The sequence below is a fragment of the Macaca nemestrina genome, chromosome 9 (genome assembly GCF_043159975.1).
Source record: "Macaca nemestrina isolate mMacNem1 chromosome 9, mMacNem.hap1, whole genome shotgun sequence".
Taxonomy (NCBI): domain Eukaryota; kingdom Metazoa; phylum Chordata; class Mammalia; order Primates; family Cercopithecidae; genus Macaca; species Macaca nemestrina.
Window position 1 is genome coordinate 12,766,925 of NC_092133.1, and position 72,089 is coordinate 12,839,013.

General features: G+C 37.6%; 1 protein-coding gene across 1 annotated transcript; it reads right to left on the minus strand.

Moving 5' to 3' along the window:
* Positions 1-1,993: 1,993 nt before the first annotated feature.
* LOC105469649 (WD repeat domain 11) lies at positions 1,994-57,420 on the minus strand. The gene is made up of 29 exons (XM_071069024.1): positions 57,265-57,420; positions 56,134-56,245; positions 49,931-50,084; positions 48,748-48,921; positions 46,143-46,329; positions 43,876-44,041; positions 43,333-43,447; positions 42,310-42,505; positions 41,915-42,018; positions 38,669-38,845; positions 36,115-36,199; positions 31,641-31,747; positions 29,249-29,324; positions 26,282-26,390; positions 24,204-24,328; positions 23,316-23,463; positions 20,972-21,078; positions 20,460-20,574; positions 19,558-19,729; positions 11,543-11,651; positions 10,581-10,643; positions 9,352-9,417; positions 8,438-8,615; positions 7,435-7,530; positions 6,757-6,922; positions 6,155-6,252; positions 5,565-5,710; positions 4,723-4,803; positions 1,994-2,951 (listed from the first exon to the last, which is right to left on the minus strand). The coding sequence occupies exons 1-29, from the start codon at positions 57,348-57,350 to the stop codon at positions 2,795-2,797; spliced, it is 3,675 nt and encodes a 1,224-aa protein (XP_070925125.1). The 5' UTR covers positions 57,351-57,420; the 3' UTR covers positions 1,994-2,794.
* Positions 57,421-72,089: the final 14,669 nt, after the last annotated feature.

Sequence of the window (72,089 nt, forward strand, 5' to 3'; positions counted from 1 at the left end):
ACACCTCATTAGTGCGTTGACAACACATATTCTTAACGATCTTTCATGGAAAGATATTCAGGAAGGCTAAATATGAAAAACGATTCACACTTGTTCAGCTCTTGATTTCTAATGCTTGATGGAGGCGAGTGTGACAGTTTTCAGCAACGTGGCCATGAATATCACCAGAGAGCACCTGTTCTGTTTGGAAGGGGGTTTTCAGTTGTGTCTCGACACAGGCTTGGTCTCTGTGTCTCCGTGGGAGTCCTAACTGCTAACTAGCCAGCTAGACTGACACAAACCCAGGCTCTGGGCCTTGTCTGCTCACTGTGTTCACACCCAGCTGCCATGCCTGGCCCTGCTTTGCTCTCACAATCAGGCAATGCCTTAGTACCTATTTGTTGGCCTTAAATCCAAAGCATTTTCGTTTTTCAGAATGCACGACTCTGGTATAAAGCTTTTTCTTTCTCTCTGACTCCTAAGTTTGGTAATTCATATAATGAAGCCTTATCATCCAGTGTAATGGTATTTGAGGGTTCAGCCTTTGGAAGTAATTAGGCTGAGGTTGACCCCATGATGGGATTAGGGCTCATTTAAGGGGAAGATAGAGCACCGCTTGCTTCACGTGCATACACAGAGGAAAGGCCACATGAGTATGCAGCAAGAAGGCAGCGCTCTACAAGCCAGGAAGTTCCTCACCAGGAACAAATCTGCTGGCACCTTGGTCTTGGACCTCCAGCCTCTAGAACTCTGAGAGATAAATGTCTGTTGTTTAAGCCCACTCAGTCTATGTATTTGGTCATAGCAGCCAAAGCTAAGACAATGGTTGAATAAATAAATCTGGACAAATAATAAACAATGTAAAGAAAGCTGTATTTGCCTGTGGCCTTTAGAGTCTACTGCAGTGTGCCTAGGCAAAGAAAGGGCAGGAAACATGAGCCACGTACAGGACCAGTAATGGATCCTGGATTTCTTCTAGAACTGAGAGGTGAAGCCAGCTGGACTTCCTGGGTCAAGTGGGGACTTGGAGAACTTTTCTGTCTAGCTAGAGGATTGTAAACGCACCAATCAGCATTCTGTGTCTAGCTAAAGGATTGTAAATGCACCAATCGGCACTGTAAAAACGCACCAATCAGTACTCTGTGTCTAGCTAAAGGATTGTAAATGCAGCAATTAGCACTCTCTAAAAATGCACCAATCAGCGCTGTGTCTAGCTAAAGGATTGCAAATGCACCAATCAGCACTCTGTAAAAACGCACCAATCAGCGCTCTGTACCTAGCTAAAGGATTGTAAACACACCAATCAGCACTCTGTAAAATGGACCAATCAGCAGGATGTTGGCAGCGACAAATAAGGGAATAAAAGCTGGCCATCCCAGCCAGCAGTGGCAACCCACTCGGGTCCCCTTCCATGCTGTGGAAGCTTTGTTCTTTCACTCTTCACAATAAATCTTGCTGCTGCTCACTCTTTGGGTCTGTGCCACCTTTAAGAGCTGTAACACTGCGAAGGTCTGCAGCTTCATTCTTGAAGTCAGTGAGACCAAGAACCCACTGGAAGTAACCAACTCCGGACACAGAACCGCTTGCCAAAGCACCAAGCTGTGGACAAGTATTCCTGGGACAGGCCTTCCTTTCCATGGAGCTCAGTTCCTTGGCAGAGGGTGTCAGACTGGTTGGTCTAAGGGTAGAAAGAGGCTATGCTTCTCTTTAAAAATTGTACCTCTTGGTGGGTATGATGTGTTACCCAACAGGCTCAGGAGGGAAAAGACAGAAATGCTCACCCCCTCATCTCCAAGCGCACTAAGCCACGTTCCCACCCGGGAACTCAGAGGTAGACTTGCCTGGGGTGTGGGTGTCCTTCCTGCCCTGTGCCGTTCTCATAGGATTCCCACATACAGGTTTCTCTGGATACAGCAGGAGCAGCCAGGCTTTCGAGGCTAGGCGACCAGATGACGCCTGAGGAGCCAGCTCATCACCTGGCCTCATGCACAGCAATGCAGCGAACACAAAGGCCTGGAGGGAATTTTTTATTTATTTATCATGTTTGTAAGTTACAGACATTTACGTTTTCAGCAATAATTTATAACAGTTACATCTCATACTTCAACTATCAGAACAGAGAGAACATTAAAGTACAAATACTTCAAAAATGAGGTTACTGTGATGTATCATAAAAGGAGTTAAAATTCAAAATATCAAAGACCTCACCTACCGAACTAAACATAAATATTAAAACCTCCTGTAGCCTCTGAGCCTGAAGTTACAAAACTTAGTGACTGCTTAAACCAAGGAATTAACAGTTCTGTGTTTTCAAGGTAAGAAAACAAAAATGCTTTGGTAAGCTATCTTTAATACTAGTTTAAATGTTTCTGCCCTGTTTGTATCTTGAAAGACTGTATATAAGTACAGGCGCAGCATATATTTGAGAAAACATCTCACAAATTTCATTTGCTATAGGTTTCTCAATCATGTTTACATTTAATCAATGAGAAAAGTGATTCAGTCTCTTGAATTTTAAGTTAAAAAAATTAAAAAGTATTTCCAGGGACTCTTAAAGCTCTCTCCAAAAGTATAAAATATTACATACTTTCAAAATCTTAAGCATTCACATTCTTTCTGAGATCAACACAGGATACAAACTTACTCCCAACATAGACGCTCATGAGCTTTTGGGCACACATAGCCTTAGAACAGTGGTCAAACAGCTCACAGGACCCTGTACTCCTCTTCATCCTGGACTGTGGCGGTGACCACAGTCAGACCAGCCCCCTCCCATCTGCCTTCCAGGTCAGATTCCCTGGAATTTATTAAGCTGTCACTCTTCGATGTGTTCTTCCTTGGAGGACTCAAGCTCATTTAGTAAGTCTTTGCCAGCTGCTCCAGCTTTTGAAGCAAAGAGAACTGCTCCCTGCTTAAAACCGAGGTTCTTCAAACTCCTGGCATAATCTGCATATACAGCAGTGATAAGTTTCTGTAAACCATAGCTAAGGAAAAGAAGAGTAAAAAGGGCTGTGATGAGGCTCCGCACAGGCTCCTAGAAACAGGAAAGGTGAGTTGCGTCTGCTCTGCTGGCTGCTCGGAAGGGACCTGGTGTCCACAGCGGGCAGCACAGGATGAACACAGGAGCCTTTTTGTAGGCGGAGGGTGATTCCCAGCTATAGGAGGCCATATCTCAGTCTGTACCATCACTACCTTTCGCATCAGCTGAGGCCAAAGCTTCTCCTTCCAGAGGACTCAACCAACATCCTCCCAGATTCTCCCACAACCTACACTCAACTAAAGATTGGAAGATGAATATATGAGAAGAGAAACTTAACCTGCATATCCTCATTCCATTTGAAAGTCTGAGAGGCTGGCAGTTTGGGGGCAGATATTTATTTCTCAACATTCCCTATATCTGGATGTTGGGTTTTTAGAAAGGCCTGCCTATTGTTTTTAAAAACTTTTTTTTTTTTTAAACAGCCTATTGGGTACTCTGTGCTGATGCTTTGATCCTCAAAATGGATACACTGAACCAGTCACCTTCCCAATGACTAGGTACATGATCTTGAGTAGGCTCAGGCTTCAGTTTAATTTAAAAAAAAACTTTCAGTGTACGGCTGGGTGGCTCATGCCTGTAATCTCAGCACTTTGGGAGGCCAAGGTGAGAGGATCGCTTGAGTTGGAGTTTAAGGCCAGCCTGGGCAGCATAGACCTGCATCACTACCAAAAAAAACAAAACAAAACAAAACAACAACAAAAAACCCAGGCACAGTGGTGTGGACCTATGGTCCCAGCTACTGGGGAGGCTGAGGTGGGAGGATTGCTTGAGCCCAGGAAGTCAAGGCTGCAGTGAGCCATGATTGTGCCACTCACTCCAGTCTGGGCAGAAGAGTGAGACCTTGCCTCAAAAACAGGAAAAAAAAAAATTAGTTTAGTCTTAGTTTAATTTTCTGTAAGAAAAAAAAAAAATATATATATATATATATATATGTATATATGTGTGTGTGTGTATATATATACACACAGAGAGAGAAAGAGGGAGAAAGAGAGAGAGAACCAAGTAGCTGCCATGTAGAAATGAGAGCAAATTTAAGAATTCGAAGCAAAGTGTAGTGAGCAGCAGCAGGGCCACACAAGCACTGGCCCAAGTTCATTCTTTTCTGGTCCTGGGAGTTGCATTCTCAAGTTCACTCTTTTCAAAGAAACCGATGTTGCTCAAGTGACATTTAGAAGAAATAAAATGTTGCGGCTGATGGGTGGATCATGGTGGCTGGCCTGAGCAACACCCCTCTTTAAGTGCTGTATTTTGTACCATAGCATATTGTCATTAGAGGTGATCGTGGGAGTCTTTTTTAGTTATTCCAGTTTATTTTTTCTAGATAAATATATAAGATGTATTCCATGGAATGCCTGGTCTGGAAAAAGTACTATCTGAAAGTACCAAGTCCTTCTCCCTGTTCCCCAAATCATTCCTTCATCTTATTTTAAAGTTCAAACAAGACTTGGGGGCCCTGTCCTGCAGAGTCCTTCCTGCCTCCCTCCATTCTAGTCAAAGCTGACACCCACGGTGCAGCCACCTTCTTTTCTGATTCTTTGTCCTCTAATTTCTCCCTCTTTCCTGGCTTTGGTGAATCAGAAAATCAGAACATGGATCTTTCACAACATAATATAGCTCCTGTCCAGGCAGCACAACTAAGGGAAATTCCAAAACCCATGCATGTCACTTTCTTCCTCGTCACTATAAAAACCTTGCAAAGGATATCTGTGTCCTCAGTGACTTCAAATGCTCCATACTTGAGGCAAGCTTCCACAAATAAGGCCGCTCTATCAAAGTATCGCATGCTGCTCAACAGAACAAAACAAGAGTTATGCTTTGTGATTTATGTCACTGGTGGGCAGCACCACTGAAGGGTATATTTCTGTATAAAGACATTTACACATTTTCCCTGGAAACCTTCGTACTACATTAAGATACAAGCACTTTTCTAAGCCCTGGTTTATTAAAAAAAGGAGGGAAGAATACTCACATCTCCAAACCCAAGCTTTTTAAAATTAATACTTTAAAAAATTGTGAAATAGTTTAAATACACAAAAATCTACAGAGATGACAAGTGCCCATGTACCCAGTATCCAGAGTTGACAAGTAATCTTTTGTCATATTTCCTTAATCTACCTCCCTTAGTTTTGAATAAATGAAATGCTCCACAATTAGTGATGGTTGTTCCTCTTCCAGATTTTCAGACAGGATGTCTCCACCTCACCATGCCTTCTGTCACCTCTCCCCCTGCTCTCTGGGCCTCCTCTCAGTTGCTCTAGTCAAAGCTGAATGGACCCCAATTCTCTGAAGACTTTTAAATTCCTTTTTACTAGGTGCCTGTTAGGTTTGATCAGCATATTAGTAGGAAACTATCATAGCTCCCAGACCAAATGAAGACGTAATGAACATGGACAGTTCCACTCTCCTTTGGGTTTTTTGACAAACCTGAAATGTATACTTCTCCTTTCACTTCACATTGAGTACCACCACCTGCTAGAACCGCGAGAGAACATGAAGTGACTGCTCACGGGCAGTCCTGAGCAGCCCATGTGAACTCTCGGTTTACCTGTGAAGCGTCTCTGCCACGCTGAAAAAGCAGCCCAGAGAGAGGAGGACCAGGAGAGCCTTTGATTTCTGATTGACTTGTGGAGAACAAAGGTGGTCAACCCACCGCTTTAAAACGTCGGCACACTCCTCAGGATTCAAACGGACCTGAGAAAGATGCCTGTGTTAACAACAAAAACATCCTGCGCTCTATAAAGAAAAAATAATAATTCCGTTAAAGTGAGATCTGTTCCTATGAAACACAGGCTAGGCTCTGCTTGACTAGAACACTGCCCCGAAGCTGCTGCACACCCTGAATGATGCTAAGTCTGTGCCTACAGGACCCAATACCTCTGGACTGTAGTTCAGGCTCAGACTCTAGGAGGAAGAGGAGGCAGCTGCTTTTACTTAATTGCTACCTATGCAAGATCCATTTTTAAATAAGTAATGCTATTTACACTCATAAAGAATAGGAAAAGGATGAAGGTTGCAAGAAAATATTTGCAAAGCTTTGCAGCCCAAAAAATGTTTCAAAGTCATAAGTCCAAAGTTCAGGACTGAACTTTCTATCCCAAATGTTGAGGGCACCTACTGAAACTTGGAACCACCTACTTTCGCCAGCCATGCAGCCCGATTCCACTCGCCGTATGTCTGCAGGTAGCGACAGGCATCTGCAGCCTTGTCTATCAGACAGAGCAACTGAACGCCCTCTGAAAGACAAACGCACACCCCCTCAAGTGACACTGCAGCTCTTTCTTTGAGAAGTCATTAAAAAGTTAAATCCCCATTTGACCTTATTTAGTCTTGCCCATTTTATACCTACTGAAGACAGGCTTGATTTAAATTTTGAAACATAATATTCAGGGTTTTACTGTTATTACTAAGTAACCAGGGTAGGAAGCACAATACAGTCTGGAGAATAAGTAGGGAAAGCATAGTTCTCTCGCAGGTTTTATTGTTCTGGCTTGCCTAGGATTGTTGGATTTATGCCTATTATCTCAGCAATTATTAATAGAGCCCCCTTTCACTCTGAAAAGTGTAAACAGTTAATTCTGGTTTAGACAATTATAGTCATTTGATTTATAGGTAGCAATCATTCTTCTTTTTCTTCAGCACATGTAAAAAAGAAAGAAATGTCCCTACTAATCAAATACTTTGCTGGGAACAAGGTCTCATTTTTCAGAGAGATGACAAATATATCATGTGTGCCTTACCTGCCAGTTTGCCATTGGCAATCATATTCGTCGCCACCAACTTAATGGTGCTCTGAGAGGGGCCTGACGAGGTGACAGTAGTGACTAAACAGGCTTTCAGTGAATCACAGTAATAATGCTGGTTATCTGCACTTGTTTCCAACAGCAACTGCACAGCTCTGTCTGTCTAGTAAGAGAAACGGTTTTTCTAATTACGAGAACATTTTCCTCCAACATAACTTTTTAAAATTCATAATGTGGAAAACTAAAGGAAAACACTCATTGTCAAAAACTGCAATTGAATATTTTGTTTACAAATACAAAAATTAAACAGAGGTGCTACACTACTATTTTGAGACAAACATAAAGCCAGAGTCTGGTGTATCTAGGTGCTCGAGTAATTGCCTATTTTAGCTTTGCACCAGTGAATTCGGACACACACACAAAAAAACAAAACAAATAGCTGGGCTCCACTGGACATTATGGAAGTCTAAATTACAAGCTGGTTAACCACATGTTTTTACTTTCTTATGAAGTTTATTGGTATTATTTTGAAAGAAAGCCTGAACTGTCTATGGGGAAGGAGGTACATTCAAGGGGAAAATACTATGAGATATATACATACAGATATATTGCTCTGAAATACTAATTAACTAGCAATTTAATGAAGCATGTAAAGAGTTACAAAAACTCACATACTTGACCCAAGAGTAGGAGCTGGTCTGTACATTTCCTTGTATGATCGTAAGTTGACCGTTTCACTTCCTGTAGATTAACCCTTTCTAGCTGAAATTTCTAGAATTGGAAAAAAAAAAAAAAGAAAAATTAAGCCTGGATTATGAGAGTCTGGAATTTTTAAAATTTTACTGTACTTAATAAGATCACTTTAATAAACTACTTTGCCTTTTCAGGTTAATAATCAACTTTACAGCGTTCCAAATATTTAAGAAGAATTTGAAAAGAAAAAATGTTGATAGATATTATCGCTTGAATGCATGCCTGCCTGCCCACAGAAACTGGCGCTTAAGTAGAGCTGCATAAAAACCTATGTGCACTGAAGCATTCTGCAGGAGGTTAAAGAAATTCTGATGCGAACAGCAAATTCAATTCAAGTGTATAAAGTATTTGTTATTTATAGAAAATTAATGACAATTAAAATGAAGCTAACTTAAAAATGTAGACAAATTAAACAATTAAGACTGTTTAATAATAAAATTTTAATGCTTAGAAAAAAACTCAGTAATTGCCTATGAGCTTTTCAAATCCTGAATCAGGCTTTTTTTAATGCAAATGTACCAAGGGCTTCCTTCCTCTCCTTCCTTTCTTTCCTTTCCTTCCTTTCCTTCCTTCTCTCCCTCCCTTCCTCTCTCCCTCCTTCCCTCCCTCCCCTCCCCTCCTTTCTTTTTTTTTTCTTTTTTTTTTTTTGAGACAGAGTCTTGCTCTGTTGCCCAGGCTGGAATGCAGTGGCACGATCTCAGCTCACTGCAACCTCCACCTCCCGGGTTCAAGTGATTCTCCTGCTTCAGCCTCCTGAGTAGCTGGGACTACAGGCACGTGCCACCACACCCAGCTAATTTTCAAGGGCTTATTTCTATTACTGAACAGTAACTTAGTTTGAAAGTTTCCCAAGTTTAAGATATTGACAAAGATATAAGTAATCAAGATGACAGCTCTAAAGCTTTTGCTATGTGAAGTAGACTACCTGAAAGTAGGCATTTTCGCAGAGCACATCATAGCATATATCCAGTGGGTTGCTTAGTTTGTCTCGAGGAGCAGCTTCTTTAGGAGCTGTTGTGCTGGCTGACTTTTCCTGGGATAAGCTGTGCAGATAGTGGGCAGCGACAGTCCAGAAGTGCAGCTCCGATTCGTCACCATAGAGCCTGGCAAGGATGAAGCAATGTTTCAACTGCACTTGCAGCACACCTGGCCTGGATGGCTTGCTAGAGTAGACTGAAGGACTGGAAGGGAGTGTTGTCACATGTCCACTGGGATACTGGCATGGGGCCTGGCAGGGTGAAAGGGGGAGGCAGCAAGTTCTCCAGCCCTGCTACTGGGCCTCCAACAATACAGGGACCTGACTTCATAGGACCTCTTCAGACCCCAACATCTTTCCGTTCTGTGTTAAGAACAATTATTTACCTGGTTTGCCATTAGCATACCTTTCAATGTGGGACACTGATTCACATTAGGAAGAAGTTCCTCTGGGATAACTGGCTAGATAAGGTATGAAAGTAATGTGCTATTTATTCTGTAGGGAGAGGAGTCTTTTTTTTACAAGTGACAAACTCTACTGTAAGTCAGGATATACAGGTTGTTGCTTCTAAATATAATTTATTGTTATATTTAAATATATGCAGTTTGTATCTGATATTTTAAAACACATATTTTAAAAAGCTGTAGGAGGGAGTGCTTTCCAGAGAGAAGGCCTAGATCTCACATTTAAAATGCAATTTGATTTTTTCCCGATTTGTTATTACTACTATCAAAATTATTTTAAGTTAAATCTAAAGGATGAACTGATACATTTTTCTAAAATCTAAGTGTTTGTAACTAAAAACCCTTAAAAAAAACGAGTTGACTTGAAATCCTTATACAGAATACATCAAACAATATTACCTTGAAACAAGCAGGCACCTCTGCAACAGAGTGAATTCTGGATCAAGCAACAGTTTCTTTATCTCACTGCAGAAGGAATCCGGACAAAAGTAAGACAAAAGTTTTCAATCAAACAATAAAGCATGGGGGTTGACCAATATACTCTTGAAATGAAAAATTCCAGTCAAATAACATGTGTAGAATTTACACAAGACAAGGTACTTTACTATGACACTGAAATCATAAAAGTTGAAGGGGGCTGAGAGTGTTCTCAAGGCTTGGAGAAGTAGCAGCTTTTGGCCACCACAGGGAGCTGCAGCGCTCTCATTTCTGGTTTATAGGCTTACAACAGTTTTTGAAAGTATCAGCTGCCTAACTACTGGAACAAGAATGCCATTGTTGACAAAGTCATTTTGCTAATCATCAAGAACAGTAAATACTTTAAAGAAGATGACATTCGTAATTTATTCTAAAACTATTCCAAAAATAAAGTATCTAAGGAAGAATGGTTAGTGCTTTTATAAATTCATGTTTCTAAAATAGTCAAATACTGAATATTCACAAATCAGGCAGGAAGATATTCTTTAAATCTATAGTTTCTCATTTAAACATAAATGTTAATCTTTGCATAGAAAAAACTAATTATTTTGAATTTTCCATCAATAAAATCTCACGTTTAATTTGTTAAATACTATAATTATATGTAACAGATTCTAGACTGCAAAAATGTGTTATGCTTTCCCCAAGAACTCCCTGTAGGCCCATATTTTTTCCTTTCTTATTCCCAGTACATTCTGTTAAATGCCCTTGGCTCTAGGGAGCACATTCATTTCTTAGCCAGACTTGTGCACACCAGCACCTGACACAGAGAACTCATTTTAGAAGCGGGAAGCAGACCCAGAATCACCCTGCGATTTGTCTCCCACTGTGAGGCTTCATGGACGTTTGTAGCAGAGGCAGGCTGAGCTACAAGGACGCTCACCCTATGCATCTAGTCCTGCCCTGATGTGAGACCAGAGCAGCTGGTGCTCATGAACTTGGTGAAGACAGATGCTCTCTCACTGTAACTACTGAGTAAGTACTTTTTCTGCAAAACACAGACTCTAAAGGGAGGCAAACCTCTGTAAACAGAATGGTCTCTTCTTGGGCCACTAATACTTTCTAAAACATAACTTATTTTAATTTTGAAAAGTTGAATTATATTTTTCTTTCTCATATTCCTATTTTTTAATAAAACATGGAGTGCTTACTTAGACAATGAATTCAACTGCTCTTGGAGGAGATTCTTTATTTCTTCATTTTCTGGATAGTCACTGTAAAGAAAAGATTCTGAATGAGTTCATTATCTCTTCACTTAAAACCATGTATTTCTTCACCTCAAAAAAGTTGTGTTAATATAGAGATAATCTTCTTTGTAGTTCTTGGTTAAAAACCTGGTGACAGACCAAAATAACAAAAATCTCCTCAGGACCCCACCAATCAACTTTACATCTGCTTGTATCTTATTGAGTCAAAAACAACAAAACGAGTAAAGAAAGTCTCCTTGGCTTTCAAGAAACCAGGAAATTTATTAGCAGGCTTTAAAATCTATCAGGTTAGATTCCTTTCAATGAAGAACTCAGCAATAACTAAAGGAATCTGCGCATTCAATAAACTCTGCAGAATGAATATTCTGAGGAGACAGTGCTTGGAGAACAGACACTTCCTGGCATTACTTTTAAATGCCCTATCCGTGCTGCACATGGCAGGAGTTCAGTAATATTTGTGAATTTAATTAATAATCACTAATAGTTTCTGTGAATATTTTTTTGCAATGAGGCAAATATTAAGATTTATAAGACACAGTATACCCCTGCAGCTAATGATGCTGCTTTTAAAAAGAATGTGCCTGGCTCCAAATTCCCCTGGCTTCCATTGCCCTCTTCACACGCATCCTTTTCATCATCATGACACATCCATGTTCAGACCATAAGACAAGCACACAGACACCTGAGAGCAATACATGCCCTCACAGCTCCTCACTGACCCACACTTCCAAAAAGGCCCCTGAGAACCCAGAGGCAGCCTGGCAATTCTGTAGTGTCTCTACCTTCTCTTGGCTTTAAAGGCTCCATTCCCTTTAAATGCTGGAGTACAGGCCATGGCTGACTTTCATGGGTGTCCTTCAACCCCAAGTAAATTATGAAAGAAAAAGAAAAATGAAAAAACTTACACATGAGAAATGTCCAAAGAATACTGTCCATTCCAAGGCTGGTGTAATAAGAAGGCTTTCAAGGCAAGGGAGGCCCTTGGAACAAGCAGATAGGGGCACCACACAGGCTCTAGACAACGAAGAAAAGTTTTTAAAAATAAAATGAAGTTTTACATTACAACGAAGCTTCAGCTGTAAATCATTTACAGAGTAGTCAGCAGAGAGCAACAGGTAAATCTGGAACAACTGAGAGAGTATATTCAATGTAGTCACTGCTTAGAAACATAAGCCAAGAGCAGAGAGTCTCTGCATTCAAATCTGATTAACATATTCTTCTTCCCCCCACTTTATTTTATTTTATTTTATATTTTATTTTAAAGACAAAGTCTTGCTCTGTCACCCAGGCTGGAGTGCAATGGTGAGATCTTGGCTCACTGCAACCTCACTGAACCCTCCTGGGTTCAAGCGATTCTCCTGCCTCAGCCTCCCAAGTAGCTGGGATTACAGGCACCCGCCACCATGGCTGGCTAATTTTTGCATTTTTAGTAGAGATGGGGTTTCACCATGTTGTCCAGGTTGGTCTTGAACTCCTGACCTTGGGCAATCTGCACACCTTGACCTTCCAAAGTTCTGGGATTATAAGCATGAGCCACCACGACCGGCCTTCTTTTCCCTTTTTAAATTTAAGTATCCTGTGTGGTATACAACTCTGGTACTACTTGAATAAAGGATTCAATGCAATGACTCAACAAATAACAATAAAGTTCATTATTTTTAAATATTAAAAATAAATATATTTACCTGTATGTGCCTTTTGTACTTTTGTTTTTCTGAGACTATTCAATTAACATGGCCTATCAACCTTGAGTATGTCACTGAAGGGATCAGGCCACCTGTGATCACTAGCATTCCCAGGTCTCACTTATAATGGCAGCCCTTGAACACAGGGGCTATCCTCTTAGACTCTAGGCCCTAGCATCCCCCACATCCAGCAGCTGGCTTACTTAGAACACTAACAAACAAGATTTGCCGAGTTGTCAACATGTTTCAGTGCAAAGCAGCAGAAGACCTAAAGGCTGCAATGCCCAGCAGCTCTGCTCTGACCACCCTATACTCTACAGGACTCGACCTTAGCTCTAATTTTCTAGGGCTGCCTTGGCTGTTACAACTCGGCCTTATTACCACCTCCCCTCCAGAATCCTGCACAGGCTTTATCCATGGATCCCTTGAATAGATACAATTATGTCAAATGACACAAACTTATAAACAGCTAAATAGCGTTGGCTTATTTAAGTGACTGTATTTGTCCGTTTTCATGCTGCTGTAAAGAACTACCTGAGACCAGGTAATTTATAAAGAAAAGAGGTTTAATTGACTCACAGTTCCGTATGGCCGGGGAGGCAAACTTACAATCATGGCAGGTGAAGGGAAGCAAGACACATCTTACATGGCAGCAGGAGAGAGAGAGGGGGCAAGTGCCACACCTTCAAGCCATCAGATCTCCTGAGAACTCAGTCACTATTGTAAGAACAGTAAGGGCGAAAGCTGCCACCATGATCCAATCACCCCCCACCAGCTGCCTCCCCTGACCTGTGGGGATTACAATTTGACATGAGATTTGGGTGGAGACACAGAGCCAAATCCTATCAGTGATCCACATCAACCTTAGACTGTGCAATTATCCAGTATTATATCCAATATGATAGTCACTGAAAATATGGCTAGTATAATTAAAGAAATGAATGTTTGTCTTATTTAATTTAAACTTAAAAAGTGATTATTGATTCAGTCATTGAATAACTTTTAAGTATGTTTGAAACAACTTGAATACATTACTAGTTTTCAACTGAAAATTTCATAAAATCTAAATAGAGCTTGACTGTTTCTGCTGAAAATTTGTCCTCTAAATTTAGAGGGCAATTCAAGTTATTTTACAATAAATGTAAAATACTCACTGAATTTTGAAGAATGAATACTTTAAAAAAAGTAAAATGTCTCACTAGTAACTTTTAATACTGATTATATGTTGAAATAAAACTTTGGATATATTGGCTTAAATAACATTTTAATTAAAATAAATTTCATTTTTTTTTAAATGTGGATACTTAAATTTAAACTTACATATGTGGCTCACATTATGTTTCTATTGGAAAGCTCTGCTTTAGAAAACTTCATTCTATGTAGTTAAATAAAAATTAAATTATACATAAAATATTTTATGTGGACTTTTCCATTTAAAAGCCAGAAAGTGATTGGAAATATTTTTAATAATACTTTTTTTACACCCAAGAATTTTAACATTGATTCAGTAAAATCACTTAAAATGCAGTCCAAATTCAGAAGTCCCTTGTTATTCCCCAAATGTCCTGAGAGCTATATTATTTTTAAAAATCTGGGGCCCAGTCAAGGCTGGTACACTGCATTGTCATGTCTCTTTAGTCTACTCCAATCTAGAACGCTCCTCCTCCCTTTTGGCTTTGGCCTTACATGACCTTTTCATTTTTGGAGTCCTGGTCAGCAGCTGTGGAGAATGCCCTACGTTCTAACTTCTCTGTTTTCTGATTATCAGACTCAGGTTAAACATTTTTGGCAGAGTCTGAACAAAGGATGTTGTGTACTTTTCACTGCATTGCACCAGAAGGAACATGTTAGCTGTCTGGTTACAGGAAACACTAACTCTGATCCTCTAGATAAGGGGTATTCACCAGAACTTCCTTATCAGGGCACCTTCCCCCCTATATAATTAATTAGTAAGTAACATGTGGGGGAAATACTGTCAGATTGCATTTCCTATTCTCAAACATCCTTTTACTCAGTGATCTGACATCCACAAGTGATCCTTGTTTGAATTAATTATTGTATCAGGGGCTGCAAACTGCTGACTTTCTCATCTTATTATTTCTGCATTCGTCAGCTGGCATTCTTCTGTCCACCTGAGCTTTTGCTTCTTGCCCACTTCCCCTTTCCTTACTGTGACTATTACTATTGAGTGAGGGTTTCTTTGGTATTCTGCACTTACATCAATACCACCATTAGTTTGCATGATGCTCAGACTACCCCCAATTTGACAGGAGAAGCCTCTTATGTCAGGTCCTCCTCGGTTTTTCAATTCCTTACTTGAGTTCCGGCACCACGCAAGATGCCCCAGACCCATCTTGCACTTTTTGTGCCTCTGTCCTGAAATAAACTTTTTGTCCAAGGACCTCTGGCTCCTTTTAGCCTGGAAATGGAATTTACAAAGTAAAATCTGGGGGCTATGTGTGCTCACTGCCAGAGTGTCATTGCAAGAAAACTGTCTGTGAGCAGAGCCAGGGAATATACATGTTCAAGAAGTCATGATTTTTTATCAATCCAAATCCACCCTTGGAGTGTTTCTTCCCACCACCGCCACTTCACATCTGCATCTCCCTTTCTATCAGCACAGACCCTGGTTCCCAAAAACTGCAATTTCGTTACTAATTTGTTCCAGGCTATAACATGCACAAAACAGCTTCAGAATTACTAGTGCCACTGTCAACTACTCAAGTAAAGTTCAACATTTCTTAGCAATTCTGTCCTTAGAATATAAACCACTAAAGGTGTGCAGTGAGTGAGAAGTTCTGTGTTTTAGTTATTTGAACTGTTTTTTTGTGTGTGTAGTTACGTTACCAATATTTGTTATACAGTTTGGTTCAACTGTGTCTTGTATTCAATTTTAGGGTTTGCTTTTTCTTTCACCCTTGTTTTCACTGTATATTTTGAATATGTAAAATACATAAATGGTTCAAAACTTGAAGCTATATAACAAATATAGAGAAGTTTCACTGCTATCCCCATAGTCTCCATTTTTCCATCTACATCCTCTAACTATTCTCATTGGTTTCTGGATTATTCTGTGTACGTGTGTGTTAGTAAGCAAACATATGTGTGCATGCACCTATGTATAAAATTCACCTTTGCACACAAGCAGGCTATACATACTCTTTTACACTTGCATTTTTCACTTACACATATCCTGGATATCACTCCACATCAGGTCATAGAGCTATTCCTCACTATTTTACAGCTGCATAGATTATTCCATTCTGCAGATGTCCCCAAATTTATTCAACCAATCTCCTATGGCTAAGCAGTTAGGCTTTTTCCAAAATTTTGCTATGAATAAATTTGTGTGCATTTTGGTCACAATGTACGAATGTACATCTTAAAATGTATGAATGTACATCTTAAATTCTAAGCACTGGGATTGCTGGCTAAAAAGGTAAATGTGCATGTAGCTCTGTTAGATATTGCCCAATTCCTTCCTACAGGGGTCTCACTGTGAGCAATGGATGAGAGTGCTTGTTTCCTCACAGCCTTGCCAACACAGTATATTTTCAAGCTTTTGAATCTTGACAGGTAAGAAACAATTTTAATTTGTATTTTTCTCTTTTTAAAATTTTACTTTTTAAATTTCTTTTTCTTCTTTTATCCTTACCAGTAAGAGGTCAAATATTTTTCTTATTATAAATAAAGTTGAGTATCATTTCATATGTTGAAGGGTCATTTGTTTATCTGTTTTTCCCCTCTGTACACAGTCTGCGACTTGTAAATTACTTTCCCCCGGGTGATCATTTGTATTTGGCTTGCTTATTGAACACTTTATTTTATTCTTATTAAAGCTTTTCCTTGGTTTTGAATTTTTTTTTTTTAAATTTCTACTTAGTCATCTTTTCTTTTACATCTGGGCTATAAAGGAAGGATTGTATCTTGGAAAAATGAGGCTTATCTAACTACCTTCAGAAGCACTGAACACTTAGCACTGAAAAGGATGCAGGTGGCTAACTTACTTACCTTTCTTTCTATTCATTCCTCATAGATGACAATCTATATAATTCTCAAGTCAGCCCCACTCATGTTTTAGACGGTATATGTGTATGTTCTAGGTAGATTCACGTAGTAGTTGTTGGTATTACATCACAGTATGTTTGGAAATGGTAAATGTCAGGGAAAAAAATTAATTATACATAATAATCTTGGAATGGTTCAAGGAAAGTTCTCATGCCGTGTGGTAATTTCTTAATCAATGAACAAATGAAAAGATACAAGAGAATCCACGTAGAAAGCAGCATCGAGTGTTCACATCATGCAAGCAAGACAACATTGACCAAGTCTGAGTAAAAGGAGGGAAATATCTTATTTTTAAAAACAAATAGACGCTATTTCCCCAAAAGCAAAATATTGTTGACAGCATCCCAATGAGCATGAACAAACTAAAACTGACCCTAACTACTTCCCTCCCTCAAGTGAATTTAAATCTTTCTTCTGAAGGGTAAAGATCAGCCACGAAAAAGTAATAGGTGATCAACTCACAGCTGTAGAAACTCACCTGCAAGAGCTCATTCACCTCTTAAAATTACACAATTAGAACACAAAAGCAGTTAGCATCACTGCTGTTTGTCATAGATTCTGCTCCATCTGGGCTAAAGTTATGTGAGGTGTGAATCATAACATCCCGGTTTTTAGCTACCTACATGACAGGAATGTAGAAAATCAGTAACCAAAGAGCCAAGAAGTAAAGCAGTAGAAAAAAGTTACTCCTCCACCACTTGGAAGAGGCAGCAACATTAAGGTGAGCTGGAAGTCTGGGAAGAAAAGGACCCTATTTTGTGATTTTGTTCAGTGTGATTCAATGAGCGGGGAAAAAGAGAGCTAAGGAACACTACTGGTGTTCGGGCAGGACAATTCTTCATTGCACTAGATCGTTCCAGGTTGTTCAGCATCCCTGGACCTCCCCTCATCTGCAAGTCATTGTGAGACATTTCTGAACGCCCCAAGATTACCGAAAATGACTGCGGAAAGCTGTGGCACATGAAGAGGAAAGGTTTGTGCATAAATCTGATTTTGGAAAGCTTCCTTCTATATATGCTTACTTAGGAAAAATGTGCTTAGCAGTGGCCTTTAACACGGGGGAGGAAATTAGGTTGAACAGTCCCTGATATCAAGTCAACACTATTTGAAGGGTGTGGAAACTGCATGATACTAGAATGCTATTAAACAAATCTCATACTCTTACATTCCTTTTAGATGTGGCTAAAAAGACTATTAAGATTTATTTTGATGGCACTTTATGTCCCTGACAAATTAGGCAGCAGATAAGAAAGGTTCTCCAACTCAAAAACAGGAACTCTAATCTTCTAATTTGACTGCCCTCTTTATTGGAGGAAGAAGTGGCCTATCTAAGCTGCTCTAAAAAAATGTACAGATGTGAATCAATATTTTATGATATTCTCTACTTATCAAGGAGAATTGAAGAAAACATAGGAAATACCAATGTCTATGACCTATTTTATTTTTATCCCACGTCAGTAAGCCCCAAATATACTTCTAATTCCTCAGAATAGAAATATACTATATTAAGCTTATTTTCCCCAAGACCAAATTGGCCATGAATCTGGAGGTGAACACACAGATGTCTTTTTTCTCACTTCACATTTACACTACCACAGTTTTCATTCTTTAACATTTATTGAGGGTTGTTCTGAGTTTAAAGCTCAATTTGTGGAATGAATACCCAATTGCATTGACCTTTCCTGATTGCTACTTGGATTTTTTTCCTCTTTCTGGCTGAGGCTATAACATTCGAGATTGAGAAGAATTTTAAAAAATATATTAGAAAAATTTTAAAAGAAACATGTGATCTAAAATCTGGCCACAGGCTAGATGTTCAAGTACGGTATTGAACATGGGTTAATATGGTAGACTCCATTTCTGTAGTCAGTTTAAGAACAAGCTACACTTTGACTTTGGAGCTTTTTAGATTCAAATTTTTTATTAGAAGTGAAGGAAAAGCTCTCCAAACATGTAGACTGCAGTTCCACACTTCTTTACCTAGAATTAGTAACTAATTTTTTTCAAAAATCACCCTTGAAGTTCCTTCAATTTCCTCAATACCTTTAGGTTTCAAATGAATACCAATGCTTGCCCTTTCCTAGGAGGCCATCCTGATGCTTCCCCAGAGCTGGCAAATGACTCAAGGACAGACACGGGAAAGCAGGTCTTGAATTCTGGCTTCACCTGCTGGCAGTTACACAGTAAGAAGTGGTGGTGCCCAAATGTAGTGGGCAGGGGTGGGCAGTGACAAACACCAAAGCACACCTAATGTAAGCTAAAGACGGCCCCACTAACATCAGCAGCAACTTGGTAGGCCTCAAGCATGAGCACAAAGTGAAAAACCAGGTTTTCAAAACCTTACTGTGTCTGAAGTGCCAAATACTGACTCCACAAAGGTTCAGAAAAGTCTCATGAAATTTTATATGTATCAGCCTGGAGTGTGCACCAAAGTTGTGCTGGGAGAATACTCAGGCAAGAAGTTCCCTCCTCTGCTCCAATTAGGATCAACTATCTTCCAAGGATGAACACTGTATTTCATCAGCCAAAAGCTGCCTTTTAAACTGATAAATGGATGCACTCACAATCATCCCATTCTTTTTTTTTTTTTGGAGTCACATATGGGGTATATTCTACTAAAATGTTTTTTATTCTGGTAAAAAGCAATATCAAAACAACCATACAAAAGAGAGCAAGATACTGCAGTCTCCTAATCTGCTTGACTAGTCATTTTACTAGTCACAGATTGACATCAAAATTCATAATACTCAGAATACTTTGCAAAGTGACTTTTCAATGATATATGGTTGCAAAAGATGTAAGGCCATTATTTAAAAGCCAGCAGTCTTATCACTAGATTTATGTCCTCTGATGAGTTCACCTAAATTCTGGGTAAGCCATTTTTATAAATGTAAACATCTTTTATCTTGTTAACAAACCAAAGAAAATAGTCAAAAAAAGGGGCACTTATAAAACCTGAGTTAGGAATAACTGACATCTATAGTTACGAAGACTGCAGCATCTCAGCAGTAAAAACACTCAAGCTTCAACTTAATATATTTTCTTAAACTCAGATTCTAAGAAAATAAGACTGAAATGAAACAAAGCAGCAGCTCTCTCCCCAAAATATAGCAGCTTGTGGCAAAGTAAAGACAGGTTCCAAAGACCCCATCATTAGGATTCCATACCGGTTAACTCCTGTTCATCCATTCTAAAGCACGCAGACTTCATAGACATCTCTAGGACTCTGATGCACCCATCATCTGAAGCCAAGATCACTTTATCTGACGTACACCAGTCCACATCCAATATACGAAAGGTCACATTTCTGCCACTTCTTAAACTGCTCACCATCTGAACCTTCAAGAGTGAATTTGGGCATCACTTCCAGACAGAAAAGGAAGATGTTTATTATTCTAGATTAAACGGTCAAGGAAGACAGTCTGTGGCAAAGGCCCAGTGCAAGCTGAGAACTCGGCAGCCTCTGGCAATCTTCCTTCCACAAAGAGGCAGCGTTTTAAAGGTCTCAAAGACAGTGATAATATTAAAAAATAAATAAATCGGCCGGGCGCGGTGGCTCATGCCTATAATCCCAGCACTTTAGGAGGCTGAGGTGGGCAGATCACCTGAGGTCAGGAGTTTGAGACCAGCCTGCCCAATATGGCGAAACCCCGTCTCTACTAAAAATACAAAAAATTAGCCGGGTGTGGTGGTGGGTGCCTCTAATCCCAGCTACTCAGAAGGCTGAGGCAGGAGAATTGCTTAGAACCTGGGAGGCGGAGGTTGTGGTGAGTCGAGATGGCACCATTGCACTCCAGCCCGGGTGACAAGAGCGAAACTCCACTTCAAAATAGAAAACAAAAAATAAAAATAATAAAATAAAATAAATAAATAAATCTTGAGTTGTTACCTTTAGAACAGAAATATCGTAAAGTAAAAGTTTTTAAAAGAAAATAATTTGTTATGAGAAACTTGACAAACTCATTAAGTACTTTTCATTTCTAAATCGGAAAGAAGTATTTTTTTTAACAAAGCACAGTTCCTATGGCTAACAATCCATTTACATTTTTTCCTCATGGAGAGGGCCTACCTCTTTGGTATCCCACACTTCGGCTCCATCATTGTACATTGCTATTAATTTTTGATTTCCTTTGCCAGGAGCAAAACGAATCTTCCTCACCCAACTTCGGTGTGTAGGTATTCCTCTGAAGACAAAGAGACAAAAACACCAATACGATGTAGAGTGAGATCTGGTCATCAGAAGCTATATCTAATGTCTCTCACTATTTCCAGTTCTGACAGGTCTGATGATGGGAGAACCCTTTACTTGCTAGGACTGGGGGCCACATCTGACAGAAAGGGCCTGTCCTTTAAGGTCAGCTAAGACTTCTGCAGAAGCCACTTGCAGACAACTATCTCCTAAGAATGACTGGCTCGAGCTCCATCCTCCCAAGTTTAGGTGAAGGGACCCAAGGTTCCAAGCTACACTTCCACGAGTTTACTGATCCTGCTTGCCAAGTCACAAGCCTCTAATGGAACCATATCAAGATGTCATTTTTTTTTTTTTAAACAAAAGAACAAGATTTCATTCTTGGCTTATACCTGGATACTCTGCCTTTCAAGTCCCAGAAATTTAAATTTCCATCCATATCTCCAAGCACTAATGTATCACCTTTCCAAGCGATGCAGGTAATACTACCCATACTTCCCTAGAAAACAAGAGCAACAAACACACATAAATTTCACTATGCCGTATAAGACATCATGATAAATAAATATTTTAATAAAACTTAATTTAAAGGGCTGTGCTTTAGTATGCTTTTAGTCATCAAATCCTAAAACAGACTTCAGACACTAACAAAGAGCTACACTGCCTATCAATTTCAACTATGAAGAAATAAGAGATTGCAACTTGATAGACATTAAGTAGTTACTGGAACTAGATTTAAAGAGAGGGTATGTCTTTTGAGGAACAAATACCTCAAAACAAAAAAAAAAAAGGAAATTAAAGTAACAAAAGGAGAGACGTAAAGGGAAGGTTTTCCAGAGAGCCTACTCAAACTTCTCTCACACTGCCTTTAAATCCATTCCAAGGGAAACTTAAAGCTCTTTTATAACTAATTGTGTGGTGATTTTTCTATTGAAAAAAAGGATCCAGAGTTTCACTGATACCTTTTGGAACACTGTGGAATCATGAAGGTGAAGAAATGCTGTTTACTAAAGGCATATGCAGTTTAAATTCATAGAAAGCTTTGCACAGAAGTTACATAAAGAAGCACAATATAAGAATGAGATGCTGCTATAATCAATCTAACTTGGAGGAAGAAAGGAATAAGAAAGGAACTTGCAGTTCTAACAGATGCTTAGAGGCGGTATCATGGAGGGCTCAGCAGCCTGGGCTCTGGAGTCAGACTGCCTGGGCTTGAATCCCAGCTTGAAACTGGCATGTGATTTGAGGTATGTTTACTTAACCTTTCTGTCTTGGATTTATTGTCAATAAAGAAGTTCGTGAAATTTGAGTTGTTGCTAATATTAATAAATGTATAAAGGCAGTAGCCTTAAAGCAATGCCTGCCATGCAGTAGTCAATACATGTTAGCTATTAAATAATATTACTGCTATTTATTAAAAGAAATCTTGTTTTTGCATTTATTGTACAATATAAAAATTCAAATAGTATCCATGGTAAAAAGTAAGAAAATTCTAGTGGTTTGAATAATTGACCATTAGTAGACTAGCATACACACCGAATACTGCATAAACTCTGGTAATAGTCAAGAAACCAAACAAAAACTGGATTTAAAAATCAGTATTATAATAAATTAATTAAAAAACTTAGTTATATTAAAGAAATGAAATTCTGTATAATATGAAGCAACACTTTGAGATATCTACTTTCCTAACAATATAATAGAATGTTAATTAAGAAGTTGCCTTTGAAGAGACTTCTGAAACTAGGTCATAATAGATTCTGCAACTTCCTTCTGCCGTCTCAGCTCATGTGCTCTAGGAGAGGCCAGTTGTCATGCATGAGGATACTCAAGCAGCCTTACAGAAAGACGGACATGAGGAAGAACTAAGGTCCCTTGTCAACAGTCAGCATTAATGTGCAATAGCCTTGTGAGTCAGCCATCTTGAAAACGGATCCTTCTGCCCCGTCACACTTCAAAAGACGAGCCACAGCCAACATCTAGATTGTAACTTTATGAGACCCCAAAGCCACCTATAAAATTATGGGGGTTGGCATTCTACTAGAGCATTCTATTTTTAGATGGCAATTTAAAATAAATATACATATTTTTAAAAATCCCCTCATGCCTTCATTTAACCATTATAATAGCCTGTATTAGTTAACATAAACATTTTCATGATCCATCTATTAAAAACTATCTATGAGATGCATGCTGACACAAATGATTAATGGCAAAACTTTAGTTACAGATTCCACAAGGCCATAAGAAGGAAATATGTTAGTTAGTAAATGTTAATAATACTATTACACTTACAACCTGATTACTATTATCCAAAAATAATACTAGATTGTAAGTCAAATCCTTCAGGGTAATGCCTGAAATGGAAAGAAGACAGATACTGAAGTCAGACAGGCCTGAGTTTAAAACACTGCTCTGCCATATAAGTAAGCTGGGTAACCTTGGGAAAGTTACTTATTCTCTCTCAGTTTTGTTATAGGTAAAATGGAGATAACTCCTCATAGATTATTATGGGGATAAAAATGAGTAGCACACAGTAAACATTTAATCAAAATAGTTACAGCGTTATTCTCCTGCAGTATTCTCTAGCAGGTTTAATCGAAGATAATATCTCCTTAAGTAAAGTTTATTTACATTAGGTTTTTTTGAAGTTTTCCAACTTAACTATGCCTTCACTGGATATGGAACCAACAAAACAAAATCTTCTGATGAAGATTTAATTAAGGTTGTACTCACATCTGGTGGAATCCGAGCACTATCTTTTACTGAGTTTCCTTCAACAGTGAGATGATAAACTTGGCCATCATTATCCGTAAATACAAAATGTTCCCGGGCAGAGATGTTCTGACTAAGTTCAGATTTACTTTCTGCCTCCTGCAGCAAGCTTTGGGATGGTGAAAAATAAGATAAAGACTTTTCTTTTCCCTAGAGTGATACCCATAATTAATTAACTTGCCCAAAGTACAGATGCATTAAGAGGAGGTCCAAAACTATTTTTTGAAAAGTCTGAAACTAATATTTGCCCAAACTAATTTTGGGTAAACACGAATCACTCCTAAACAGTCACAACATCAGAGGAAGTTTACCCTGGACAGAGAAAAATGGTGATCTAAACTTAATACAAGAGAAATAAACTTCATAGAGGTTTTTGCTATAGAACTCTTCTCAATAGAAGGGAGGCTGTACAGTGACCCAACATTATCTCTGAAGCTTTTTATCTGTAAGATTGGCATGGATGGGGTGGCGCACAAATTTAGGATTCCCAACACATTTTCTTTGGTGTGCATAAATGATAATATGATCTATCTCTATGTCTATGCTATGTTCATTTGAATTTCAGGAACTGAAGTGTATGGAGTAGAAGGGCACTTGGAATGATCACATGTACTAACAGAGGCTGATGGGTGAATATTACTGCATTTGTTATTAGTTACAATAAACAGTATAGTATAATAAAAATGATAAACTTTTTAGTAATCTGGATATGTACTAAAAGATGAAACTAAGTATATTCAAAAGCAGAGTCCAACTTGCTACCACAGACACCTTTGGATGACACTTGTCAACTTCCCAGACATGACACTAATAGCACAAATGACAGTGTCAAGAAACCCTGTACTGTACCTGATCACAGATGATTCAACAATACTCAGCTCTGTGTCTGAGACCACAGTCTGGCGGGCCATGGCCTCTCGAGTAGCAAGTTGCTTCTTTCTCAGGCTCTTCAAGTTGTGAGATGGTGACCATTCCTGTAAAGCAAAAGCAGGCAGACAAACCGAGACGTGCTAGGTTTCCTTCTGTCAAAGAATCCTCCAGAACAGCTGGGCACACACACCACTGCCCAGTATCATTTATTATTACCGCACATGAATCCACAATTTGTTCTTTAGATTTTACCTACTTAGAGAAAAGCTGAATGAATGCATTTTAATTAGAGCTTTTATGGCAAACTTCCAAAAGGTCTGAGCTTTTGATATTTTTAAAAAATTTTACAAAATGAAAATAATGAATTCAACGATAGTATGGCCTATTCTCATCTCCTCCTTCATCTCTTGTGTGCACAGGATAAGACAATCACAATTCTCCAACCAGGGTCCTTTATAAACATCCATAGATCCCTCCAAAATCACTTGTTTTATTTATATATTCTTTTATATTCCGCCTATCGTAAAACCTTCAGTCCAACATCCTCACATATGTATAAGTTCTTAACGTGTAGTTATTTCACATGTATTTCTAATTTACATAAATAGTATGGTGTTTACATATAAATGTGTGTGTGTGTGTGTGTATATATATATGTATTTTATCCTGTTTCTTACTCCTTCCACTGTATTTAAGTCCTCTTCCTCCTGTTTCTGCATGCTACATAACACTCCATGGCTGCATCAGCCAACTGTTAATCTGTCTCCTCTCTCTCGGTAAAAAACACGCAGATGGTCTCCAAACTCACATCATGACAAAACACACCACAGTCAATATCCTTGAAAGAGCTCGGCAGACACAGAGGATGTCTGTGTTTGCCCAAGTGCTGCCAGTGTGCTTTACAGAATGGCTGCATTGGTCTACATTCCTACCAGCAATGCACAAGGATTCCCATACCCTATGTTCCACCCACACTTGACACTACATGGCTTTCTAGTTTTTGTTAGTCTAAAAGGTAGATCCATATCATGGTTTGAACATCGCTGAAAACTGATGAGTCTGAACATTCCTTTATATGGCTTGTTGGCGTTTTAGGTTTCTCTGCCTCTCATTAGCTCTTCACCAACTTTGTTCATTTTTCCACTAGGGTTCCTGCTTTTTTTCACTGTTGATTTGCAGGAGTTTCTAGTTAAATTTAGATGCTGGAAAATTTGTTTTCCCAAAATGTCTTCTGTATTTAAGTTTGACAATGATATTTTTCATCAAACAAAAAGCATTAATCTTGATTAATTAAATGCATTAAGTTTCTTTTTCTTTTCTTTTTTTTTTTTTTTTTTGCCTTTTGGTTTGATCTTCTGATATCTCCTCCTCCCTCTAGGTCACAAAAATATTTTGCATTTTGTTATGTTCAATTGTATAGCTTTACATTTTTTACATTTAGGTCTGTAGTGCTGTAACACTCACTTCTATATATGGTATTAAGTAGAGAACAAGTATTTTTCTCCATAAAGTAAGACAGTTTTCCCAACACCATCTATTACACAGTCCATCCATCCTCTTTGATTTGTGCTGCTTCACTGTATATTAAGTCCCCAAATATTCATGCGTCTATTTCTGAGCTCTTTATTATGTTGACTCACTTCCTATTCTTGTGCCAATATAATACTGATTTTATTTCCATGGTTTTGTAAGATGTACTAATATCAGGTAGGAATGGCAAACCCCACCCATACCTCCCACATTTACTCCTCTTTATTCAAGGATGACTTAGCTATTTAGGACCTTTATTCTTTCATAAATATTTTACAATATGTTTATCATATTCCTCAAAATATCCAAACGAAATTTCAATTGGAATTGCACTAATATAATATTAGGTTGATCCACCCAAGAAAATAAGAGTTATCTCCATTTATTTAGATCATCTTCTCTGAACACACATTTTTAACAAGAAAATATGACATTGGCAGTAATGATTTTGATTCAAGCTTAAGCAAAACATTCACCACATACATATATACCTAAATAAGCTATTTAATTCTTAAACTGTAACTTACCAAAGCAGTTATTGCAGGGAAGTTTTTGGACATTTCTCTAAGAAGGGTACAAGTCCTAACATCCCATAGCTCCAGGGGTTTATCTTTGAATACAACTGCCAAATACTGCCTAAAATAAAGAAAATTGCTAAATAAGCCCCTTTTTGCAAAACTTTCACCATGAATTAGACCAAATAAAAAGTTCAGTAAATTGAAAAACTCAGCTGACGCATTCTAAATATAGACAATTTAAACCACCATTTAGCACCCATGATGAACAGTCCTAAGAAGGTAAAGCTTTAAGATGACCTGTGAGAGAACATATAGTCTCACACAATTGGGCAAGTAGTCCAACTCGGAAGAAAGAGTGACACAGATTCAAACCCTGATGCCGCAACTTATGTTAACCCTCCTGAGGCTCAATTTCTCACATATGACATGGGAATCTCATCATGGACCTCAAAGCATTGATATACAGATTATGGTAGGCATTCAGTGAAAAAGTATGTAAAGTTTCTATCATCCTACTACAGTTGGTATTCAACGAATGCCACTTTATTCACTTTCTGTTAAGCCTGGAAGAAGTACTGAATGATGTCAATGAGTGCAATTCAATAAACATAATTTGAGCATTGATTACTCAATAAGCATTATGAGGAGCTAAAATATTATTCAGCAAATGATGGCTGACATAGAGGAAATGTGACAAGAGTAGGCAGATCCCTGTACTCCCTGTATGAAAGGACTGAGATTCTTCCACTCAGGACCACCTGTGACCCCCAACAGAAAGTAGAAATTTACAGAAAGATACCTGGCAAAACACCCACATAGTTGGAAGTTAAAAAATACACCTCTGAATGACATCCCATGGAAACTGTCAAAGCGTATAAAGTGAATTAAAATGAGAACATATTACCATATCAAAAATTGTAGGATACAGGAAAAGTAGTGCTTACATGGCATGAAATCTTTACATTACATTTTAGAGAATCATCTTAATTTAATTATCTAAGTTTCTATTTTAGAAAACTATGCAAAAAAAGAAGAGCATATTTAAGAAGTAAGCAGAAGAACAAAAGATAAGCATGATAGTCAATTAAATTGAAAATGGAAAAATCATAGAGAAGAATCAAATGAACCAAAAGTAGTTTCTTGGAAAAGATCAATAAATAAAATTGGTTGATATAATTTACTGATATTAGGAGTGGGAGAGATAATCACTGATCATAGAGACATGATGAACAAGCTTATTTCAATAAATTAATAAACTCAGCAACTTCAACAAAATGGACAGATTACTTGAAAGACACCAATTACCAAAACTCAAAAAAAGGTAGAGAATCTAAATAGTCCTATATTTATGAAAAAAACTGAATTTGTATTTAAAAACTTTCCCACAAAGAAAATTTTAGGTTCAGATGGGTTGCCTAATGAATTTTTCCTATTTAGTAAGAAATAATATCAATTCTACACAAACTCATTATTCAAAAAAAAGGAGAGAGAATACTTTACAACACATTCTGCAAGGTCAATACTACCCTGATAACAAAACGAAGGATATTACATAAAAATGAGACCAATATCCTTCATGAACATAGATATAAAAACTCTTCATAATATATCAAGAAATCAAATCCAGCAATATGTCAAAACAGTAATACATCATGACCAACTAGAGTTTATTCCAGGAATGTCATGTTGGTTTAACATCTGAATATCAATCGATGTAATTCACCATATTAGTGAACTTCAAAACAAAAACAAAATAACACACACACGCCATATGATGATGTCAATGAATACAGAAAAAGCATTTGACAAATTCAACACCTACTCATGATAAAAAGGCTCAGCAACTAGGAATAAAACTTTTTCAACTAGATAAAGTAAATATACAAAAAATATACAGCTAATATCATACTTAGTGTTGAAAGACTGAATGCTTTCTTCATAAGATCCAGGATCAGAGCAAGATACCTGGCAAAGTTCTAAGTTCTAATCAACACTATACAGGAGAGGTCCTAATTAGTGCAAGCAAAAAGGCCTATAGATCGAAAAGATGTAAAGGTGTCTTTACTGGCAAACGAGACTGTCTCTATAGAAAATCCTAAAGAATCAACAAAAGCACCTATACTAGAAGTAATAACTAAGCTTAGCATGGTCACCAGGCACAAGGTCAATATCAAAAAATTAACTGTATTTTAGTATAAAAATAATAAATAATTGAAATTTTAAAACACCATTTATAAAAGCATCAAAGAAAACACAAAATATAATTAACAAATAATATGTAAGACTTATACACTGAAAACTACAAAATATTGCTGCAATTTTAAAAGACCTAAATAAGTGGAGAAATACACCACGTTCATTACGTTTATGAATTATAAAACTTGTTAAGATGCCAATTCTTCCCCACACTGATTGATGGGTTCAGTGCAATCCCAATCAAAATCTCAGGAAGATTTTTTGGTAAAACTGATAGGGTGATTCTAAAATTTATATGGTAATGCAAAGATCTTAGAAAAGCCAAAACAAGTTTGAAAACTATTTTAGAAAGCTTACTCTTTGTAATTTTGATTGATTTTCATTTGGTTTCTATTTTTAATAATACTGCTTTACATGTTATTTTCCCCTGAAACAAAAAAACTCAATTTCTGGAAGCAAAATGGGTTTAAATTATACATAAAGAGAATGGATTCTTTCACTCAGCAACTCCATGCTTAGATAGAAGTGCATAAGAACTTTATCCGAAAGTAAACAATTCATGCAAAAGCTACCTCATCTTTTTAGAAGTGGAGAATTAAAAGTGATAGCAACTTAATTTTGTAATCAAAATATTTTCTTTGGGCTGCATATCACTATTTGCTATCACTAAAAAGATTCTATGTGCATTCCAGCACATTCCCATTTTCTTAAAGATTAAAAAAATCCATGAGATTTCATTGTGATAACACCATAGATTTTTTTTTTTAGGTCGACACTTACTTCAAATGAGATACTTTAATCATTTCGATGGGAGATTCATCATTGCCTCTTTCACCGCGAAAAGCAATGCTCCTACCTTTAATTACAAATATTTAAAAAAGTGAGAACAGTGCATAAAACATGTATGAAAAACAAGAAGCCACACCAATGTAATTTGATCGGTTCTACCCTTCCTACCCTCTGTTCTCCTATTCATTCTTCCATTTGCTTCAAATCTGTTTCTGTTTTTTTTTTTTTTTTTTTTTTTTGAGACGGAGTCTCACTGTCACCCAGGCTAGAGTGCAGTGGCGCGATCTTGGCTCACTGCAACCTCCGCCACCCAGGTTCAAGTGATTTTCTTGCCTTAGCCTCCCGAGTAGCTGGGATTATAGGTGCTCGCCACCACGCCGGCTAATTTTTGTACTTTTAGTAGAGATGGGGTTTCACCATGTTGGCCAGGCTGGTCTCGATCTCCTACCCTTCAGTGATTCACCTGCCTCGGCCTCCCAAAACACTGGGATTACAGCTGTGAGCCACAGCACCCAACTGCTTCTAAGCTGTTTCTAATAACATAAGTTCAAAGAATATTCTCAAAACTGTTACAAATTAATGATCAATAATACATCACATATTCAGACATTTATTTTGTAAAAAGGCATTTTCATTTGTTACACAGTTTCTTGAATTCTGTAATTCAATTTTAGAAATTTAAAAAAACAATGATAAGTTTTAAGATATCTATAGGACAGCAGTTGTCTGGTGCGAAAACTATTTATTTAAAGTAACATTTAATACAAACATTCTCATGTTTCCAAATACTAACTAGTGGGGGAAAAACTCTTGAAACATGTATTTAAGATTTTCTTGTCCCATGTGTAAAATACTAGTTAAATATTTTGAAAATGTTCCTCTGAAAACATCTTTATAAACTGGAAACTACAGAATAACTACCGTGTTCATGTATGCTGTGAAAGAATGAGTTACCCACAAAGGAAGCTACATGATTTTCTGTGAATAAAAAAAAGTATAAATTCTAACTTGTATGTTTAGTATCTTGTGATAGATTTTTATCTACATTAAACAAAAGAGAGAACATACTCAATTCAAGGCCATCTGAAGGCCTAAATGTCTTCCTGCTCTTCATTGAGATTCCATCATGTGGAATCTCAGTATACTCACTATTATTATACCCCAAACAGCCCATGTCCTGTCCTAACTGCACTAGTCTGCTGCCTTCCTTAGAAGCCCAGGCTATAAAAGTGTATAATCTATGAACTCAAATATCCCACTTAAGGAAATCAGTAACTGTTACTTATGTGCAAAGCAGATTTTAAGTTATCCAACAGTCCTCAATCTGAGCTGACCAAAACAAATACACAGGGATTTTTTTTTCTTTTTTTTTTTTAGTCAATGGTACTAGACAACAGCATTTTATCCCTGGGATCACTAGAGACAGAGCCAGTACCACTCTGTTGGCAAATTAGGAACTTGGGAATGAGAGTCAATGGGCATGTCACTTCCAATGAAACCAGAGCAGCAACACTGGACTAAAGATGGGGATGATTCCTTGAAGTTTAGTAACACACCCTGAGAAGTAAGAACAACTGGATCTTTGAGAGCTTGAAAATACATATGGAGACTATAAAAAAGCGACCATGTACTTCATTTGTTTACAACTTACTTGATTTACAACCATTTATTTGATTTATTCATTTTACACACACATGCACACGCTCTCATTGGTTAAGATCATCTGCATATGATTCATGTTGCTATACCATTTTAAAGAAACTCATCACAATTTTGTTTAAAAAAAAAACCTCTTTGAAACTACTGCATATTTTCAAATTCTTCACTTTGAAATTCACTGGTTTTAGGCTTTTAACAATTCTGAAAAAGTTACCTTATTGGGACGTTTCCTACTGTAGAATCTTCAAAATCCCAAATTAAGTTTCTCTATTCATTCAGCCAGAGACTATTACAAGTTTTAAATTTGAGCATTTAAAAACAATCCTTAACCTATAAATTTTCTAAATGTTTCCTATGAAGGCCAAAATTTTCAGCAGAGATGCTAATAAAGTCCATTGATAGAGTTATTTTTAAATTGATCTTTTAAAGTTGGTTATATATAACAATGCACTTAAAAGTAGAACTGGTATCCTCCTATGTTTTAATGAGTCTGTCTGTTCAGGCTAATGGTCCTCCATTTTACCATGTATTTGTGCCAACAACATTTCCATGCAAACAACAATGAAGCCTTTCTAGGGCAATTATTAAAGAATAAAAGAATAAATACATAAACATGAAATACAAGAAAAAACTCCAAGATGAAAGAAGTACTTTCAAACATGTTTTATAAATAGCAACATGTTTATTCAATATGACAAATCAATTTGAATCTTTAAAAACAAACCTGTTGGAAGATCAACCAGTTGAAGCTCATTTCTCACTAATCCCATATTGTTTGGTGTTGAGGTAGCAAAAGAAAGAAAACTAGTCAAACTTGTCCATTCAATACCCCTATAATAGGAAATGAGATAAAGGTTAAACTAATACTCTTTTTTATTTGAAAGGTTCATTTATTTGAAAAATAAGTTTTCCAAAGACCTAAATTGTATTACGCAAATTAATTAAAAAGTAAGCATGACCTTTTATCTTAACATGACCTTTTATTTGAGACTGTATTACCATACCTAACACATACAAAATTATTTCTAACTAAAACTTTATCTACAAATGTAATGACAAGATAGTTTAGTTATCAAGATTCACATCAGTATTAACATGACTATTAAAATCTGGCCAGGGAGAGAGTCATATTACAGTAGTTTCAGCCTACCAGACCAAGACACAAACTAATGACCTAAGAAAATCCACATGTACCTCTCTATTTTGTTTACTTCTAAGTATCTTCCATTGCATTATAAGCTTCAAAGGCTTTGTCTGTTTACAAGCATAGAGAAGATACTCAACAGATAATTGTAAAGCATTGTGAGTTAAAACAAGCTTTTAAAAACATACACACGTTGCACTATCTGCTGTCATGAGTCCCCAGCACAGTATACACAAACCTTCAAGTGCTTCAGATTATGATTTTTAAAAGCACTTTCTAAAAGTTAATCTTATTTGGACATGAAAATCTAAAATGTTTTGAGTTTACTGCTAGTAAGTTAAGAGATTTTTATAATACATCCGTGAAAGTTTTTTTTTTTTTTTTTTTTTTTTTTTTGAGACAGGGTCTCACTCTGTCACCCAAGCTGGAGTGCAGTGGCACGATCTCAACTCACTGCAACCTCTGCCTCCCAGGCTCAAGAGATCCTCCCACCTCAGGCTCTCAAATAGCTAAGCCTACAGTGCGTGCCACCACATCCAGCTAATTTTTGTATTTCTGTGAAATTTTCTTAATGGCTTTTGATTATAATACAAAAATTACATTAACTGAAACACAAAGCAGGATTTTAGCGTTCTCTTGGCCAGTATCTCTGAATATAAAATACAAATTATTTTCAAAATGTCAATGAAGAGGAAAAATTCATGTAAAAATAGAGTATCTTTGTATGATCATTCACGACATTTATCTCCCTGAGTAGTATATCCCTCAGAGTTAGTATCCCAAGTAACACTTATAATCAATTTCAATGTTACTCAACCATAAATATTATCTTAGCATGTATAAGTCAAGTATTTAGTGACATCTATAACCTGACTAATCCAGGATAATAAACCTTACTTAAAATTAATACCCCTCTGATTAATTAGCTATTAAAACTTTGTGTTTGAAAAAAATGACAACATGTTTGACTTTTCAGAAGCATGTGTGAAATTCTTAGCACAAATCTTGGCTCAGCCAACATTTTAATTTTACTGCCAACATGATTCCTACTAACCTATGTGCGTATTTCAACAGGAAATGTAGCATATGTACTGTAAGGATAAGTGAAGAGTTCAGGCTCTGAGGCTTGAAAGGCCTAGAGTGAATTCCATCTAGCTCCTTCACAGATTACTCTGTAATTTTCAGTTTCTTACTCTGTAGACTGGAAATACAATACCTGCCCTATACAATTGTAGTGGGGATTCAATGAAATGATGCATGCAAAGTATTAATACTTAACATAATCCCTAGAGTAAGTAGTGATTAAATGGAGAGTTTCCCCTGGTTAGTGTTGACCATAAACGGAAACACCAGACACATAAGGCAAGGTGAAAGGAAATGTCGAGAGAAGAGTAGATGGGAAAGAGAGAGAGAGAAGATTCAGCAGTGCAAGCAGAGACTACTAGAAGTGCCAGAATGGCAAGCTACAGACACTGCAACAGAAAAGAAGAGATGACTAACAGCCTGAAAGAGTCCAAACAGACACCTTTGTCACTGCACCTCAAAAGCCCAAAGTTTTTAAAGACATTATTCCACGCAAATGTATTTGGGGAGATGCTGTACAGGAACAGCCTAAGGTGGCAATAAACAGTCACCTGGGCTGCGCCACACAACAATGCACTTGAACAATAAGACGATGCAAAGTTTTCAGAGATTTCCATCACAATCAGAAGCTGTGATACTTAAAAGGTTAACCTGGCCTGGCACAGTGGCTCACGCCTGTAATCCCAGCACTTTGGGAGGCAGAGGCAGGTGGATCATCTGAGGTCAGGAGTTCAACACCGGCCTGACCAACATGGTGAAACCGTCTCTACTAAAAAATACAAAAATTAGCTGGGTATGGTGGCATACACCTGTAATCCCAGCTACTTGGGAGGATGAGGCAGGACAATTGCTTGAACCTGGGAGGCAGAGGTTGCAGTAAGCTGAGATGGCGCCACTGCATTGTAGCCTGGGTGACAAGAGCAAAACTCCATCTCAAAAAAAAAAAAAAAAAAAAAAAAAAAAGAAGGGAAAAAAAGGTTAACCCTTCTCCATTAAGAAAATGCATGTACTCAGGATAATGTGTTTGCTAAGGGTTCACTGAGAATTTTTATACACAAGACCTACATTTAATGTACAGAAAACAGAAAATGACCTTTCTTATGCTTTCACTGAAAGATCATAAAAAAATACTGGAAACTGGCAGGGGGCAGTGGCTCATGCCCGTAATCCCAGCACTTTGGGAGGCTGAAGTGGGTGGATCACTTGAGGTGAGGAGTTCAACACCAGCCTGGCCAACATGGTGAAACCCCGTCTCTACTAAAAATATAAAATTTAGCTGGGCATGGTGGCACATGCCTGTAATCCTAGCTACTCAAGAGGCTGAGACACAAGAATCACTTGAACCCGGGAGGCGGAGATTGTAGTGAGCTGAGACCGCACCACTGCACTCTAGCCTGGGTGACAGAGTAAGACTCTGTCTCAAAAAACAAACAAAAAACTGGAAATTCATATTTTATATGTGTAACTCTACAATCTATCATTGATAGGACACAAAAGGAAAATAGCCTTGCGTTCAACAGAATAATGCTATGGACAGTACAGGTAGGCATTCTGGAACAGAAAGCAAGAAGCACTCTTCTGTCAATTTAGCCTTCCCTCAGATAGCTCTGCATACACAGAACTCATAAGCAGATCAGGTTTTAAAAATCAAAGAATAAATGCTATGCAGTGTTCTGATGATGTTTAAACAAAGAATAAATAAGACAAATTAACAATTAAAATGACTTTATTTGAATTTGTCATAAGCAGTCCTACTGATGGATCATCACAGAAATGAAAAATATGCAGCCATAAAAAAGAATGAGTTCATGTCCTTTGCAGGGACATGGACGAAGCTGGAAGCCATCATTCTCAGCAAACTAACATAGGAACAGAAAACCAAACACTGCATGTTCTCACTCATAATGGGAGCTGAACAATGAGAATACATACACTCAGGAAAAGGAACATCACACACTGGGGCCTGTTGGGGGTTGAGGGGCAAGGGGAGGGAGAACATTAGGAGAAATATTTAATGCATGCGGGGCTTAAAACCTAGATGATGGGTTGATAGGTGCAGCAAACCACCATGGCACATGTATATCTATGTAACAAACCTGCACAGTCTGCACATGTATCCCAGAACTTAAAGTAAAATTAAAGAAAAAAAAGAAAGAAAATGTGGTACATACACATCATTGAATACTATGCAGTCATAAAAAGGAATGAGGTCATGTCCTTTGCAGGGATATGGATGGAGCTGGAAGCCATCATCCTCAGCAAACTAACACAGGAACAGAAAAACCAAACACCATATGTTCTCACTCGTAAGTGGGAGTTGAACAATGAGAACACATGGATACAGGGAGGGGAATAACACACATCAGGGCCTGTCGGCAGAGGGCATCTGAGGGGAGGGAGAGCATCAGGACAAATAGCTAATGCATGCGGAGCTTAAAACCAAGGTGATAGGTTTACAGGTGCAGCAAACCACCAAGGCACACGTATACCTATGTAACAAATGTGCACGTTCTGCACATGTATCCTGGAACTTAAAGTAAAAAAAATTTAAAAATAATGAAACATAATAATCTTGAGCAAAATAAATAAATAAATAAAATAAACCTGAACAAGGCAACATAAGGACATCCAGTGAGAAAACAGCCTGGCCCTTAGGAGAAATAAATGAGGTGCAACAATATCAGTTGGTACAAAAATAGCTGTTTTTTGCCATTAAAATTGCAAAAACCGCAATTACTTTTGCAACAACCTAATAAAAGATAAAGCATTCTCTACTGCTTATGTTCTTTAGACAACAAACAATTAGTTATCATTCTTGATTAACATAGCCATTAGTTGGACATGAATATTATTCGAACTTTTCAAATAATCACCACTGCAGATAACATTATGGAGTACTCAATGTAGAAAAGTCTATGAGAATTTTTTTTCTGATATGTTTGTGATGTCACCATCACAATGACATACTTACTTGACTTCACATGAGTGGATGCTTAACTCCTTGTGTAGCAGACCACTGGTGAGATGGTACACCAGGACAGAACCGTTACTTGTACCTTTCAAAACGACATCATGGAAGATCATTAATTCAGTGGGAGTTCCAGCACTTTGCAAGAAAAGTCTTTTCTCAAGACTTTAATCACTTAACAACATTTATCTTTTATAAAAGAAACCCAAGCTATGTGCTTAAACAAACAAACAAAAAAGAATGAATTTCTCTGGTCCACTTCCTTATTTAGAAAAATGGGCCTAACCTCATGTGCTCAAAAACCTTGCTTAATTCCAGGAATAGATTTTTCACAGAAAGATCTTAAAACTTACACTAATACACATACAATTTGAAAAACACTTTCCTAAGCTTTTATACACATGGGAATTTATACTTTTTGAGATTCAGAAGGTTTAATATAGCTGATCCTCAAATAAGCAATCTAGCAGAGCTCATTAACCAGGGTTATCCATTTTTCTTTACACAGTTTTGTTTTTGTTTTGTCTCTCATATTAAATAAACCCTGATGAGAGAGTAAAGTATGATGGTTAACTGCGGTTTCTGCAATTAAAGAAACCTGGGCTCAAGCCCTGGCTCTTCCTTATACTCTTGGATGAATCACTTGCCCACACTAAATCTGTGTTTTCATCTCTTTAAAATGGGAAGAGTAGAAAATCTATTTGCTGGAGATTAAATGGGAAAACATAAAGCACTTAGCACGGTAATTGGCACAAAGTAAGCACTTGGTTAACTATTAGTATCCTGTTATGACTACAATTAACAGTTTACAGTTATTATTCCTAAAGCTTTTCATGGTCTCAGGTAGTATGTCTGAAGTTTAAATGGAAGGGACATGGACACACATGAAAAAGCTTCAGTCTCTGTAGTGTTTTTGTAAGTTAAGCAAGAAAAGTGAACAGTCTATATGGACAATCACTTTCGCACTGCACATGATTTAAAAATTAATGAATTCATACAAAGAAAGAGGGTGGAAGTAAAAATGCTGGGCAAATTCCAATATTATCTTATTTGCTGAATAAAACTCCAGAAATCTTTTGCAAAACTATTCTAGAAAAACACATTGTACAGTTATTTACATCTATCATCTATTTTATAATAATACCTTCTAGCACTGAGAAAGTAAATTACTAAAATTTTTCAATTAACAGAACTTCATAATAATCAAATGATTTCTATAATCTGAAAGTTTTAACAGTGCTGAACCTATGATCTAATGCACTAGGGGCACTACAAGAATTCCATAGTTGAACTCTTTATCTTTATTAGTGACACTCTAGACAAACCTTTAGGCACTTATATTTTTACTTTGTTATACTAAATTCAGTAAATGATACTGACTACATACCAATACAGCTTATTCTACAATGGAAATCTCAGACCTTGCCATAGCTCTTATTATATAGCTATCCCAAGAAGTAATTTTCCCCAAGAAATTGAAAAAATCCTAATTGACAAATCAGGAACACTGACATAATACATACATGCACATACGAAGCACACTGCTGAATCCTAATTAAAATCTATTAATGGTGAAATATTAATAGTTTCTAAAGCAAAAATTAAACATTTATCTGCATTATATAAACCTGGACAGATATACAGACAATTGAATCATAAAAATCAAATCACTTTCAAAACAGAGGCACAGAAAAAAACAGAAGGGTACTACCAAACAGTAATACCCAAATGAGTCTTTAGCACTGAGAAGTCAGCCATATTAGCCACAGAATAAACATGGTGAGGCTTTCACTACAAATCACATGTAAATAGACTTGGAGAGAAAGCCAGAAGCCAGCCAATAGCATCTTAAGAAGAAATGTTGAGTTTCAAACAAATACACGGTTTTTCAAGAGTTTTGGAGAAATGTATTTTAATCATGTGTACTTAATAGCAAACTAAATTTTGTTTTTTCTCTATGCTGTAAAGAAAATTAGGTTCATCACATTACTATGAAATCAATGTGACAGCAAGTTGAAACCCAGAATAAATGTTTCTACCTATAACATACAAATACACAATTTCAAACCAAAAGGCAAATCTTAATTTATAGGGACCATAGACACTTTAAATAATATTTGATATATAACTCTTAGCAAAAGAAGAATCCTGCTGTTATTAAACTATTAACCCTGACTATATTTTTAGTCAATAAAGACCCAACGAAAACTGACATGACCTAGAGACTGGGGTGGTCCAATTACAGACAAGGAGCCTGGGATTCAGCACTGCAGGGATGAGCCTCCTGATATTTCAGCGACGAATGGACAGCGTCAGAGACTCGACTGTCCAGTCTCAGGTGGAAGAAGACTTAGTGTTCCAATTCAATATAAGACGGTTGGAATAAAAGGACAGAAAAAAATTTTTGTTTAAAGTTCCAGGATGAGTATTTACACAGTTTCACTTAGCCTCTGACTCCTTTTAAAGCATCCTAAAAGAGAATAAAGGAACTTCTAGAAACTAGAAAACCTACACATCTTATAAAGTGAGTTAAAAAAAGACCAGGTCAAATACTCACCAACAGCCAGCAGTGGCTGATACATCTTGATGTTTTTTGTGGTCAACGGTGGACACATACGGATAGCAAACTGTGGTGCAGGCAGTCCTGAGAGCAGTCCCGTCAGCAAGAACTTGAGGTGCACTTCCCGCAGAATTGAACCTCTGGGATGTTCTTCCCCAGCAATTGCACTTTGCCCTGATTTGTAATAAAAATAACAAATATATTAACTATACTGTATGCAGATCTTAAAAAGCTAAAGAAAATTTTCAGTAGAAATGTTCTTCAGGTCTAAAAGTATAATGTAGTACACTAGTGGCTGGAGTTATTAGGGACACAATGACTCCATACCTGGCTATAGGACTTAAATTGCATCGACTAACACATCAAAGGATAGATTACTCCCGAGTCCTGCTATCCAGAATACAGGGACCTATGTATTCTAAGAGACACTGTTTCAGTCAATATTCCTGGTATTAAAGCACTACACAGGCTTCAGAAGAAAGCAAGATAACTTGCATTAGAGAACAGCTTCTTCAGACTGAACTATTGTACTGCATTCTCATTTTACTGCCTTTTGAAAGGGTTACTTTTCAATCTGATGTACGCTGTAAAGTACATACAAAATTGGTATTTATGAAAAACAGGTTTATAACTCATTCATAATTTCTAATAAGAAACCTTAATGTGTCAGTGTAGTTACAAAACATAAGCTTTATAAGTCAATATAAAATAAATGCAAATATATATTCATAAATCATGTGTATAATATATAAGCCATCACTGTCAATAGTTAAGACTTCAATGGCATATTTCCCAAACACCATTTGTACTTAGGTTAGCAAGTCTCAAACTAAAAAGATGACTCCAATAAAAATCATTCTAACAAAATCTAAATATAAACAGTACAATAAAATCAAGACTGTTCATTAAAAAGGTATACAAATTTCCTTCCTATAAACCACTATAGAATATTGGGATTAACCTGCCAAAAATAGAAAGAATATGCATGTATATACATATACATCTACATACACATAATACACAAACATGTATATAGTGTGAAAGGAAAAATGTAAATAAGTAGGTGGTGAATATAACCTTTTGAAGCTGTAAAGTTGTTTTAATAATGTTATTTTAAAATCCACAAAATATATAGAAAAAATAGCATTTTAATCCTATTAAAATGATCCCTTAGGATTAGCCACATACTCAATACCAATCTCTCTGCCTAACTTTGGTTGAAAAAAGATGGAGGCTGGGCATGGTGGCTCACACCTGTGATTCCAGCACTTTGGGAGGCTGAGGCGGGCAGATCATGAGGTCAGAAGATCGAGACCATCCTGGCCAACATGGTGAAACCCTTCTCTACTAAAAATACAAAAATTAGCTGGGGGCGGTGGTGCACACCTGTAATCCTAGCTACTTGCCAGGCTGAGGCAGGAGAATCGCTTGAACACAGGAGGCAGAGGTTGCAGTGAGCTGAGATTCGCCATTGCACTCCAGCCTGGTGATAGAGCGAGACTCTGTCTCAAAAAAATAAAATAAAATAAAAAATTAAAAAAGATGGAATATGAAGGAATAGGAAGCTTAACAGGTAAGGGCCACACATACATATGTTGGCTTTGAGTTGACTCCCAGGGAATGCCACATTTTTCTTCAAGTATTTTCCATCAGAGGCAATTCATAATGTAGGGCAGATTAGGCCTTAATAAGTATCAGCATTTATCCAGTGAATATAAATCAGCCTCTGTATTTACCTGAATTGCTTTCAATTATCACTAAGAACACAGTGAATTTCAAATTAAAAGTTCAAATTAAAATGTTTTCAAGTATGAAGCTTTACTTAACACTTTAAAATCAACTACATTGTCAAGAACTGCTATACAACCTGTATCCATTTGTCTCTTAAAAATGTAATTTATATCACTTAGACACCTAAATAGCATAAAATTTCAAACTTCTATGGGCTCCATATAACTGATTAGTGCTGTTCTCGTGTGTGTTTATAATTCTTTTCACTTTAAGTTTTCATATTAAGAGTAGAAAAGGTGAATTAACTAAAAAAATTGTGTTACCGACAAAACAAATTTTGCAAAACAAGTATTGTTCAGGCTTCCCCATATGGATTTATGTCTGGTAGAATAGATACCAGAGAGAAAGAATTTTAAATATAATAGTAAGTATCACTGAACAAAACAATTTCATGACTGGCAGAAATCATGAAAAAACTGAGGCCTAGAGATGGATGACGGTCTTGCCCAAGATGACAGTGGAGCTGTCAGGACCAGAGGCCATTGCTAAGGAGCAGGCTCCGGAGCCAGGATTACCTGGGTCACACTTTGGCTCTTCCTGTGTGACTGTGTGGTTTAAAGCTTTAATCTCTCTGGGCCTCAGTTCTTATATATATCAAATGGAGATGATATTACTTACAATGCAAAGTTGTAGCAAGGTAATACATAGAATATTTAGCACAGCACTTAACACAGTATTAAGTACCCAATAAATGTGATCTGATTAATGTAATTAATAATGTAATGCTTTTTTTTTTTTCCTTTGAGACTGAGTCTCGCTCTGTCGTGAGTGCAGACTGGAGTGCAGTGGTGCAATCTTGGCTCACTGCAACCTCCGCCTCCCAGGTTCAAGCGATTCTCCTTCCTCAGCCTCCCGAGTAGCTGGGACCACAAGCACGTGCCGCCACACCTGGCTAATTCTTGTATTTTTAGTAGAGACAGGTTTCACTATGTTGGTCAGGCTGGTCTCGAACTCCTGACCTCAGGTGATCTGCCCGCCTCAGCCTCCAGAAGCTCTGGGATTACAGGAGTGAGCCACCACGCCCGGCCAATGCTCCTTCTAGTACATCACCTATCTAGCGTTTCAACAACAACAATAAAACCCTCCTTGGTTCATTCCAAGCTGAGGAACCAGCAAACAGCAAGGTCCTGAGTTGGCATGGCATAATAGCTCAGCATTGGCTCTAGGTCCAAAATCCAGATGCCTAATGTCATTGCTTTCATTTATATCAGTCTCTCATGAATGAACGTCTTCTATTTCTAACAACTATAATGCAAACCTATGCTACTTCAGGCACTTTTCTACTTAAGTATTTTAAACCCCACTGATTTATTTAGGAAAGAATGATTCCATGTTCTAGTTTTCTCAAGCATTAACTTTTTTGACTTTAAAATAATTACAAGTGAGTGATTCTATTAATTTTGCCCTTCAGAAAGAATACTTAACATGGAGTTAGAGGGGAAAAAAGCTTACCAATCATGTTATCTAAGGAAAGGTCTGGGAGTTTGTTCTGTAGCACTCCTACAGGAATTCCACAGAAAGACACTGGTGAATATAAAGGTGACACACCAGAACTACTGCAAAGACATAATAATTAGAAGGTTTTACATATTTAAAATCTGTATTACATATTAGGAATTCAAATTATTAAGTCCAGATCATGGCATTCTATTTTTATATTATTCATTCATCTTACCCATAGGTGAAATAGCTCTAGCAGATTTACATAATTCCCCAATAATCTAAAGCCTTAATTATTACCTTAAAAATATTTTTATAGAAAACCAGCCCTCCTATTTTTATGATTATGGAAATTTTTTATAAAACAGAAAAAAAAAAAACCAAAACCATGATCCTGTTGAATTTACCTGTTCCGCATATTTCGATTACAAACTGCAGACTTGAGTTCCCATATCATGACCCTGCCATCACTCACTATGAGGGCGGCTGCATTCTCATTGACAGGACAGCATACCATACTGAAGGGACGGACAGTTTTTGTCACCCTGATTGCATCACACTGGCTTCGTAAATCATAGGTAAGCTCCTGAACTGGATCTGGATCTTCACAGAAAATTGTTTTAAATATGAGAAAGTAGCCATATCAATACCACTACTGTTTGTTTTAATTTAAATAAAACCTCAACTAAATTTGGGTATCACTCCTTCATGAATGCAATGTCAAGCATGGCTTCACTTTTTACAATTACTATTAAATTTTTTCTGAATATAAAGATAATTCACTTAATGACTGTACTAAGTTTAATCTCCAAAATAACAACTATAATCAAGATATCTTGTTTTTCAATATTTTTAAAATAAAGACAATGCTTTGAAAAAGGATCAACAGTGATATATAATTAATGAATAAATTTCCATCATAATTTGTAGTAGTCTATAAGCCTGAAAATAACTGTACTTTCCAAAAGATGTGAAAATCACTTTGATCTTTACACAGTATATAATTTCACAAAAACATTATTTCCATTCTCCAAGATAAGACTGACTTGACCACTGAGACTTAGTAACCTCTGTCACTTTATAATGGAAGTTCTTACAGCAAACAAGTCAAGGGGGTATAATAATAAAGGCACACAAGGTTGAACATGCACTGAAAAAACATTCCAGAAGATAATATCTACTTGGCTCATGGACATGATCAAGCAATACAAAATTTTACTCTCTTTGATGTATACAGGAGGCGCACTGTTTTAACATCAAGAGATTAATCTTGGGCTTATACTTTTTGATGTCTTTATTATAACCATGTTTTAAACTTCCTCAAGGCAAGGAGTATCATTAACTCTATGCCTTGGCTGGTATTTGCCACATCAAGCTTTATAAAATAATTTTGAAGAAAAAGATAACATTATTGTGAGACAGAAACTTACCTGGTTCCTCATTTGAAGTGGTGAAAATGCTATTATAAGATCTTCGAACACGTAAAGTTATACAACCATTTTCATGTAGACAAAATAAACCATCACGTTGAAAGCAGGGTATCACCTTTAAATAGACGACTTATTTATTTTTTAAAACACAATAGATTAATAAAGTATATACTGTGAAACTCAAACTCATATTTAGGTAATATGGGTGAAAGAAAAAAAAAAGAAACAAAAATAGACAAATCTCCAAACTTTAAAACTAAATGTACATTTAAAATATCCATTTATAATCCTAAAATAATTTGTCTTTATCCATGTAACTTAAATAGTTCAATAAATATCTCAGGATCAGTCACAATTTCTAGGATAAATCAAACCAATCAAAAGTACAGAAAAAAACTCAATCTAAAATAGTGTTGTTAGTCTTTCAATAAATCGAAAAAAGAAAGTGGAGAACTGAAGACAAGACTTATGCGAGATTATGGCCTTCTTTTAATATAACACTCTTAATAATTTTGGGTAATATAATTTATGAATTGTAGATACCTGTAAAAACGGAACTCCTGTGCGTTCTATTGCAATCACACCCACTGTCTGATTCACCTCAAGGTCAAGGATTAAAATCTCTCGAGGATAGAGCAACAACATGTGATTCCTTTTTGAAGGCAGGTATGCCAACTGAAGGCAATCATTGAGAGTTATGAATTCAGCACTGAAAAAAGTAAACATTTTACTTGGGTCAAAGACTTCATTTATAGGAGAGCTAATAAAAGATTTAATTTTGTACTTTACACATAAAAATTGACAATAAAAATGCACAACTCTTGCCTGAAATGACCAACATGGGTTGGCATCCAAAACTTAGACCTCTACTATGTACCAAAATCCAAGCAATAATAATATTGTATAGGATGGGTAAAAATGTCAGTGTTTCTAAGTTTTTGAAATATTAAGTAAAGTAGTATAATATTATTAAGTCTATACAAGACATTGTAAATGATGATATAATAATAGCTGGCATGGATAAGATAGTTTTATTTTACTTTTACTTTGTCATTAAAAGTACTAGACAAACTGTTAAAATCAAGACTCAGGATGAAAACATCAACATTTAGGGTAATTAGGGCCCCTGGACCAGGAGTTACTGGACTATCTGTATGGCTTTGGGTAAGTAACTTCCCCTTGGCTGCCTTCATTCACTTTTAAGCTATCTTAAATCTTTTTTGAGACAAAGTTTCACTTATATTACAGCATTTTCTTGTGTGTAAATAAAACAGGTCAAACTACAAGGATTTTAAGAGACTGTTAGGGTCTGAAAAATCGTTTTAATAATTTGTGATTGATTTGTGATTGCCACATACATTTAATCACCTTTTCTATATCAAATATATTTCAATAGGAATAGACATACAATTATGTACTATTTTCATTTTACATACTAATTTTATTAAAAGGCTTTGAAATTTAAAATAAAGTTAGTTTACAAGACTAGAAAGAGGCATTTTTATTGCATTAAAATCCTGACTGCCATGTCCTAGTTAGGTGAGCTTGAGTAACTGTATTTAAATTGGTGTGGGACTCAGTTTTCCTTATTTGTAAAATGAGAATATTACTACTGCCAGAATTGTAGTAAGAGTACATGAATTAATAGATGTGAAAGCACCCAGAGCAGTTCTACTTGAAGAAATAATGTATTTCCCCAATAATTCATATCAGAGAAAACTTAAGAAATATAAAACTAACTTATAAAACTATTCAGACTGCCAAATAATTTCTTGTTTATGAGAGGGAATACCTAAAAATAGAAAATTCTCTTAAGATACTTAAGAAGTAATCTTAAGTCATTTTGGCACAGGGTGAGAGATAAATTAACTGGTGAGCTTAACCAGCCTATGGTTTAATATATAAAAGTAATACTTACACACGTGCAAAATGTATTTGTAGAGCTATTTGTACCACATATTTTTCAAGTAGTTACTTACCAAGCCTAGAGAGAGTAATCTTGGCATACTAAAAATAAAGGCTATCTGAAAATGAATGCCAAAACAAACAAAAAAGCCTGCCAAAGCAATAATATACAGATTATAGCTATAGGAAAAAGAAAGAAACCTATTTCGAATACATCAAATTACTTAAAATAAACTTTTATTCAGTTGTAATTTCTTAAGCAATAACAGCTGACATCTTCTAAATAAATTACTAAGTATCAATGGCATTATATGTTTACTTACATTATCGGATCTATTGATCTTTAAAACAACCCTACGAAATACTTTAAAGCGTTACATTAGAGACTGGGAGAGAGAAATTTGAGTAAGATTAAGGTAGTTTCTCAAAGTCACATAGCTACAGCTTCCCCCGGAGCCTTGACTCTTACCCAGGATGGGAGACATCCTTACCTGCATAAGAAAAACACTCCGATTTTACTGCTTAATGAGAATGCACAGCACTTAAGTCAGGAAAATATATTTAAAATGAGTATCCAGCTTTTGTGCCCAAATTTTTAATGCACTCAATGACCCAAACTTCAGGATCGTCACGATTTTCACAAGTAAAAATCAGAATTCAAAAATTTTAATCTATAAAAGTTAGTGGGGAAGTTGAGCACAGTTAGTGGAAACAAAGCCAATGTTAAATGCTGAATCTCCTCTTAGGGCAGGGAACAAAATAAATATGTTTTTCCTCTAATAAATTCAAAATTAGAAATGAGAAAAAGTGAGATTAAAAAAAAATCAGTCTTTGTACATCTCCAAAGATGATGCTTTCATATAGGATAAGTAGATGAATGTTGTTATTTTACACTTGTAACTTACCTAGGTTTCTCTTGAGTGATTAAAATTTTTACTTTATTTAGAGCTTTCTTGGCACCTGTGGCTGTGGCCAGCTTGTTGTGAGCTGGGCTAGAGTGTGGGCTGGATATGTAAACTTTTTTCCCAGGGCCTGAGGGAGGCTTGGATGGGGAGAAGTCTGAGATGAAAACAATGCCCTCGCTGGTGAGCACTATATTGAGAAAAGCAAAACTCTGATTAAAGTTTAATCAAGTTTAGCATACAGTTTTATTCCAAGACAATTTTGAGAGCAATATAATGATAATTTTAATAATATATAACTGGCAATGTTACGCAGTCATAACATAATGGGAATGTTCTCCAAGTTGAAGAGAAACAGGTGATCCATTACAATTCATCAGAGGCCTCCAAGCTTGGCATTCTAAATTATTCTTATATTAAAAAGATAACATAAGGTTATTGGCAGAAAGAACAAGTGTTTGTTCTTGTAAATAAATTCAGTGCATGGACTTTCATTAAAAATCTTTCCTTATTATCCCAAGCACTTTGGGAGGCAGAGGAGATGATGAAGTCAGGAGTTAGAGACCAGCCTGATCAACACGGTGAAACCCCATTTCTACTAAAAATACAAAAATTAGCCAAGTGTGGTGGCACACACCTGTAATCCCAGCAACTCAGGAAAGTGAGGCAGGAGAATCGCTTGAACTGGGAGGCGGAGGTTGCAGTGAGCTGAGATAGCACCACTGCACTCCAGACCAGGTGACAAAGCGAGACTCCATCTCAAAAAAAACCAAAAAACAAAGAACAAAAAAAAACTTTTACATATCCCATAACTTAAAAAAAAAAAAAGCCATACTTAAGATGCTCTGCATATCACAATTAGCTAAGTTCAAATATTTGATTTGATGATACCAAATTTTTATCCTGAGCTACTCAGTCTAAATATATTTCCTTTTTCTTCTCAAGCATCAGATCAAACCTTGAGATGATTAAAGAATATTATTTTCCCTTAATATTTAGAAAAAAAAGTAGTGGACCCACAGTGACTTACTAAGTGTACATGAAACAAAAATAGTCAAGGAAGGAGCACTATATTTAGCAATACAAATTATGCCTTTTTATGACTGAAAAAATGATCTCCCTCAACAAGGGACTAATACTGGAAGATATGAGCAGAAAAACCTTACTACCCTGGGTCCCGGCCCTTAGCAAGGCTTCTCTAAGCACAGGGAACAAGGGCGCATTCAAGAGTTATGACAGCCCTAGCAGCACATTCGATCTGAGTAAACCAAAGGTGTTAGGTCAGCTGACACTCTGAAACACACAATGCTTTCATCAACCAAACTGCAGAGATGTAAAGAGCTGATGCAATCAAGTTAGATGAAAGTCTTGCTGCCTTTTCAGGTTCCAGAACTCATCCTTCAAGGTCCCCTTTGCCTCCCTTTCTTTGTGATGCCTTCCTTCCCTGACTCTGCCAACTGGGCCAGCCCTCCTAGGTGTTTCCCCAGCACTGCACCTAAGTGAGTAAACTGGTGACCGAGTGAGTGTATGTATGCACACGTTCATAAACATTTATATACGTAAAAGCCTAAACACACTGTAGCATATTTATACAGCCACATTTCCCATGTTGTTATAATTTCGACTTGTCTGCCTTTCTTTTCCTCCTTTAACACATGCAGACACCACATGCCCCTCAATGAAAGTTGATGGGTAAAATAATTTTGAGTCATTCAAATCCAGGAAAAACATTCCTTACCATAGCTAATTTCCTTACCTCCTTCACATTTCTGATCATTATCAAAGTGAAGCCTACTTTGACCACTTTATCTCATACAACTTGCATGCCCTCATCTCCCATTCTTCTGCATCCCCTTTATCCTGTCTTTATACCACCTGTCACCTCTTACTACACTAGAATTTATTAATTCATTGTGTTCATAGTTTATGATATGACTTCTTCTCACTAGAATGCAAACTCTGTGAAGGCTCCTGCCTTCCGGGTTCCAAGACATCTTGGTTCCCAGAAGAGTAGTAATAGCGCAAGAAATATCTGTGGGATGATTAAATATTTTCTAAACAATTTAGCCATAAAAATATCTAAAGCAAATCTCATTTTTAGACCATTAGCTCAGGAAAACATTAAAAGCATATTAGCAAAAACTACCTCTGCAAGAAAAAATTTGCTTAGGCTTATTTCTTCTTTACATGCATCTGTTTATGGCACTCAAAATGAATGGCATGAATTAGTACAACTTTTTAAAAAGCAAGAACTTAACTTGGCCACAGACTGAATGAAACCCTTGATTCAAGTTATTTAAATGTTCTTAGAAAAACTAATTAAGTCTGGAGTGTCAAAGTAACTCTCTGTCCCTGGCTAGTCTAATACCATTTACAAATTCAACACAGAGAAGGTGTAGCTTGCTGATTTAAATTTTTAATTATCACATTTGCAAATGATTGAGTATATGTATTAGGAGCTGCAGATATATGGACTAGACACGCTTCTCCACTTCACTCAGTCATTTTAACATTATAGATGTATAATGTGTGTGTCTATATCTCATGTACATAGCATTACTATATTATAAATATCTCAACTCGTTTTCCACAAACAACTGTTACTCACAAGTTAAATGTGAGGGATCAAAAGGGTCAAAAGAAAAAGAAAGAATGTTATCTGCGTAGCTCTTCTTCCATAGTTTGGTGCCAGTGTCTGCATTCCAGAGCACAATGTAATTTGGTGGGTGGATAGCAAGCAGTAAATCACGGGAAGCATCTTGATTCCACAACCACTGAACATCTGGAAAGACCAGATAAAGAAAGGCAAAATTCAGAAACCACACTCTCCAAAATCCTTGGCTAACTTGTCCTTGATGTTTAGTTTTTAAAATATAATCCTTAAAAACTTAACTACCGGCCCCAAATGTGACGCGTGTGTGTGTGTGTGTGTGTGTGTGTGTGTGTGTCAAGATTCCAGGAAAAAAACAACTTATTTTATATAAAAATAAGTTGTCTGGTTAAAATCTCAAGGTCAAAATTTTGAAGTAATCTGAAATATTACTTCAAAGAAAATAAAAGGCAATTTGCCCTAATCATTACTTAAAACTATAAAATCAATATGAAACTCTCCTAGCCACAACCAAGATGTCAGACTTTCCTAATGTTTCTGTGGAATTACTTAATGGAACTTTACAGTTTTTCATGGTTTTTCAAAAAATAAACAGAATATGTAAAGATCCAGTTCAGTACCTAGTACACAGTTAAGTATTTAATAAATATTTTTAAAATAGTCATTTAAAAAATTCATTCAGTCAACAGAGCCACTAGAGGACTTGAGTCTAAAGAATACTGTACTGGTTTTAGGTCAGTAACATGAAATAAGCAAACAAGCAATCTATATGAAAATGAGAATAAAATTTTGTTCATCTCTGTTAATGAACAAATTACTTAATGTAGAGTAAGCACTGATGGCTAGTTCCTAACAGCAGTGGCCAACTTGCCTTATACTGTACCTTAGATTATAAGATTGTAACACTTAATTTTTCTTATCATGCTTGACTGAGGCTGATATTGAAATTAATGAGTTTTACCAAAGCACAAATCAGTTGAGATTTGAAGAAATATGCCTAGAAGTTTATTATAATAAGGAAAGAAAGCCAGATTTAGATCAGTAGAATAGGCAAAACACAATCAAGAGCTAACTTGGAATTGATAAAATTAAATCAATGGGGGAAAACTCCCAAAACCAAAAAACCACTCCAAGAGTAAGTATATCAATATGCCCACTTGGCTGAGCAGACTTTCCTCACCCTGGATGGGCTTGGCATGCTCTTGGATCTCACACTGAGCTACTCCTGCTGCTACATCCCAGACGATGATCTTCCCATTGACATCAGCAGAAGCTAAGCGCAAGCAATATGGTGAGCCAATGTTATGGTGATAGTTTTCCCTGGCCCATTTAACCTAGTATCAAGAAGAAATCAAATCAAGTAAATACTTGCACTGGATGAAACGGAACATAATTTTCACAAAACATCAACCAGAACCCATACTACATTTATATTATATAAATATTTAGCAAGAATAAACAGAAAACTGGTTTTCATTTTGAAGGCAGCATTTTTATTACTTTGGTATATATTTTTAACTGCAGTTAAAAAATTGTTTTTTAACACATCACAATGCTCCTGCTTTAAAATATGAAAAATGATTCACAGCCTTAATATTTTGGGAAACTTAGGTTAAAACCCCAGGATACCTTGGAAATCAGTTTTCCTAAAATCTAATTTATGACAAAATACCTAAAATCATATTTAGCAGAATGTTTTTTCTGTATTCTAGTCTCCTAACTAAAAGGGGACAACTTAGAAACACAAAAACCTTGCAGAGGGAAAGTCAGGAGAAGGCAAACGTAAACAAAAAACTCTAGCTGTCTCCCTCTTTCACAAAACATTAAGTTTTCCTCTAAAAAATATATGTATATGCTTCATGTCTCTAGCAACAATATTAAGAAAAGAATTTTTAAAATAAAGAAACACAAGAACTCCAGGGCAAATCTGATTAAATTCTTGAACAATGAATACTGACAGAGTAAGGGATAAATTTCATAGTCCTCACTAGGAGTCAGGCGTTCCCTGGTCACTACCACCCCTCTCTTCTCAGTATCCTGTTTATTTTCTTCAAAGAATTAACTACACAATTTGTACTTATTTTATTTACATTTTATTTACATTCTTTTTGCCTGTTCATGAGTCCATCAACTGTCAGTTCCATAGGGCAGACCATGTAGTCTCTGTTCGCATTTCTATTCTCAGACTTAGTACAGTGTCCAAAGCTCCGCTTAATAAGTAGATTTAAATAGCACAAATCTATAAATATATACAAATGTATATATCTATACATGTGTATAGAGATAAATACACTCATATATAATGCTAAGGTAGGAAAGTAAGCCAACCAGTTGCAGTAGTATTCATGAAAAAGATGGAAACAGCGTTTTCTGAAAATGAGTGTGAAGGTTTTCCTGGAATAGATCTTTTGCTCAGGCAAAAATTTTTAAATGAAGTGTGTATGTGTATATATGCATATGTATGTGTGTATGCATATTTGTATGTGTATATGTTTGAATATGTATCAGTTCGTAGGTACAGAATGTGTATGAATAGAATATGTATAGTGTATATATGTGTATACAGTCAATTCTAGTTATTTATAGATTCTGTATTTGTCCATTTACCTACTCACTAAAATTTGCAACCTCAAAATCAATACTTGCAGTGCTTTTGTGGACAAGTGCAGAATGGTGAAAAAATGTCACCCAACATACATGTGCGTTCCCAGTTAAAGTCAAACAAGAATTCTTTCTTTAGCTTTTACAATTGCAAAACAAGTGTTCATGTCATGATTTATTTAGTACCACATTTTTCACATTTTTGTTCTTTTTGCTGGTGATTTAACTATTTAAATAGGTCCCCAGGCATAGTGCTTCTACTGTTTCTAAGTATGAGAAGTTGTGATGTGTCTTACAAAAAATACATATATATGTGATAAGCTTTGCTCAGGCATGTGTTGTTGGCTATGAGTTCAATGTTAATGGATCAATCGACATATTAAATAATACGTCTTTAAATGGAAACACATATAAAGCAAGGTTATGCATTGATCAGTTGATGAAAATGTTGTGACCAGAGCCTCACAAGAACCTAACCCCTAGGAGCAAACAAAGTTTCAGTATTCACTAATTCGGTGTACACAACAACTTCACAGAATATAGCTATCATGAATAACAAGAATTGACTGTCTCTATGTGTATATATATATTTGTATATGTGTATATATTTGTATATGTATATGTTGAATCCCATTTAGGTAAACTCCAAGCCATGTATATATAAACATATTTTTTAAATAATCAAACTAATGAAAACCAAGGTTAAGGAAATCTTGAAGGTAATCGGAGGAAAAAAGAAATAATGCTGAGAAACAAAGACAAAAATTTTTCGTCAGAAACTATGTAAGCTGGAAGATAGTGGAGTGATTTTGTTGTTTTTTTTTTTTTTTTGAGACAGAGTCTCACTCTGTTGCCCAGGCTGGAGTGCAGTGGCACCATCTCAGCTCACTGCAACCTCCACCTTCCAGGTTCAAGCTGTTCTCCTGCCTCAGCCTCCCAAGTAGCTGGGACTACAGGTGTGCACCACCACACCTAGCTAATTTTTGTATTTTTAGTAGAGATGAGGTTTTGCCTTGTTGGCCAGGCTAGTCTCAAACTCCTGACCCCAGTGATCCATCCACCTCGGCCTCCCAAAGTGCTAGGATTATAGGTGTGAGCCACTGTGCCTGGCCAATGGAGTGATATTTGTAAAGTATTACTAGAAAAAAAAATTGTAAGCCCAGAATTCTATATCCTTTGAAAATTATCTTTCAAAAACAAAGGTGAAATACTTTCTCAGAGAAATAAAAGCTAAGAAAATCAACCGGTATTAGACAGGCACTTCAAGAACTTACAGTAAATTCTTCAGTAGATGGGAATATAATACCAGACTGAAACTTGGACCTACATAAAGAAATAAAAGCTCCAGAAATGCCAAGGGGCAGTGTAGGGGAAAGGAAACAGAGAGGGAAAGAGAAGGTAAATATATTTTTCCCAAAACACCCTATACTTTACATCAGACTTGATGAAAGACTGAATGCTTTCCCCCTAAGCTCAGGAACATGACAAGAGTACCCTCTCACTCCTCCCATTCATTGTAGTAGAGGTCCTAGCCAATGCAACATGGCAAGAAAAAGAAATAGAAGACACACAGATTATCAAAGAAAACATTAAACTGCAGTCACTTGCAGTGACATATCTACTTAAATAAATTCACCCAAAATTACTATTAAATAGATCTAAGTGAAGTTAGCTAAATTACAGAATATAGGTCAATAAACAAAAATTAATTGTATTTTTCCCTACTTCACATCATATATAAAAATTAACTCAAAATGGATTAAAAGCTAAAGCTCTAAAATTCTAAGAAAAAACCAAAGGTATATATCTTCTTGATATTGGAGAAAGCAATGGTTTCCTGGATATGACACAAAAAGTACAAGTAACAACAATACAAAATAATAAATTGGACTACATCAAAATGAAAAAGTTTTGTTCTTCATAAGACACCACCAAGAAAGTAAAAAGATAACCCACAAATTGAGAGAAAATATTTGCAAATCATGTATCAATCAAGGTCCAAAAATATGACATGAAAAATTCTAGAAATAAACAATTCATAAATTATGCACTTTTCTGAATAGCATGATGAAATCTCCCACTGTCCTGTTCCATCTTGCCTCAATCATATATCATCCCTTTGTCCAGAACATCCATGCTTTATCCAGCACTTGCCCTTAGCAGCCACACTGATTATCAGATCAACTGTTGTGATATCTCAGTGCTACATTCAAATAACCCTTATTTTACTTTATAATGCCCCCAAAGTGCAAGAGTAGTAATGCTGATGTATTGTTATAACTGTTCTCCTTTATTATTATTAGTTATTGTTGTTAATCTCTTATGCCTAATTTATAAACTTGATCATAGGTAAGTATGTATGAGACAAAATGGTACATACAGGGTTCGGTTTATAAACTTTATCATAAGTAAGTATGTATGAGAAAAAACACTATATATATATATATATATATATATAGGGTTTGGTACTATCTAGGGTTTCAGGCATCCACTGGGGTCTTGGAACATTTCCCTTCTGGATAAGGGAGGACTACTGTATACAAAGAAACCTTACAACTCAATTATAAAAAGATAAATAATATAATTTTAAAATGGGCAAAGGACCTGCATAGACATTTCTCCAAAGAAGATACACAAATGGCCAATAAGCATATGAAAAGATACTCCACACCTTTAGCCATCAGGGAAATGCAAACCAAAGCCACAATAAGAATCAATTCATACCCATTAGGATGGTTATAATCAAAAGAACAGAGAATAGCAAGTGTTGGTGAGGATTTGGATAAATTGGACTCCTCATACATTACTAATGGGAATGCTAATTTGGAAAACAGTCCAGCAGTTCCTCAAAAAGTTAAACAGAGTTACCATATGAGTCAGTAATTCTACCCCTAGAAATATACTCAAGGGAAATGAAAACACAAGTTCACACAAAACTTACACATGAATGTGCAAAGCAGCATTATTCGTAACAGGCAAAAAGTACAAAATATCCAAACGTCCATCAATAAAATAAATGTGATACATCCTTACAGTGGAATATTATTCATCAGTAACAAGGAACAGAGTATTGATATATGCTACAACACAGATGAACCATGAAAACATTATGCTAAGTGAAAGAAGTCAGGCACGAAAGACCACAAACTATATGATTCAATTTATATAAAATGTCCAGAATGGGCCAGTCTACAGACACAGAAAGGAGATCAGTGGTTGCCAAAGGATGAGGGAAATGGGGGAAATGGAATATGACTGCTAGTGGATACACGGTTTCTTTTTGAGGTAATAAAGTTCATTGTAATTGTGGCTGCATAACTGTGAATATACTAAAAATCATAGAATTGTAAATTTTAAATGAGCAAATTTTATGGTATGAGTATCTCAATAAAGCTATTATTTGAAAAAGAAAAAGACTCCAAATCTCTATCTCTAATCCTGACCTCTCTCCTAAAGCTCGGATCACTATAATGCAATAGATTACAGGCACCTCAGACTTTGCTGTTGAAAACTAAAATTCACTGATGTCACAGATGCTTACCGCTGATAACTGGAAACACTGTCATTCAATTACACCAAAAGAAACCTTGGAGTCACTCTATTCTCTTACTCTCCTTTATACTGATCACTATAAAGGCTATCAGGTTTACCTCTTAGGCAGCTCTAATATATGACTTCTCCATGCCCCAGCTTTATTTTAGGCCCTTAGAATTTCCCGCCAAAATTAATGCAAAAGTCTCCTAAATGATCTTACTGCCTCCAGTCTTGCATTTCTCCAGCAGATCCTCCACTGCTGCCAGAGTTTTTCTAAGATACAAATGTGATCACATCAATCTCCTACTTAAAAATCTAAACTCCTGCTGGGTGCAGTAGCTCATGCCTGTAATCCTAGCACTTTGGGAGACCAAGGCAGGTGGATCACGAGGTCAGGAGATCGAGACCATCCTGGCTAACATGGTCAAACCACATCTCTACTAAAAATACAAAAAATTAGTTGGGTGCGGTGGCGGGCACCTGTAGTCCCAGCTACTCAGGAGGCTGAGGCAGGAGAATGGCGTGAACCCGGGAGGTGGAGTTTGCAGTGAGCTGAGATGGTGCCACTGCACTCCAGCCTGGGCAACAGAGCAAGACTCCTTCTCACAAAAAAAAAAGAAAAAAAAATCCAAACTCCTTCATAATCTTTTAAAACTTTCAGAACAGACAGCTGAATCTCTCTGGCTGCCTCTTATTCCATCACTCTTACAAGTGTGCCATCTTTATGGCACACTACTTACTTCTGTGTATATTCTTGCTCTTCCCTGCAATGCTCCTTGTCAATTTTTTACTTGGCTAACTACTGTCTACTAGTCTTGAAACTGAAAAGATGTCTGTGACTCTCCTCACAACCAGGCAATATGAAGCTCCTCTGTTTTCTCACAGCGTGTTAAGCAAGTCTCACTTATCATACTACCACGCCGTGAGTCTTCCTTACAAGGCGGAGAATTATCTCCATATCCATAGCATATGCTAAGTGCTCAAAACTAAGGAATGACTGAGTGGTCTTGTAAATGGTAGAACTGGTGTCTTTCATCTGCCTTAAAATGATCTAACAACTAGCATTTAATAACTCATCCTGTATTGACATTAAGTCATATATATGAAAATTCTAGGCTACCCCAAATAGATTTTTATATTTAAAAGCTATTCAACACTTACACATAAGACTTAATGAGAGCTTAGTGCTACACAGTATTAAACTTTAGACTAGACAACATGTTAGGGTCAAAATGGGATTTTACTTACCTTGACAACATCAGCTTTATGCTTTTCTAAAACTTGAAGAGTTTGGGCAGTAATGGAATCAATCACTACCACAAGTGAATGACATCCATAAGCAATTAAACCTTGCCAGCCCCTAGCAAAACAGTAATGTTAAATTTTAAGTACAGAACAAAGCAGGACAACTTCTTTCTGGTCAAGCCTAAATAAATGATAAATCTAATTCATATGTACCACCATTAATAAAATCATTTAAACCCAAAGGCCAGTATTTATCATTATCCTATTTGAATAAAAGATCTGGCTAAGCTTAAAATGCTTGTTGAAATTCACTTTTCATTCGGATAAAAAAAGTTCTAAAAGATATGAAAACAGAGACCGGAGGACATAGAAGGGAACTTGTGCCCTCTGATTGTTTTTGTGGGCATACGTCTTTCGCTTACCCGATTTCTAATCCTTAGTATCCACAATGTGCCTGGGGATACCGCAACGAACCCCAGTACTTCCAACTAAATAAAATGACAAACACTGCACAAGACGTTTCGGTCCTCCTAACAACATCCCACAGCCACAGAATTTTGCTTTACATTTGTCTAATGAGTAATTTTCAGAGCTGCAGTGGTAATTTATAGTGAAAGCATACAGTAATAGAGACGACCTGTTGAAGACAGGAATGTCCTACACAGTAGGAGCCCGAAAAGAGAAGGTGGAAAGGGCAGGTGAGAGAACAGGCGCCTAGCACAGGGTCTGGCACATTGTTGAAGGAAAACAGGAATACAAGAGAAAGAAAAAGAAAAGACAGGATGGGAAAGAGAAAGTGAACAGGGAACTAATGGTGGAGAGAGAGAAACCTGTAAGCTGGAGGAGAGGTAAAGAGAGGAGAATGGAATAGCAAAAGGGCAAGGTGCAGAGAAAACAGCAGAGAAATAGGCGAGAAAGAGGGGAAATGTATTTGCATGGGGGAATTTCCCACACGGGGCTACTATCACTTTTGTAACAACAAAAATCCACCAACTAAAAGCAATCTTATTGAGTGAGGGCGGCTGCCTGTCTTAGCGAGGCCAAACTAACCAGGGGGTGAAACCTCTTGTTCTTCCCCCTTCCCCTCACACATTCTTGGCCGATCCTGGCGACCTGGAAGCCCGGCGCCCTCACCAGTCCACCGCCGCCTTGTTGTGGGCGTTGAGGGCCCCCGTGAGGGTGCGCGCCGACACCTTGAAGTTCACTGTGTAGGGCAACATCCCGGCTGCCAGCCCAGGACCTCGGCGCTGACCCGCAACCAGGAAACGGCGGACACTGTGCTTCCGTTCCAAACAGAGTCCGGGTGGCCCCCTGGGCGCCGCTGTCAGGTTCCGCTGGATTCAAGTTCTACAGGCTCCGGGTTCCACCGCTCCCGGATTCCATCGCCCCCAGGTTCCGTTGCCTTCAGTTTCCTAGGATGCCAGGTTCCGCACTCTCCAGAGTTCCGCCGCTTAGGCGGTTGTGCTAATCTGCGGCAGCCGGAGCTGTATTTGGAAGAAGAGGCGCTGCCTCCAGTCAAGTCTGTTTTTTTCAGGTCGGGACTGTAGGCCTTTGTGCCCTGCTGGAAATCGTGAAAAGCAAGAGAGAAGAGTCCCAGTTATTCTTTCTGCCTTTGATAAGTGAATTTAGGGCAACTACTAGCGCCAGTAGGCATGGGGGATCTACCGATGAAGAAGACACGCAGTCTCCGCTCTCGTGGAGTTTACAGAGAATAATGAATTAGATTAATTAAGAAATGAATGAGATTAATTGAATGAAATTGCCGGACTAAATGAAGTGAATGTCCCGAATATAAACAATTTGCAAATACAGATAACACTGCATATCTTGTGTTGGCAATACTCCCTTCGCACTTGAGGAAGAAGCACTATGTCTGGGGCCAAGTGTGACCCTTTGTCTGTTGTTGGGGTACCTTTCATTTCGCACTTTCTCCTCTGCTGCTCTCCAGGTCAGACCCAATCCCTCCCTCTTTGTGCTCAGTGTTGGGTTTATACGCTTTAACTATAGCACTTAATGCAATGATTTCTTTTCAGTGATGATATTTGCAGATGTGTGTTTCTCTCCCCAGTGCATTGTGAGCTCCTTGAGCAACAAAAGGGACAACATATTGGTGATTTTTCATCACAGGTTTTTGTGTCTAGCTTACCACTCTTGTAAAACAGCTTTCTCAAAGATCACCTCATATCCTCTTAGTTGTTCAAACCAATAATCATGTTTTGGCTTTTAGTTGATCATGTTTTGCCGCGGCTTCGCTTCCTTTCCCTTGTCTTACCTTTCCTTACCCCACAGCCTAACCTACTGATGTTTGTGGGCCACCAAATGTGCCCCTAACCACAGATCTAAATTTACCACTCTCTTATTAAAAATCTTCCATGCCTCCTGTGAGAAGATTGCTAATTTGTTCCCCAAATTCATTCTCTCTTTTTTTTTTCTTAGGGATAGAACTTCAGTTTATATCTAGGCACATTGTCCCTCCATTAAATGAGTACATTCCCCCACTCCCTTTACAACTAGACCCAGCCATGAGACTAACTAAATGAAAATGGAAGTGTTTCATAGTGACCTCTGAGAAGTCACTTTGCTGTTCTGAGCCATTTCAGTAATTATACCTTACATTATTATTATCTTCAGATATATCTCTCTCAAAGGGGAGGCCAACACATTTTTAAGTAATCATAATATAGGAAAAATTATATATTCCCTAGTAGACTTAGAGTTCCTCTCATAAAGGAACAAAATCCTGGTCTTCCTTTTGCCCCAATGTCTGGCACCTTTCCTGACATACAGTTGGTCTTCAACAAATGATTGACGGTGCAGGAGTTCCAAATGCCCACTAAGCATAAGGTCAAACAGGCACAAAGTGACAATCAGGCATCAGCGCAGTAGCTCACAGATGAGGGCAGGCGGCAGGTAACCAGCCCTCCCACTCCCTGGTAAGAAAAAGCCTCTTGGAGAAAGATTAATTAGTTTAAATCTGCAAGCTACCTTGAAGATATGGATGTTGGATATTTAGGGCAAGGACAGGCTGGGTTTGGGACAGTAATGTATCTGCCATGATACAAGAGTGTGTAATTAAGTATGTTAATGGATTTTCTGGCCTTCTCTGAAGCATCTGTCTTGGCCAGAGTGGAAGACAGAATATTGGACACACTGGGCAATTGATCTCTTTAATAGGACAGAACTTATGCTCCTCTTTATGCCTCAAAAGCTACCATTTCGCCCCATGCCTAATGACATAAACTCCAAAGCCTGGTAATGCACACTCAGGGCACCCTGCCACTGCTACATCATTTGCATCCCTAAACTAGGACAACATTTTTACCCTTTTCTTTTGAAGTCAGTGGAGATAAATGCATGTGAACTTCTGATTCCTATTTTGATTTGGTGGTGGAAACACGAGAAATGGAAGAAATAATATGTAATGGAATAAATGCCTTACTTTATAAGTACAGTAGCTTCCTTTTGAGCACTCGCAAAGTGAATACTGTGATAAACCTTTTACCTGCATCATCTCATTTCATCTGCACAAAGCCACAAAGACTGTATTATCACAAATATTTTCACAAGTTCACAGAGCTGCCCAAGTTTATACAGACAATAAAAGGCAGAGCCAGCACTGGAACCCAGGGGAGTCTGATTCTGAAACGTATGCCTTTAACCACATTGCCTTCCATGTCATGTACTCCACAGCCCAGTTGGAAGAAACTCCAGCTGCCTGGGAAGCATGAGATTTAAAAAAAACAACAGCTTTACTAAGACATAATTCACATACCATACAATTCATCCATCTAATTTGTTGTGTTTTAATATATTCACAGAGTTTAGCAACCATCACCATAATCAATTTCAGGACATTTAATCACTTCTAAAAGAAACCCTGTACCCATTAGCAGTTGCTCACCATTTTTCCCACTTACCATCCCTCAACTCTAGCAACTGCTCATCTACTTTCTGTCTATATACATTTGCCTGTTCTGGACAGTTCATATGAAGGGAACCATAAAGCACGTAGTATTTTATGCCTGGCTTCTTCCGCTTACCATAACGTTTTCAAGATTTGTCCATGTTGTATCATATATCAGTACTTTATTCCTTTTCACTGCTGAGTAATATTTCATTATATGGATATACCATCTTTTATTTATTCAGTCATCAGCTGATAGGCATTTGGTTTGTTTCTGCTTTCTAGCTATTTCAAATATGTTGCTATGGACATTCCTGTACATATTTTTTGTGTGAATATATGTTTTTAATTCTGTTGGGTGTATACCTAGTAGTACAATTGCTGGCTCATATAAAAACTCTATATTTAACTTTTTGAGGAAACTGCCAGACTGTTTTCCAGAGACTGCACCATATTGCATTTCTGTTAGCAGTGTGTAAGGATTCCAATCTCTCCAAATCCTGGTCAACACTCATTGTGATCTGTCTTCTTTATAATAGCCATCCTAGTGGGTGTGAAGTAGTTCTCATTGTAGTTTTGATATGCATTCTTCTGATGGCTAATGATGCTGAGCATCTTTTCAAGTGCTTATTGGCCGTTTATATCTTCTTTGAATAAATATTCAGATCCTTTGCTTATTTTTATATTGAGGTATCTGTCTTTTCACTATTGAGTTATAAGAGTTCTTCATATACTCTAGAAAGTCTCTTTTTTCTTTTTTTTTCTTTCTTTTTTCTTTTTTTTTTTTCTTTTTTTTTTTGAGACAAGGCTGTGACCCAGGCTGGAGTGCAGTGTTGTGATCATAGCTCACTGTAGCCTAACACTTCTGGGCTCAAAGGATCCTCCTGCCTCAGCATCCTGAGTAGCTGGGATTACAGGCAGGAGCCACAGTGCCTGTTTGAGTCTCTTGTCAGATATATAATTTGCCAAAATGTTCTCACATTCTGTAGGTGGCAGCATGGACTTTGAGTGACTTAGCTGAGCAACACATTCCCAATAAGGCAAAGGGCTGTGGTCAAGGTCTTATTTCCAAAACCAAGCACTGGCCTGGTTGTGGTCTGATTGTGGAAAGCAAAGGGAAAACAACTCTGACAATGAGAACTGTGTATCTAAGCACAATGTGCATTACTCCCAGGACTAATTGAATGAGTCAAAGGGAAAATTTTCTTTTTTATATGTTTCATTATTTGTGTAGCTTTTATTTGCATTTCTGTTTTATTTTATGTGAAATGGCAAGATAATGAGCAACTTTAGGCACACTGGTGACAGTCCTACACAGTATCTTCTAGCACCACGGGCTTCTCTGTGCACAAGTCCATAAAATCCATGCATTCTGTGTGTTTCTTTAAAGGCTTTCAAATGCCCTTCTATTGCTAATGCCAGGTATCATTTCTTGAGCATTTAACCATGTGCTAGGAGATGAGCTAAGGATTTTCCATGTGAGCTAAGCCTGTTTCACTTTTTAACCCCTCACACTGGATTTTCTTCTGGCCCTGGAGAGTCATGGAAGGTTAGCGTTAGTAATAGGAGGGCGTTTGTTGGGACTTTGGGCAGATTACTTGACCTCATTAAGCCTCCTTTTCTCCTGTTATTTGTGGGGAGCAGAGTAACTATTCCTGGATGATGAAAAACATGAAATCAGATAACATATTAAAAGAACCCAAAACAGCACCTAGCTTCCTACAGTACCTTATTATTTGCTGACCGTGCTGGAGCATGAATCTAGCCTCCTATTTTCTTTCTTTCTTTTTTGAGACAGGGTCTCACTCTGTCACCCAGGCTGGAGTGCAGTGGCATGATCCTGGCTCGCTACAACCTCTGCCTCCTGGGTTCAAGTGATTCTCGTGCCTCAGCCTCCTGAGTAGCTGAGATTACAGGCATGAGCCACCAAGCGTATTTTTTCATATTTTTGGTAGAGACAGGTTTCACCATGTTGGCCAGGCTGGTCTCAATCTCCTGGCCTCAAGTGACCAGCCCACCTCGGCCTCTCAAAGTGCTGGGATGACAGGCATGAGCCACTCTGCCCAGCTGAGGCCTCCTGTTTTCAATAATAACACTGACCCAACTAAGCTATACCATCTTGAATTTGAAGAGAGATATTTATATTTTCTCTTTAAGGAGTGGCTTGCAGGAGAAGAAATAATAAGGATTTGGGTAAAAATGGAGTTGAATTTGCTGTGTGAGTCACCAGGACACCAAAACTGCAGCCAGTTTTCTGTTTTTTAAAAAAGTTGCTGTATTATTCTTTATGTTTCCAAAGAGTAGGACGAGATTGTCCTGAGGCACTTTCAGTATAGGTGAGGGCTCTATGAACTCCTGCTTTGGCTGTTGCTGGCACCCAGGCCTCTCAATTCAGTCTGTTCACACTCAAGGCTGTTTTAGGGCAGACTTTGATTTACAAGTTAGTCTTACTCTAAGTAGAAATGCAAGTATGACACACAGAGATTTAAAAAATCAGTGGTAAATAGTTTTAGACTAGCTCTAGAACTAAAACAAGAGCTTTAGGGGGTCATAACAGTGAATGCATCATGCAGCATTTGGAAAATTACTGCTGAGGTTGACCCAGAGGAGGGGTTAACTCCACTCTTTTTAAAGGGTCAGGCTGTCTTCACACTCAGTGAAAGACTCAGCTGTTTGAGCTGCCAGGCGTGCCCCACCCAGTGCTCTCCAAGAGCTGTGGGCAGGAACAGCCACTCTACAAGTCACAGGCTGCTTACTTAGGCCGATGCTGCTCAGGGCTTGCCTCTGGTGACTGCAGGAGTTAAGTTTTAAAGGAGAGGGGCTACAACTTGTGTACCTTTCAGTATGCTGTTGCCTCCAGTCTCATCCTGGTTTGACCTGCACTGAGCCTCCCTTTTCAGTCCTGGTCTCGACTCAGAACACTTTCCTGGTGCTTGGCTGCTCCAACTGCCACCAACTCTAGCATCAAAATGTGCCAAGACCTTTACTGCATTTGTTAGATTATTTTCCTTATAACATTGGCACTTTAAATCAGCTAATCCTGTATTATTTAACCAAAAGCATTTGAATTTCCAGCAAACCTTATTTTGTCAACCTTATTTTGGGTATCCCCAATCCCAGTTTCTAAATGAAGGAACTCAGCCTTAGAAAGATTAAGTGACACTCACGATCACATATCTAGCTGAGGACAGAGATGAACCTTGACCAGGTTTTCTCACTGCTAAGCCGGGGCTCTGTCCAGGATATAGAGCTGCGTCATGTGAGATTTAGGAGTGTTTGTGAAGTTCTCACAGGGGTTGAATAGGGACCAGGAGAGCATACTTTGCACAGCAAGACATTTTGAAGAAACATCACCCAGTAACATGGAAGACAACGTCAGCAGCAGAGTGGGTGACCGGCTGAGTAGGGAGAGCACTAAACCAACAGCTCAGATCCAGCATCGATTTATCTTTTCTCCTTAAACACGTTCCACTCACTACTTACTTCATTGTGCATAATCATCAGTCCTATGTATTATTTGACTACCCTCGTTATTAATCTCTTTTTATGTCTCTACTTATTATGGGTGATAATCACAGTACAATGGATTAGTCAGTGCACTTTATGACATGGTGATTAAGGTTTATTAGACTGAAGCATGTTTCTGAGAAGAGCAGTCATGATGAAATTCATTTATCCTGAGCAGGCTGTCTGGGGGATATGCTCTTCTAACACCCTTGGCACAAGGAGAGGCAGCTGGGTATTGCTGGAAACAGTGAGGGCTTTGCAGTTTTAGGCAGATAGACAGACAAGAGTCCTACCCTGTCCCGGCTACCTCCTAGCTCTGTAACTTTAGGAAAGTTTAGAGGATAAAAATAATACATAATGGTACTTCATAATCATTAAATGAAATCATATAGGTAAGGTACCAAGATAAAGTCACTAACTGATACATTGTAGTTAATATAATGTAGAGGGAAAAACACCAGGTGAGGAGGTAGGTGATTTGGGCGCCAGACCCAGGGGGTCCATCACTTGCTGTGTGCTCTTAGAAAAGTAACCTTGCCTTGCTGAGCGTCAGTTTCCTCACCTGAACAATGGAGCTAATAGTAACCCACCTGGGAAAGTTCTTGTGACGATTAAATGAGGTCATGTATGTAACGGAGGCAGGGGACAGGTGCTCAGTCAGTGCTTTTACTGTGGTCATGAGGACAGAGCCAAGCCCTGAACTCCAGGTCATGTTGCTAAACCTCTGGCCTGCTCTCTGTATGAGGCCTGAGCCCTGCTCCCTCAGCCACAAGTGGATCGCAGCATGTCTCATCCCTGGGACTACATAGATTCTGTCAATGTGTGTTTTTCCAGTGATTGGCTGTTTTTAAAGAAAAAATGAGCTACAGGACTTTCTTATTTGATTTCTTCATCAGAATTTTGTTAGTTCAAATAAACAATGTCTGAACGCTGTGCTCATGGAAGAGCATTTCATACATTACATTAACCTAACAAGTTTGTATGTGGTGTGTGATCATGATTTCTGGAGGAAAAAATAATTCTATTGATTTCTCATTTTTAACGAGCCAAGCTTTGGTGGAAATAGTTTGTGAGATGCTGTAACAAGTTTAAGGATTTCATAATTTTAGCTGGTCTTTCTCAGAATCCTCCAATTGTTGCAATTAAAAATAAATGCCAGTTTACCACTGTTTCTTTGGATCTCTGAGTATCATACTTGTGTTTCTACTCAGGATAATATTAACTTGTAAATCGGAGTCTTCTCTATAACAGCCTTGAGTGTTGATGTGGTTTGGGTGTTTGTCCCTCCAAATCTCTTGTTGAAATGTGATCCTCAGTGTTGGGGGAGAGGCCAGGTGGGAAGTGTTTGGATCATGGGGCTGGATCTTTTGTGAATGGCTTGGTGCTCCCCTAGTGGTCATGAGTTCTCCTTCTATTAGTTCAGGGGAGAGCTGCTTGTTTAAAAATCCTGCCACCTCCTCCCTTTTCTCTCTTACTCCCCCTCTTGCCATGTGACACGCTGCTTTCCTTCACTTTCTGCCATGATTGTAAGCTTCCTGAGGCTCACCAAAAGCCAAGCCGACATTGGTGCCATGCTTGTACATGGCACTGCAGAACTGTGAGCCAACATACACCTCTTTGTAAATTACCCAGTCACAGGTATTCCTTTATGGCAACACAAATGGACTGATACAAGTGTGGACAGTGTGAACTGAGTACAAGTGTGAACTGAGAGGCCTGGATGCCAGCATTGGACAGAGCAAGGGCTCATGGTGTCCTAACCTATCATGGAAGTGCCTCAAGACAATCTCATCCTACTCTTTTGAAACATAAGCAACAATATAACAACTTTTTTAAAAAAAGAGAAAAATGCATCCATAATCTTCATTTGCTAATGTGATTATTTTTATATTTACACATTTCCCCCTAGTTCTTGTCCAAATGATATATTTTACATATTTATATAATATGCACATATCTTGTTAATTTTTTTCTTTGAACATTCTATCATAATCATATTTATAATCTTTATGTAATCATCATAATTACCATTTGAATGATTTTATCACATTTGTTAGAGTGCATATAAAATACTCATTTAGCTCTTCCACTATGACCTAACATTTAAGTTACTTCCAATTTTATTATAATAAAGTTACAGTAGGCATCTGTATACTTCTTGTTGGTTTAATTATTTCCTCAAGATAATTCTCAGAAGTAAGTAGAACTATTTTTTTACTTTTAAAAATATCTATATTTAAGAATAAATAAATACTTGTTGAAAATACAGGTCTTAGAAATGCATAAACACAAAAATTAATTATATTATCACTAGCAAGAATGTCTTCTTTCGACTGTCTTCCTTTAAAATGTCTATATGTATTATTTTTATGAAATTGAGGTTATTATATAAAGTACTATTTTTACTCTTCTCTTTCCATTCAATGATTGGATGTAAGCATTTGCAATATTTTCCTAATTTATCATGTCTTTTATTTTCTGACTTTTTCGAGATACAGAAATTTAACATTTTTAGTGGAATGAAATACACTGACCTTTCATTTAGTGTGTCCTTCATTGCCTGAATGCCAGACTGTCCTTTGACAATATAGTGTTCTATATTTGCAATAACACGTCTGACTATAGGCCATATAAATAATAAATAAATAAATAAATATATAAATAAACTTTATCTGAAGTTTCAGGTGTTTCCAAACCTGGAGCCAGATTTGGAAAGTGCTGGAGGCATTATCCCTCTTTCCCCCTCACCCTGCTCCACTCTCTGGCCTTCAGGGAGCCTGGGCTTCCCAGCCGTACCTTGCCTTCACTGGTCCCTGGGTACCATGATGTAGCTCAACAGGTGGGAGGCTGGGTGCAGGTAGCTGGATACAGTGACCAGACCCACATATCTTTCTCAGGATAAACATAGCCAGGTGGTTGTGGAACAAGCCAGTTCCTGAGAATTTGGCTCCTACCTTGAAGGATGGTCTTTTGAGGAGGACCTGTAATACCCAGGGGTTGCCAGTCAAATTAATTAGATAAGTCATACCTGGCTTTGCTTTGTGCCAAGTTCCTCACATTTTTTTTTTCATTTGCATGGATAGTTTCAATAGAGAGTAGAGAAGGAAAACAGTAATTAATCCTCCTCATGGCAGAATGTAGTGATTATAAAAATTAATTCCCTGTAGGAATCAGGCTTAAATTTCACTTACATTTTTAAAAGGGAAAACCACTAGAATTCTTGCATAATTGTAGAAAGGGACATCCTATAAAACTTGGTGAGCTGAATAACAATGCCATTTATTGAGAAGCAGCACAGTAAGTAGAATTTTATTTGTGATTATATGTTATATGCAGTACTTAATATAGATCTTGCATATGTACATAGACATATGTTTTACATGAGAGGACTTCAAAAAGCTTATGGAAAATGGAATTAAAAGATAAAAAATATAAACCTGATTTCTCAACATAAGCTCCATCAAGTTCAAGACACTTCGGTAAGTGATGATGCTAGCCATTCAGTCTATCCGTGAGGAACCAAGGGCCGGGGAAATTTAACTATGTCAATGCAGTCTTAAAATTATTAACCCAAGAAAAATGGATGCACTTTAAAGATTTTTTTTAAGATTAGGAAACAGAAAAGAAGTCAGCAGAAGCCAAATCAGGACTGCAAAGCAGATGCCTGATGATTTCCCAACAAAACTCTTGCAAAATTGTGATTGTTTGATGAGAGCAATGAGCAAGGGTATTGTCATGGTGGAAAAAGACCCTCTGGTAAAGCCTTCCCAGGTGTTTTTCTATTAAAGTTTTGGCTCACTTTCTCAAACTAAGCAGATGTTATCATTCTTTGGGCCTCCAGAAAGCAAGCAAAATGCCTTCAGCATTCCAAAAAACCATTGCCATGACCTTTGCTCTTGACCGGTCTGCTTTTGCTTTGACTGAACTACTTCCATATCTTGGGAGTTATTACTTTGATTACGCTTTGTCTTCAGGATTGTACTGGTAAAACCATGTTTCATCTTCTGTGACAATTCTTCACAGAAATGCTTCAGGATCTTAATCCCACTTGTTTAAAATTCCCGTTGAAAACACTGTTCTTGTCTGTTGCTGATCTGGGTCCAATGGTTTTGGCACCTATCGAGAGGAAAGTTTGCTCAGCTTTAATTTTTTAGTCAGAATTGTGGAAGCTGAACCAGTTGAGGTGGCTATGGTGCTGGGTATTGTTCTTGCTATGAATCATCAGTCCTCCTCAATTAGGGCACACACGAGGTGAACGTTTTCTTGCAAATTGATGTGGATGGTCTGCTGCTGTGGGTTTCATCTTCACCATGGCCTCATCCCTTCCTAAAATGAATTATCTATTTGTAAACTGATGATTCTTTGGGGGTATTTTTCCCACAAACTTTTCGTAAAGCATCAACAATTTCACCATTCTTCCACCCCGGTTTCGCCGTAAATACAATGTTCGCTTGTTCTTCAATTTTAGCAGTATTCACATTCCTCTGATAGGGGTTCTTTTCAAACCAATGTCTTATCCTTCTTAGTGACTCAAACCAAATCCTGTTCAGACATGTTATATAACAAGTCAGTACAAGTTTATTTTGGTGCAAAAAAAAATGAAATCCATGTATAATTTCTTCATAATGTATATTTTTCATGAACTTTTGAAGACTCCTTGTGTATGTGTGTGCATGTGGATGTATGTGGATATATTTATACATAAATAATCACAAATACAAAAATATATATACTTATATTATATACACATATATACACATACAATGTTTTAGTTCCTACCATAACTTGCCAGCCATCTGGTAAAATGACAATGAGCTTCAAATATTCTCATTTGTAGCCTTGTTTTTCCTAGATGAGCACCCTCTGGGGGTTCTGGAAGTAGAGGATATGAGTACTGTGAGTTACTATTGAGAGCCAGGGCAGAACAGACCAACACAACAGCCATTCTCAAAGACATTTATGGTGTCTGTGATTGAGGAATCCATTGGTTCTCTGCTGCAGTTAGCCCATAAGAACAGTCTTTACATGGTAATGTGTTCATGTTAGAGTTATATTGGTATTGCAGAATTTGCATTAGGGTCCATTGATCTACAAAAAGAAGTAGTAGGTGCCTTAATATGATGTAGGTAGTAGGTGATTCAAAGAAGTAATAATAATGCAACATCAATTTCTAAACAATGGACCCTAATGCAAATTCTGCAATACCAATATAACTCTAACATGAACACATTAGACCATATAAAGACTGATCTTTCTAAACAATGGGGAAATTGTCCACCACTAAACAGTACCTATTCTTCTAAAACACAGAGCTGGGTGCAGTAAAATTTTCTTTCATCTCTAAAAGTCAAGGGCTCCCAATGGCCTCCTGGGAAATGGTCCTCTACCCCTACCCCATCCATCTTCATTCAAGTTTGCACATATTCATGAAGTATCTGTTAAGTCTAGCACTACAGACTCAACTGTAGTACATGTACCAATCAACAATTAGCGGGGATATGGCAGTGCAGTCAGCAGATGTAGAGACAGGCTTCAGGGGGCTCACATTCAACCAGGACAATGCCACTTTTCTTCCATTGCTGGGCCCCTGTTGATAATCTGCTTCCTTTGCCTGGAACATCCTTTTGTCTTTCTTTGACTTACTTTTCCTCCATGAAAACCTAGAGTTCTTTCTAGAATCTCAGATTTTGAGGCTTAATACCACTAGTTTTAATGCTGCCATATTATTTCTTTTAAAGAAATACATTTTCTTTATTTTTCTGACTTTAGTATGTATTCATGAATGAAATATTGGTAAATTTTCAAAAATGTATCATGGGGCAGGATGCAGTGGCTCACACCTGTAATCCCAACACTTTGGGAGGCTGAGGTGGGAGGATTCTTGAGCTCAGTAGTTCGAGATGAGCCTGGGCAACATAGCAAGACTTAATCTCTACTAAAAATTAAAAAAATACAAACATTGCCAGGCATGGTGGTAAGCACCTGTAGTCCCAGCTACTCAGGAGGCTGAGGTGGGAGGATCACTTGAGCTCAGGAATTCGAGGACTGTGTGAGCTATGATGGTGCCACTGCACTCCAGCCTGTGTGACAAAGGAAGACCCTATCTCAAAAAAATAAAAATAAAAAAAAGTACTATTGAAATATTAGTGACAACAACAACAAAAATGTATAGAAGAAAAAAATAACTATTAATCTTATCTAAAGGCAACTATTATATTTCTATCATTTTAAATGTATTGTTTCATCTGCCTGTTCCCTTCTTTAGACCTCTTGGGGACACATATTCATGTCTTATTTATCTTGTGCCCCCCTCTCTGGCTCTGTGACTGTCTCACATAGTAGGCACTCTATACATGTTTGTTGAACTGAACCAGATTAATTAACTTAAATGCTTTTATTGCTACAAAAAAAGAGAAAAAAATGACCATACTAATAATTTTAGGGGAATGTTGGAAAAGAAACATAAATTTCTCCTGCCAAGTAGAGGGATATAATGAAGGCAAAAGAAGTTGAGTATAAAAAGAAAGTATAGTCAAAAAATCAAATGACTCTTTGAAAACTGCTACAATAAACAGATTACCCTTTGGCAAATCTTTTTAAAAATGAACAATATTAGAAATATGAACATGTCACAGCAATGAAAACAAAAAATTTTTTCATGCATACTTGTATATTATAAATTTGAAAGTCTAAATAAAATGAGTGACTTTTCCAAAAAATACAAATTGCTATCACAATATTTTTTTTAAAAAATATGAAAGAAACAGTAACTAAAGAGGAGTGCATAAAAGGAATACACCTGCCCTCCTCCTCATTGCCCACTGTTCACTTGGGCCAGTTGCGGTGTCTCACGCCTGTAATCTCAGCACTTTGGGAGGCCAAAGCAGGTGGATCACTTGAGGTCAAAAGTTCGAGACCAGCCTGGCTAACATGGCAAAACCCTGTCTCTGCTAATAATACAAAAATTAGCCAGGCACAGTGGTACACACCTATAATCCCAGCTAATTGGGGGGCTGAGGCAGGAGAATCGCTTGAACCCAGGAGACAGAGATTGCAGTCAGCCGAGATTGTGCTACTACACTCCAGCCTGGGTGACAAAGCAAGATTCTGTCTTTAAAAAATAATAATAATAAAGGAAAAAAAACTGATTAAATACTATTATCTAGAAAGCAGTGTAAAACCTCTGGCCAAAAGATAGTGTATGTATAAATGTTTCGAGTTACAAACAACAGAAACTACTCTGGTTAACATAACCAGAAAAAAAGATTCATTGTAAGAGGGTCTGGAAACTAGCACACTCAATGGGAAGACTGGAAAACTAGGTTTGAGCAGGAATGAAAAGGAGGTGAAGCATGACCAAATGAAACTGCACCAGGAATCTGCTCAAGACCCCACTGCTCCTAGCTGGACACTCACTGCTGCTGGCCTTGCCACCGCTGAACATCCTGCTCCTCCTTCCTGCAAGACTCACCCCTACATCACTGGACTCTTTAATCCACAACAGCCAATACACACACACACACACACACACACACACACACACACACACGCCTCTGACTGCCTCACTCCTTTGAGTTCAAAGTCTCAGACAGAGTCATCTACTTGGCTGTGCTAGGTCATGAGCCTGACATTCTCACAACATAGAAAATATGTCTGGATTCTCCAAATGAAAAATATCTACCATGGTCTGTTGATTTGGGGGCTCATATATGCTTTTTCCTATATTTATGCTTCTAAATATCACTCCTGCCTAGCAGTTTTATTACCTTTCATGAGTCAAGATGCAGTAGTCTGCTCTCCTAGGAGAGCCTCACCAAAACCCCACTAGTTATTGGGTTAAGTCATATGAAATTGTCATTTTTATAGGTCAGAAAATGGTTGAATGCCATCATTTTCATATGGTTCAGCCTAACAGTACACTTTGCTCCAATTTATTTAATCTAGCAAAACATAGGGTTGTGGATAGGACAATGGGGCTCCTTAGCCCAGTGCCTCCTAGGGACACTTTTCTCACAATTAAGGAAGTTTCCTTTTCTCACAATTAAGGAAGTTTCTAGAACAGAAGGGATGCTGTGTGGGCTACAATGATGTATCCAGTAAGTCATGGAGGATGGTGTTGGCAAAAGCATCATGGGCAGAAGCAACACATCTAAGTCCACGTAGGAGCACCTATTCCAGTGAGGGAAAAGCTCTGCCCTTCTATGGTGAAAAGCACCTGGTATGATCAAGCTGCTGCCAGATTATTACACCATATTGGGGTTTTAGGTTTGGTTGTCACTGTCATCAAATTGTACTATCAGCTGTGGCACTGCCAAGGTGGTCTTTAGAGAGAAGTCCATGTTGTGGAGCCCACGCACAGCCTCTGCTTCATGAGCAAGCTCTGGGCTGGCCGGGGAAGAGGGCTGACCGACATCCGCACAGTGGCTACCTTTTGAGGGGAATTCTCATGAGTCACAAATATTCTCAAAGTCTGAGTCCAGGCACAGAGGTCTATCCACGCATCTCGCCCCCAAGCCTCCTTGTGATACCATCTCAATATCCACTAACA

What these genes read in the sequence shown, in the direction of transcription:
- LOC105469649 (XM_071069024.1), bottom strand. Translation starts at nt 57,350, where the DNA reads ATGTTGCCCTACACAGTGAACTTCAAGGTGTCGGCGCGCACCCTCACG. An exon ending in TTGAAAGGCAGAGTATCCAG is followed by an intron (nt 20,575 to 20,971) that starts GTATAAGCCAAG and finishes CTTTGTCTTCAG; the next exon opens with AGGAATACCTACACACCGAA. An exon ending in GAAGTCACTGAGGACACAGA is followed by an intron (nt 2,952 to 4,722) that starts TATCCTTTGCAA and finishes CTATGGTTTACA; the next exon opens with GAAACTTATCACTGCTGTAT.